Raw genomic sequence first — 60,948 nt, forward strand, 5'->3', positions numbered from 1 at the left:
GGAAGGGAAGAGGGCATAAACAGACATGGGTTCAGTAAGCAAGCAGCAGGACAAATCAAGGCAAACGGGGTCAGCTACTCATGCCTTAGGCAGAAGCTATAAATGACATAACCTGCTGGACACAGCGGGGATAAATAGCAAACCTGAGACCAGACTGTGGCTGAGAAAGTTAACCCCTGGCATGACAAGACTGGAAAAAGGGGAAGACAGGACTCAAAACCCGGTCTGGATCATGACCAGGCCTACCAAAAATGTTGCCAATGTGAGCTGAACAAACCCCCGAAATAGAGGGCCCCTATTCAAGCCATCTGAACCTCCACATCTTTGGAAGTGTTGATGATCAAGTACTTGATGATCGGGACATCTCACAACAGCTATGACCGACCATTTCACCAAGTTCACGGTGTGTCCCCACTCCGGGACCAGACAGCAAAAGCTGCAGCCAGAGCCATCTGTCGGGACTTCATTCCCATATATGAGTGCCCAAAAAGGATTCTTCCAACCAAGGAGCCTGCTTACAGTGACGAGTAACGGATGAGCTGCATCATCTCTATGGGATTGATAAGTCTCGAACCACACCATATTACCCACAAGGGAGCAGGGCCTGTGAACGCTTCAATCGGACCTTGTTACAAATGTTGCAGACCTTGGAAGAGGACAAGATGATGAAGCAGTCCAAATTAATTTCTGAGTTGGTGTGGGTCTATAACAATCGAGTCCCCAACGTCTACCAGTTACACCCCCTACATGCTGCGGTTTGGGATGGAGCAAACGGGAGATTACTGAACTGGAGCTTGACTCAGGAGACCTCTGCATTTGCAGTAGTCTGAGTAGCTGGATCTGAGAATACTGGCACCGATTTCCAACAGTAAGGTGGTTGAGCAAGCAGTTTTGGGAGGTGCAACACTCAGGTCGGACCCCGACAAAAGGGGAATTGCTCCAGTCAGGAGACTTGCTTGTGCGGACCATGCGAACCAAGAATAAAGTGGATTACCACTGAGAAGCAGTACCCTACCGAGTATGAGGAAGATTCATCCAGATAATCTAGTCTATGAGGTCAGACAATGTCGAGGGCGACAAGGGAGCATCACTCCGAGTATTACACCAGAATATATATACAGTGGGTACGGAAAGTTTTCAGACCCCTTTAAATTTTTCACTCTTTGTTTCCTTTCAGCCATTTGGCAAATTCAAAAAAATTCATTTTTTTTTCTCATTCTGCATCCCATCTTGACTGAAAAAAAAACAGAAATGTAGACATTTTTGCCTATTTATTAAAAAAGGAAAACTGAAATATCACATGGTCATAAATATTCAGACCCTTTGCTCAGACACTCATATTCAAGTCATATGCTGCCCATTTCCTTGTGATTCTCCTTGATATGGTTCTACTCCTTTATTGGAGTACAGCTGTGTTTAATTAAACTGATAGGACTTAATTTGAAAAGGCACACACCTGTCGACATGACCTCACAGTGCATGTTGGACCAAATGAGAATCGTGATGTCAAAGGAACTGGCCAAGGAGCTCGGAAACAGAATTGTGGCAAGTCACACATCTGGCCAAGGTTGCAAAAGAATTTCTGCAGTACTAAAGGTTCCTAAGAGCACAGTGGCCTCCATAATCCTTAAATGGAAGGAGTTTAGGAAAACCAGAAGTCTATCTAGAGCTGGCCGTCCAGCCAAACTGAGCAATTGTGGAAGAAGAAGAGCCTTGGTGAGAGAGGTAAAGAAGAGTCCCAAGATCACTGTTGCTGAGCTCCAGAGATGCATTAGGGAGATGGAAGAAAGTTCCACAAATTCAACTATCACTGCAGCACTCCACCAGTCAGGCCGTTATGGCACAGTGGCCTGAAGGAAGCCTCTCCTCAGTGCAAGACATATGAAAGCCTGCATAATGTTTGCTAAGAAAAACACATGAAGGACTTCCAGACTATGAGAACTAAGATTCTCTGGTCTGATGAGACGAAGATAGACCTTTTTGGTGATAATTCTAAGCAGTATGTGTGGAGAAAATCAGGCACTGCTCATCACCTGCCCAATACAATCCCAACAGTGAAGCGTGGTGGCAGCATCATGCTATGGTGGTGTTTTTCAGCTGCAGGGACTGGATGACTGGTTGCCATTGAAGGAAACATGAATGCGGCCAAGTACAGAGCTATTATGGATGGAAACCTCTTCCAGAGTGCTCTGGACCTCAGACTTGGCCGAAGGTTCACCTTCCAACAAGACAATGACCATAAGCACACAGCTAAATAACAAAGGACTGGCTTCAGAACAACTCTGTGACCATTCTTGACTGGCCCAGCCAGAGCCCTGACCTAAAACTAATTGAGCATCTCTGGCGAGACCTGAAAATGGCTGTCCACCAACGTTCGCCATCCAACCTGATGGAACTGGAGAGGATCTGCAAGGAAGAATGGCCGAAGATCCCCAAATCCATGAGTGAAAACCTTGTTGCATCATTCCCCAAAAGACTCATGGCTGTACTAGCTGAAAAGGATGCTTCTACTCAATACTGAGCAACGGGTCTGAATACTTATGACCATGTGATATTTCAGTTTTTCTTTTTTAATAAATTTGCAAAAATTACTATATTTCTGTTTTTTCAGTCAAGATGGGGTGCAGAGTGTCCATTAATGAGAAAAAAAAAGAACTTTTTTGAATTTACCAAATGGCTGCAATGAATACTTTCCGTACCCACAGTATATAATCTGCTAGAAGGGAGGGAGAGCAGAGAGCCAACTTGGCCAAGAACAGGGTGCTGATGGATCTGTTTAAGATTCAGCAAGGCAGCCAGTTATGTGAGGGAGTTGCACAGACTCTGCAGCAGCTAAATAGTCAAAAAACTTTTTTGGAACACTATCTCAAAATTTACATAATTTTACATTTAGTAAGATAAAAAGTTGCAAAGTTGGTCAAGCTCAATAATCACTTGGTCTAATAAGTGAAGCAGCTAAACGAATGTAACTTATCGAAAACACAATTCTTAATCTTCTGATTTATAACACAGGTCTGCAAAAAAAATTTTTTCAAGAGCTGTTTTGGTTATTCTACTTAATCTTTGTTTTTAAGTGCGCTGAATCCGAAAATAACCTCCGTTTTTTTTCATAGGACATCACGTTTTCTGACAATTTAAGTAACTACAATATGTTAAATAAGACAATACCTCAAAATAAATGAATAGACTCATAAAATTAATTTTTTATTACAAATGTTCCATGAAAATCATTTTTTAACTGCAATGAGCTCACTAACACACACTAAAACCGATTCTTCTTCCCAGTGAGGCTTCTCTTGGTGCATTTACGCTTGTGAGTAGCATCTGGAATGTCTCTCTGAAGCATCCAACAGTAGTCTGCCATCATTGTAAGGCTAGGTTCCCATTGCGTTAATGGGACCGCGCTAACGGACAGCGTTGCACGGCGAAATTAACGCCGTGCAACGCGTCCGTTAGTGCGCCCATTAACAGCAATGGGGACGCGCATCACTAGCGATGTGCCAGTGTTTTGTGGCGCTAGCAGCGTCCGAGGCGCGTCCGCGGTCCGTTCCCCACTCTCGCAGATCAGAGATCTGCGAGAGCAGGGACGTTTAACGCGACCCCTTTAAAACACATTGCGTTAGTGCAATCCGCTAGCGCTAGGCGCTAAACGGATTGCACTAACGCAATCTGAACCTAGCCTAAGGGTACCGTCACACAGTGGCATTTTGATCGCTACGACGGCACGATCCGTGACGCTCCAGCATCGTAACAATATCGCTCCAGCGTCGTAAACTGCTGTCACACTTTGCAATGTACGACGCTGGAGCGATAATTTCATGACGTATGTGCGATGTAGAAGCCGTTGGTTACTATGCGCACATCGTATACAATATCGTGCACACCTTTGTTACACCATGCGATCATGCCGCCACAGCGGGACACTAGACGACGAAAGAAAGTTTCAAACGATCTGCTACGACGTACGATTCTCAGCGGGGTCCCTGATCGCAGGAGCGTGTCAGACACAGCGAGATCGCTGGAACGTCACGGATATATCGCTGGAACGTCACAAATCATGCCGTCGTAGCGATCAAAATGCCACTGTGTGACGGTACCCTTATGCTCCATCTTCCCTGGTATCTTCTTTCCATCTCATTAATGTCCTGGTGGAATCGTTCACCTTGCTCTTCACTCACAGCTCCCAGATTTTCAGGAAAGTTGTCAAGGTGGGAATGGAGGAAATGCACTTTAAAACTCATCAGGCCCCCCGATTAGAGAAACAATGCACATCAATCAGGTCTTACATTTTGCAGGTGGTCTAACCCAAGGTAAACGTCCCGTTCCCGTCTCCGGGTATGAACAAAAGTGCCTCTCCGATCCAATGGGAAGAGGGATGATATCTTTGCTTTACTCAATTATAAACCCACCCTATGATCAGGAGAAATTGGGATTCATGAGACGGTGGGAGGAGGAGTTGGGTGTCGAGCTGCCGGTGGAGGCTTGGAGGAGGTGCTGCGACACGCTATCTAAGGGTAGTCACCAATCATTAGTAGAAACCTCGATCAAGGTCCTTCATAGGACATATCTGGTGCCCACTAAACTCCATAGCATATTCCCGAATGTCTCAGAATTATGCTTTCCGGGATGTAACTTACCTGGGGATATGAAACATATATGGTGGATATGCCCAGTGGTGTCCAACTTATGGCAACAGATAAATCTGCTAGTAGACCAATTGGCTGGGAGAAAAACCAATTTGGATGCCTCTGTTTTTCTGCTTGGGGCGAGACACCCGACTCTTCCTAAAAACCTATTTAAGTTGGTTACTTTTCTTTTTATGGCTACTAAAATACACATTGCTTCGAAATGGAGGTCTCCCACATTGTCGCTACGAATGGTTAAGGAAAGGATGACTAACATCATGTTTTATGAACGCATTGAGGCTACTAGAAATGATATGTGGGATTAGTTTTTTAAGATATGGAGCCCATGGATGGACTTGCAGCCTAATTTACTCCTGAGTCGGACTCTACGTCTGTCCCCATAGTGATTCGATCTGTGGGGACAAAGTTTGTGATTTGATCTGTGGGGACAAAGTTTGTTACAAATTAAAATGTAAATGCAGACCCTCCATGTTTATTCCTTGTGTTGTCTTTGTAGTGTCCCCCCTTACATCCATGATAGATATGTGTTCTTATATTTCTCGTTAATAGACTCCCCTGCGAGGGAGCATATTCACATTTAAACTTTGTTTTATAATTGTTGAATGTTGAAATTTCAATAAAACTTTTTGAAACTAAAACTCATCAGGTAACCTAAAGCTTGAAATGCTTTCAGCATTCGTCCGACGATTTATTTGTAGTCAGGGTCTTTGTTATTGCCTAAAAATTTCTCTACGACCTCTTTAAATGCAAACCACCCTTCTTTTTGAGGATATTCACCACAAATGTAACAGAAACTGTCAGGCGAATTAATACACTTCCGCTGAGCCATAATGCTAATTTTGGGAAACACGGTTGAATATGATGAGCTAACACGAACTGAGATAAAAAAGTGTGAACAGGCGAGAACCAAGATAAAACAATTGAATCAAGCCCGGGCATGTCAGAGCCTGCTCGCTCAGCTTGCAACATGTTGATGCTGGTTTCATTGCTCACTCTGAAAGTTCTTTTCTTTGAAAGTTATATTTTTTTGCCATTGTATATCTTCAATGCATTGATGTGAATTAATTAATAGTAATTTTGACTTTCAAAACCCTAAGATAAAATAAATACCAAAAATTGAGGAAAAATATACTAAATTTGAAGAGAATTTTGCACGTTGTGGCAAAACCTTAAGTTTTTTCAATATTTTTTTTGTTTCTAGCACACCAAAATACATGGAAATTAGATGAAAATAATCAAACAGCTTTTTAGTCGCAGACCTGTGTAATTTTAGCAAACCTTTTAATATGTAATGTTTTACATTGATGGATGCAAAGTTGACATACGGCATTGCTAAATAGGCACTTCTTATGTCTTGAACCCTAGCCTTCCAATCATGCAAGTCATTGTTGTCCATTTTCATTGTTGTCGATTGACACAATCAGTATTCTAAATATTTTTTTTTAATCAAACTATTTTTAATAAAATACATGAAAATACAGTTTATGATGAAAGCTTAGGAAGCAGATGTTTGGTCAAAGCTTTCAACAAGCGTCATTTCTGGAGTACCTTCAAAAATTATGTAAAAAAATTCCTTACTTTTTAGAGCCCCCACAGAGATCAGCCAGCCCAGGACCACCATTACTACAGCTCTTCTGCACTTCAGTCCCGTTGCTTCAATCAGGAGTGTCTGGGTCAACCAACAGGTGACGTTTGAGCCCACCTGCATAGATGAACAAACTTTTCAACAAACTTTTACTACTTGTGCATTCATGTGCCACCTTCCGTACCAGCAGCCCGTGCGAAAGCTGTCCATAAGAAAAGATACTAAACTTGATATGGCCGAAATGCCAAACTAAAACCATTGTCGTGTAGCAGGACTTGTCAAAAGGTCTGGCTTCTAAGGTAGCTACGTCCACTTGGAGAAGTCACAAAAAATATATCTATGTTTTTGATTGTGGGAAAGTGATTCGTATAATTATATAGAACAAAGCATCATGGGATGAGTCTGCATGCTTGACCAATTATTGTGCAAAAAGGCACAAAGCACTAAAAAATAACTAATTTAAATACATATACGGTAAATGTTCAAATGTATAGGAAAAAAATGACAACAATTAAAAAAATATAAAAAATCTATATATGTCATCTAAAACCAAAAAGGCTTGTTCTATTTCAGAAAACATTTGCCTGTCGAGCTTTGTTTACCATAAAATACAGTGCAGGGCAAAGTTGTGCCGTTTCGACTGCTGTGCAGGAAAGCGCCTTCCTGCACTGCGTGGGATACCGCGCAGCCTCACCCTGCGCTGTATTTTGCAATTTCACTTTTATCCAGCTGACTGATGAAGGACAACTTTTGACTGAAACGTTGCTAATTTTTGTCTGGAGATTTCTTCTAAATAGAAATTGCACCCTTGGTTTTCATACTGAGTGAGTGCCACGTTCTTTACACAATTGCTCACGGCTTTGAAACCTACTTGTGCAACACCTTAGCCAGAAGGCTGTCTTTCCAAGAGCTTTATTTACCCTCCCCGGGTCCATCTAACCGCCTACAGGGAAAAGTTTTCTAAAAGAGGACAACCCCTTTTATCTCTACTCAAAGGCAATTTGTAAAGAAGAAATTACTAAAATCAACATGGAATAAAATATAACAAAAATGTCCCTTTCCAATCATTCTGTTTTTACAGTATTATTTGGCATCAGAATTCACACCACTTTAAATACATTTCAGGGCTTAATGGCGCCATTCAGCACAGATGTTAAAGGCCTCCGGATCGCGGGTCCCTCCCTGAATTAAACCAATTGGTCCTTGTTCTCCCGATGGAAATTTCAAGTTGAATTTTTGAAGAAAACTGACAAAATAGATGAAAATCTCAGTCTTTGCTAAAGCTTCGCCAATACATGACCTTTTACCTGCAAGAAATGTACTTTGTTAGAATCCAACACGACTTACAACTTTTTTACAGAGATTGTTTTTAGTTGGCATACATAGATCATATTCTGTCTGTAGCCACCACTAGATGGAGCTCCCTGCACACAGAGATCCATGATCATACTTTGTAGCCACCACTAGGTGGAAATCTCTGCATACAGAAATACATAAGATTCTCTGCAGCCACCACTAGGGGGAGCTCCCTGTATTCATCAATACATGATCAGATTCTCTCTGCAGCCAGCACTAGGTGGAGCTCCCTGCATGCAGAAGTACATGATAAGATTCTGTCTGCAGTCAAAACTAGAAGGAGCTCCCTGTATACAGAGATACATAATCAGATTCTGTCTGCTGCCGCCACTTGGGGGAGTTCCCTGCATAGAGATCCATGATCAGATTTTGTCTGCAGCCACCACAAGGAGGAGTTCCCTGCATACAGAGATACATAAGATTCTCTTTGCAGCCACCACTAGGTAGAGCTCTTTGTATACAGAGATACATGATAAGATTCTGTCTGCAGTCACCACTAGGGGGAGCTTCCTGCGTACAGAGATACATGATAAGGTCCTGTATTGTCCAACTCTCCCATACATATGAGTGCTGACCTCTGTTGAGCGTTCATCTGTTTTCAAAGGGGAAAGGGGAGAAAGCTGCTCCCAAACACCTCTGATGCAAAGTGGATATGGCATTTAAATTCAGCATGCCTGAGCTCTATCTTCTGGAGATCATCTGTAGGGGAGTGTTAGGAATGTCGCCCTATCTATATATATATATACAATTGTCTAAGGGGTACTTCCCTCTGTCTGTCTGCAACTTCCGTAACGGAAATCCCGCGTCGCTGATTGGTCTCGCCCAGCTGCCTGTCATGGCTGCCGCGACCAATCAGTGAAGGGCACAGTCTGATTAGTCCCTCCCCTGCAGTCAGTGCCCGGCGCCCGCTCCATGCTCCCTTCCAGTCACCGCTCACACAGGGTTAATGCCAGCGGTAACGGACCGCGTTATGCCGCGGCTAACGTTAACGCTGCTATTTTTACTATTGGTGCTGCCTATGCGGCATCAATAGTAAAAAGATGTAATGTTAAAAATAATAAACAAAAAACCTGCTATTCTCACCTTCCGTAGTCCGACGATGCGCTCGCGCCTGCTGCCAGCTTCCGTTCCCAGAGATGCATTGCGAAATTACCCAGAAGACTTAGCAGTCTCGCGAGACGTGAGTATATAACTATTTTTTATTTTACTTATTATTTTTAACAGGGATATGTGCCCACACTGCAATACACTACGTGGGCAGTGTTATATATTACATGGGCTGTGTTATATACCGTGTGGCTGCTATATACTACGTGGTCAGTGTTAGATACTATGTGGGCAGTGTTATGTACTGCGTGGGCTGTGCTATATATTACGTGACCAGTGTTATATAGTGCATGCCTGTGTTATATACCGCGTGGCTGCTATATACTGCGTGGGTTGTGTTATATACTGCGTGGCCACTGTTATATATTGCGTGGCCTGTATTAACGCATCGGGTATTCTACAATATGTATGTATGTATATAGCAGCCACATAGTATGTAGCACAGGCCACGTAGTATTTGCTATTTACTACATGGCTCCTATATACTACGTGGCCTGTGCTATATACTATGTGGCTGCTAAATACATACATACATACATACATACATACATATTCTATAATACCCGATGCGTTAGAATCGGGCCACCATCTGGTACTATAGGTAATCAGTGTGTTCTGCTGAGTTTACCCTAATGTGTATTAAGGTCTATAAAGTAAGGATAATCTCTTAGCAGCACAGAAATGGTAACGGCCAACCTGATGCACACGCATTATAGGTGAATTTCCTTTTAAAGTACAAATGAGTTACTTTACCTGCTCCAAATGGTATGTGAGCCTCATTATTCAGAAATTTCCCATTGTCATCTAGGAAACGATCAGGATTGAACACTTCGGGTTTATCCCAGTATTTTTTGTCGTACAGAGCAGAGTGTAAAAATGTGATAATTTGGGCATCCTACAAAAGAAAAAACAAAAAGAGAAAATGCAAAAAATGTTTACAGATAAAGGGCTTTAACCCCTTAGTGACAGAGCCAATTTGGTACTTAATGACCAGGCCAATTTTTGCAATTCTGACCACTGTCACTTTATGAGGTTATAACTCTGGAACGCTTCAACGGATCCCGCTGATTCTGAGATTGTTTTTTCGTGACATATTGTACTTCATGTTAGTGGTAACATTTCTTCGATATTACTTGCGATTATTTATGAAAAAAACGGAAATATGGCGAAAATTTTTAAAATTTTGCAATTTTCAAACTTTGTATTTTTATGCCCTTAAATAAGAGAGATGTCACCAAAAAATAGTTAATAAATAACATTTCCCACATGTCTACTTTACATCAGCACAATTTTGGAAAAAAAATTTTTTTGTTAGGGAGTTATAAGGGTTAAAAGTTGACCAGCAATTTCTCATTTTTACAACACCTTTCTTTTTTTAGGGACCACATCGCATTTGAAGTCATTTTGAGGGGTCTATATGATAGAAAATAACGAAGTGTGACACCATTCTAAAAACTACACCCCTCAAGGTTCTCAAAATCACATTCAAGAAGTTTATTAACCCTTTACATGCTTCACAGGAACTGAAACAATGTGGAAGGAAAAAATGAACATTTAACTTTTTTTTGCAAACATTTAAATTCAGAACCATTTTTTTTATTTTCACAAGTGTAAAAACAGAAATGTAACCATAAATTTTGTTATGCAATTTCTCCTGAATATGCCAATACCCCATATGTGAGGGTAAACCACTGTTTGGGTGCACCGCAGAGCTTGGAAATGAAGGAGCGCCGTTTTACTTTTTCAATGTAGAATTGGCAGGAATTGAGATTGGACGCCATGTCGCGTTTAGAGAGCCCCTGATGTGCCTAAACAGTGGAAACCCCCCACAAGTGACACCATTTTGGAAACTAGACCCCCTAAGGAACTTATCTAGATGTGTGGTGAGCACTTTGAACCTCCATGTGCTTCACAGAAATTTATAACGTTGAGCCGTGAAAATAAAAAATAACATTTTTTCCACAAAAATCTTTTTGCCCCCAAATTTTTATTTTCACAAGGGTAACAGGAGAAATTAGACGACAAAAGTTGTAGTGCAATTTCTCCTGAGTACGTCGATACCCAATATGTGGGGGTAAACCGTTTGGGCGCACCACAGAGCTTGGAAGAGAAGGAGTGCTGTTTTACTTTTTCAATGTAGAATTGTCTGGAATTGAGATCGGACGCCATGTCGCGTTTGGAGAGCCCCTGATGTGCCTAAACAGTGGAAACCCCCCACAAATGACCCCATTTTGGAAACTAGACCCCCCCATGGAACTTATCTAGATGTGTGGTGAGAACTTTGAACGCCCAAGTGCTTCACAGAAGTTTAGAATGCAGAGTCGTGAAAATAAAAAATATTTTTTTTTCCACAAAAAAAGATTTTTTAGCCCCCAAGTTTTTATTTTCACAAGGGTAACAAGAGAAATCGGACCCCAAAAGTTGTTGTCCAATTTGTCCTGAGTATGCTGGTACCCCATATGTGGGGGTAAACCACTGTTTGGGCGCACGGCAGAGCTCGGAAGGGAAGGAGCGCTGTTTTGGAATGCAGACTTTGATAGAATGGTCTGTGGGCGTTATGTTGCATTTGCAGAGCCCCTGATGTACCTAAACAGTAGTAACCCCCCACAAGTGACCCCATTTTGGAAACTAGACCCCCTAAGGAACTTATCTAGATGTGTGGTGAGAACTTTGAATGCCCAAGTGCTTCACAGAAGTTTAGAATGCAGAGTCGTGAAAATTAAAAAAAAAAAAATTTTTCCACAAAAAAAAGATTTTGTAGCCCCCAAGTTTTTATTTTCACAAGGGTAACAGGAGAAATTGGACCCCAAACGTTGTCCAATTTATCCCAAATACGCTGATGCCCCATATGTGGGGGTAACCCACTGTTTGGGCGCACGGCAGAGCTCAGAAGGGAGGGAGCACCATTTGACTTTTTGAGCGCAAAATTGGCTGTCGTGTTTGGAGACCCCCTGATGTAACTAAACAGTGGAAACCCCCCAATTCTAGCTCCAACCCTAACCCCAACACACCCCTAATCCCAACCCGATCCATAATCCTAATCACAACCCTTACCCCAAAACAACCCTAATGTCAACCCTAACCATAACCCTAATCAAAACCCTAAATCCAACACACCCCTAATCCTAATCTCAACCCTAACCTCAAACCTAACCCTAATCCCAATACACCCCTAATCACAACCCTAACCTTAACCCTAATCCCAAACCTAACCCTAATCCCAAGCGTAACCCTAATGCCATCCCAAACCCTAACCCCAAATCTATCCCTAACTTTAGCCCCAACTCTAGCCCTAACTTTAGCCCCAACCCTAACCCTAGCCCTAAGGCTACTTTCACACTTGCGTCGTTTGTCATCCGTCGCAATCCGTCGTTTTGGACAAAAAAACGGATCCTCCAAATGTGCCCGCAGGATGCGTTTTTTTGCCCATAGACTTTTATTGCCGAAGGATCGTGACGGATGGCCACATGTCGCGTCCGTCGTGCACTGGATCAGTTGTGTTTTGGTGGGCCGTCGGCACAAAAAATGTTCAATGTAACGATTTTTTGTACGTCGCGTCCGCCATTTCTGACCACGCATGCGTGGCCGTAACTCCGCCCCCTCCTCCCCAGGACATAGATTGGGCAGCGGATGCGTTGAAAAACTACATAAGTTGCCCACGTTGTGCACAATTTTCACAACATGCGTCGGTATGTCGGGCCGACGCATTGCGACGGCCCCGTACCAACGTAAGTGTGAAAGAACCCTAACCCTGAATTTAGCCCCAACCCTAAATTTAGCCCCAACCCTAACCCTAGCCCTAACCCTACCCCCAACCCTAGCCCTAACCCTAGCCGTAACCCTAGCCCTAACCCTAACCCTAGCCATAACCCTAGCCTGAACCCTAGCTCTAACCCTAGCCGTAACCCTAGCCCTAACCCTAGCCCTAACCCTAATTTTAGCCCCAACTGCTCTTCTCCTGTCTGCCGGTAGATGGCGATAGATGGCAGGCGCACTGCGCATGCGCCCGCCATTTTCTTTTCCCCGGCAGCCAGGAGGAGCAGCAGGAGGATCCAGGGACACCGGTAAGTATAATAGGGTCCCCGAATCCCCCTATCTCTCTGTCCTCTGATGTGCGATCACATCAGAGGACAGAGAACTACACTTTGATTTTTTTTTATTTTTTTTGCGGTCGTCGGTAAACAGTTAATTACCGGCGATCGCAAAACAGGGGTCGGTAAAACCGACCCCGATCATGTTCTTTGGGGTCTCGGCTACCCCCGGCAGCCGAGACCCCAAAGAGTTTCGATGCCGGCCGGCGGGCGCACTGCGCATGCGCCCGCCATTTTGAAGATGGTGGCGCCCACCGGGAGCCAGGAGGAGCACCGGGGGAGATAGGTGAGTATCGGGGGGCTATCTGGGACCCCCTTTCTCTGTCCTCTGATGTGCGATCACATCGGAGGACAGAGAAATTAAAAAGATCGCGTTTGTTTGTTTTTTTGCGATCGCCGTTAAACGGTTAATTACCGGCGATTGCAAATGCGGGGTCGGTAAAAGACCCCCCGAATCATGTTCTCTGGGGTGTCGGCTACCCCCGGCAGCCGAGACCCCGGAGAAAATCCGACTCTGGGGGGCGCTATTCACTTTTTCCACAGCACCGTTAATTAACGGCGCTGTGGTTTAAGTACCCTTAGCGGCCGCCGTTAAAAGGCGTATCGGCGGTCGCTAAGGGGTTAACTAAATGAAAGGGGTTGACATAAATTGATGACCTATTTTATTATGAACATCAGACCGTTGGTTGATCTCACACCCATCACCCCCCACAGATCAGCTGTTTGTAGCTGGGATGTGGTATCTGGAGCAGGTCAGTTCTTTGCTCCAACTTGTGGCTGTTCTCTGTTACTGCAGCTCAGATCAATAGGAGGAAAGGTTGAACACTACACAATGATCGTCTCCATACACTGTGTACATCTGATAGCAGTGGGAAGTAGTCAGAGAAAAAAGGGAGACCCAAAAGCGTAAATAGGGTCTTATCAAATGTTACACAGAGTTGCACACCAAGAGAACTACTCACCTGGTGAGAGTGGAGGGATGACATATATTAATGGCGGCTGCTGCAGAGCCACAGGTCAGTGCAAGACCTGATTGAAACATACACTTAGGTAGAAAAAAGCAACATCCGCGCCCTGCGCAAGAACAATTCCAAAAATAGTAGAGGTTTCAACGTGGTATATTCTACGCGTTTCAGGGTTCAGGTGACCCCTTCATCAGGACGTGCCACAAATATTGTACCAATAGAAACCTCTACAATTTTTGGAATTCTTCTGGCGGCAGCGCGGGGATGATCCTTTTTTCCTACCTAAGCAGTAGGAACTACAAATAGCTAATCAATGGAGGTGCAAGTGTCGGACCACCATCAATCTCATATTGGCCTTTGCAGCAATTTTTTTTTTCTTACAGCATCTAAAAAAAAGGTAAATTTACTATAGGAGTTGAATAAAAATGTTCTCCTGTTTTGTTTATACAGCTCCTATGGAAACTTATGTATCTCTATGGTAACAAACAACAAAGAAACTCTTTGTTGTCTGATTCTGCAGTCATATCCAGTAGTCTCCTATGTCCTGGTAACGTGCTGGATGTAGGTTAGCAAAAAGATAGAAACATTACAGCTGCAGGATAATATTTTGTGCTATGGAGATACAATAGTCTGGATCGGAGGTATAATCCGAAAACGATTACAGATTTTTAGTTTAATCAGATTTAATTGGTTGTACATAACAAAACATAAAATAAATTTTAATTTGGGCCACGCTGGGCCTCATTGCAAGCAATAACCAGAGAATTATAATACCGCTCTTGTATATCAAAGTTGATCACAGATGCATTTAAGATCATTTATACATTATACTCTTTTCTCTGTATTATTTTAACCCCTTAACGACCGCCGATACGCCTTTTAACGGCGGCCGCTAAGGGTACTTAAACCACAGCGCCGTTGATTAATGGCGCTGTGGAAAAAGTAAATAGCACCCCCCAGAGTCGGATTTTCTCCGGGGTCTCGGTTGCCGGGGGTAGCCGAGACCCCAGAGAACATGATTCGGGGTTTTTTTTACCGACCCCGCATTTGCAATCGCCGGTGATGTTCGTCCTTCGTTTTCGAAGATGACCATGACTTCAGGGTTAGAAGAGAATTAATAGTTATGGGTCCGGAGGTGGCTGATGAGTCCAATCTGGGCCCTGACGGTTCGCCCACATACTTGACATACGACAGCAGATGTGGTCAGTACACCAGATTCTGCTTGTGCCTTGCGTACAGCACGTTCTTTTTGCGTCACAGATTTTCCTATCTTCAGCAGCACGTGCTCCTGAGGTGATCCTGCCCCTCCAACCTGGACGATCCAGGGCAAGCTCTTCCCATTCATTGGTGTTGACTTCCAGGTTTTTGAGAGACACCTTAAGGCAGTCTTTATAGCGCTTCTTCTGCCCCCCCAAATGCTCGCTTTCCTTGGCACAGTTCTCTGTACAGCAGTTGTTTCGGTAGTCGGCTGTCCGGCATTCGGACCACGTGTCCAGCCCACCTGGCTTGGACTTTCAGCAGGAGAGTGTAAACGCTGCAGAGCCCAGTTTGTTCCAGAATTGCTGTGTCTGGGACATTGTCTTGCCACCTGATGTGGAGGAGTCTGCGGAGGCAACTCATGTGGAAATGATTAAGCTGTTTAGCATGCCGGCTATACACTGTCCAGGTCTCGCTAGCATAGAGAAGTGTGGTGAGGACCACCGCGCAGTAGACCTTCAGCTTGGTGGTAAGGCTGAGTCCCCTTCGTTCCCAGACGTTCTTACGCAGTCTCCCGAAGGCGGCACTGGCTTTGACGATTCTGTTGTTAACCTCAGCGTCTGTGGTTACGTCACGGGAAAGTGTGCTGCCTAAGTAGGTGAAGTTATCGACTGCTTTGAGGTTTTGCTCCTTCACCGTGATACGTGGCTCCTTGTACAGTTTTCCTGGAACCGGTTGATACATAACTTCGGTTTTTCTAATGTTGATCTCGAGACCAAAACTGTCGCAAGCTTGCGAAAAACTGTCCATTTCATGCTGCATCTGCTGTTCCGTGCTAGCGTTAAGTGCACAGTCATCAGCAAATAGTAATTCATGGATAACAGTCTCATGCACTTTCGTAACCGCCTTCAGGCGTTTTGGGTTGAATAGCTTGCCATCAGTCCTGTACCTAACCTGGATTCCATCTTCACAGTTGTTAAAGGCATCACTTAACATTGCAGAGAACAGCATACTGAACAGGGTTGGAGCCAGCACACAGCCTTGTTTTACGCCATTTGTTACTGGCAAAGCCTCAGATACGTCTCCATCGTTCAGAACCTTCACCATCATGCCATCATGGAACTGCCGGATGACTGAGAGGAACTTGCTCGGGCAGCCAAATTTTGCCATGATCGCCGGTAATTAACCGTTTACCGGCGATCGCAAAAAAAAAAAAAAACGCGATTTCTTTTTAATTTCTCTGTCCTCCGATGTGATCGCACATCAGAGGACATAGAAATGGGGTCCCAGGTAGCCCCCCGATATTTACCTGTCTCACCCGGTGCTCCTCGTGGCTCCCGATGGGCGCCGCCATCTTCAAAATGGCGGGCGCAGTGCGCCCGCCGGCCGGCACCGGGAGAATCTTTGGGGTCTCGGCTGCCGGGGGTAGCCGAGACCCCAAAGAACATGATCGGGGTCGGTTTTACCGACCCCTGTTTTGCGATCGCCGGTAATTAACTGTTAACCGGCGACCGCAAAAAAAAAAAAATCAAAGTGTAATTCTCTGTCCTCTGATGTGATCGCACATCAGAAGACAGAGAAATAGGGGGATTCGGGGACCCTATCATACTTACCAGTGTCCCTGGGTCCTCCTGCTGCTCCTCCTGGTCTTCTTGGCAAAATAAAATGGCGGGCGCATGCGCAGTGCGCCCGCCATCTGTCGCCATCTGCCGGCCGGCAGGAGAAGAGCAGTTGGGGCTAAAATTAGGGTTAGGGTTAGGGCTAGGGTTAGGGCTAGAGTTAGGGCTAGGGTTAGGGTTGGGGCTAAATTTAGGGTTAGGGTTGGGGCTAAATTTAGGTTTGGGGCTAAAGTTAGGGTTGGGGCTAAATTTAGGGTTAGGGTTGGGGCTAAATTTAGGGTTAGGGTTCTTTCACACTTACGTCGGTACGGGGCCATCGCAATGCGTCATACCGACGCACGTGTAAATTGTGCACAACGTGGGCAGCGGATGTAGTTTTTCAACGCATCCACTGCCCAATCTATGTCCTGGGGAGGAGGGGGCGGAGTTACGGCCACGCATGCGTGGTCAGAAATGGCGGACGCGACGTACAAAAAATCGTTACATTGAACATTTTTCGGCCGACGGTCCGCCAAAACACAACTGATCCAGTGCACGACGGACGCGACGTGTGGCCATCCGTCAGGATCCGTCGGCAATACAAGTCTATGGGCAAAAAACGCATCCTGCGGGCACATTTGCAGGATCCGTTTTTTGTCCAAAACGACGGATTGCGACGAATGCCAAACGACGCAAGTGTGAAAGTAGCCTTAGGGCTAGGGTTAGGGTTGGGGCTAAAGTTAGGGCTAGGGTTGGGGCTAAAGTTAGGGTTAGAGTTGGGATTAGGGTTAGGGTTTGGATTAGGGTTAGTATTAGGGTTAGGGTTGGCATTAGGGTTACGCTTGGGATTAGGGTTAGGTTTGGGATTAGGGTTAAGGTTAGGGTTGTGATTAGGGGTGTATTGGGATTAGGGTTAGGTTTGAGGTTAGGGTTGAGATTAGGATTAGGGGTGTGTTGGATTTAGGGTTTTGATTAGGGTTATGGTTAGGGTTGACATTAGGGTTGTTTTGGGGTAAGGGTTGTGATTATCGTTAGGGTTAGTGATTAGGATTATGGATCGGGTTGGGATTAGGGTTAGGGGTGTGTTGGGGTTAGGGTTGGAGCTAGAATTGGGTTTCCACTGTTTAGTTACATCAGGGGGTCTCCAAACACGACAGCCAATTTTGCGCTCAAAAAGTCAAATGGTGATCCCTCCCTTCTGAGCTCTGCCGTGCGCCCAAACAGTGGGTTACCCCCACATATGGGGCATCAACGTACTCTGGGATAAATTGGACAACAACTTTTGGGGTCCAATTTCTCCTGTTACCCTTGTGAAAATAAAAACTTGGGGGCTACAAAATCTTTTTTGTGGAAAAAAAAATATTTTTTTATTTTCACGACTCTGCATTCTAAACTTCTGTGAAGCACTTGGGCATTCAAAGTTCTCACCACACATCTAGATAAGTTCCTTGGGGGGTCTAGTTTCCAAAACGAGGTCACTTGTGGGGGGTTACTACTGTTTAGGTACATCAGGGGCTCTGCAATCGCAACATAACGCCCACAGACCATTCGATCAAAGTCTGCATTCCAAAACGGCGCTCCTTCCCTTCCGAGCTCTGCCGTGCGCCCAAACAGTGGTTTACCCCCACATATGGCACATCAGTGTACTTGGGATAAATTGGACAACAACTATTGCGGTCCAATTTCTCCTGTTACCCTTGTGAAAATAAAAACTTGGGGGCTAAAAAATCTTTTGTGGAAGAAAAAAATATTTTTTTATTTTCACGACTCTGCATTCTAAACTTCTGTGAAGCACTTGGGCATTCAAAGTTCTCACCACACATCTAGATAAGTTCCATGGGGGGGTCTAGTTTCCAAAATGGGGTCACTTGTGGGGGGTTTCCACTGTTTAGGCACATCAGGGGCTCTCCAAACGCGACATGGCGTCCGATCTCAATTCCAGACAATTCTACATTGAAAAAGTAAAACGGCACTCCTTCTCTTCCAAGCTCTGCGGTGCGCCCAAACAGTGGTTTACCCCCACATATTGGGTATCGACGTACTCAGGAGAAATTGCACTACAACTTTTGTGGTCTAATTTCTCCTGTTACCCTTGTGAAAATAAGATTTTGTGGGCGAAAAGATCATTTTTGTGTAAACAAATGCGATTTTTTTATTTTCACGGCTCTACATTATAAACTTCTGTGAAGCTCTTGGGGGTTCAAAGTGCTCACCACACATCTAGATCAGTTCCTTAAGGGATCTAGTTTACAAAATGGTGTCACTTTTGGGGGGTTTCCACTGTTTAGGCACATCAGGGGCTCTCTAAACGTGACATGGCGTCCGATCTCAATTCCAGCCAATTCTGCTTTGAAAAAGTCAAACGGCGCTCCTTCACTTCTAAGTTCTGCGGTGCGCCCAAACAGTGGTTTACCACCACATATGGGGTATTGGCGTATTCAGGAGAAATTGCATAACAAAATTTATGGTTACATTTCTGTTTTTACACTTGTGAAAATAAAAAAAATGGTTCTGAATTAAAATGTTTGCAAAAAAAAGTTAAATGTTCATTTTTTCCTTCCACATTGTTTCAGTTCCTGTGAAGCATGTAAAGGGTTAATAAACTTCTTGAATGTGATTTTGAGAACCTTGAGGTGTGTAGTTTTTAGAATGGTGTCACACTTCATTATTTTCTATCATATAGACCCCTCAAAATGACTTCAAATGTGATGTGGTCCCTAAAAAAAAAAGGTGTTGTAAAAATGAGAAATTGCTGGTCAACTTTTAACCCTTATAACTCCCTAACAAAAAAAAAAAATTTTTCCAAAATTGTGCTGATGTAAAGTAGACATGTGGGAAATGTTATTTATTAACTATTTTTCGTGACATATTTCTCTTATTTAAGGGCATAAAAATACAAAGTTTGAAAATTGCAAAATCTTAAAAATTTTCGCCATATTTCCGTTTTTTTCATAAATAATCGCAAGTAATATCGAAGAAATGTTACCACTACCATGAAGTACAATATGTCACGAAAAAAACAGTCTCAGAATCAGCGGGATCCGTTGAAGCATTCCAGAGTTATAACCTCATAAAGTGACAGTGGTCAGAATTGCAAAAATTGGCTCGATCATTAAGTACCAAATTGGCTCTGTCACTAAGGGGTTAAAGATATATCAAGTAAAAAACAAAAGACAAACGAGAAACATACCACAACATTGGTGAATATTGTTACCTAAGAAGGATATATAAATTCTATTAGATATAAAAGTAGGAAGAGGGAGGAGATCAGAGAAGATGATACAAGGGATAAGACAAACAAAGGTTGGCCAGGGTGGAGAGGAGTAAGGGGTGGTGGTGGAAATTTTAAGTCCATATTTTCCCTCTTTGGAAGGATAAATAGTGGCATCAAACAAGTGTTAGGAGTGGTGACCAAATCAATTATTTCCCAGTATTGTGAAGTATTTTCCCTTAAGGAAAATAAGGAAAAGAATTTGGGTAAGTTCCTAAAGAGAATTTAGGGTTGCCACAACCAAAAAAACTTTGACACTCGTGGCTTCTGCTGATAGATCTTCCATATGACAAATATACGAAATTTCATCCTGCCATTCTGACAGAGATGGAGTGACTGATGTCCGCCAGTGTCTGGGTATTATTGCACGTGCTGCTGCCAAGCAGAATCTCAAAAGACTACATTTCTGTGTACCTATAGGGCCAGGGAGCATAGATAAAAGGGCAATCTGGGGGGAGGGAGTGATTCTTTCCCCTGAGATCTTACAATAAGCGTTAAGTACCCCATCGCAAAAAGGTCTGATTTGGTCACAATCCCACCAAATGTGCAACACCGTGCCCCTCTCTGTTCCACAATGCCAACACACATCCGGCACCAAAGGGAAGACCACATGTAGCTTTGTTGGGATCCGATACCATCTTGTCAAGACCTCTCCTGAATGTACCCGGCCCCAACATTTTGTGCGTAAACAAAAATGCTTTCTGTATAGCCTCCTCTGAAAAGGTAGTATCCAGTTCGGTTTCCCATGCATGCACAAATTTGGGATCCACTGAACAGAGTGAATGGCTTAATAGTCGCCATATAGGGGAAATCAAATGGGAGGGGGGTGAGTTCTAAAGGGAATAGGTTCTCAAATGGTGACACTGGTAATGAGTGCCATCCCCTCTTCTTCCAAAGATTTATAAATGATTTCAACTGTTTGTATTCTAGCCAAGAGAGTTTTTCAGTTGGAAAATTATTTTGAAGTTCTGAGAAGGGAGGAACATCAGGTCCCTTCAAAATACGACTAATTCAAATATCGTCATGACTATTCCAACAGAGGAATTTGTCCTTTGTACAACCCAGCGGAAATTCAGGATTTAAGAAAATGGGGGTAAGCGGACTGTATAGTCTTGTCAAACCACTTTTGCATCTCAACTGATCCCATATCCACAGGGCTGCCTTGAGTAAGATCACCTGGTTTGCTAATGATATATTACTATTAGTTTCTATCCATGGAAAGCATTATAGGGGGATAGAAGAATACTCCTGCTCTATTATGACCCACTGTTTGGAATCTTTATGAAAATGCCAGTCAAATAGACGTATTAGTACTGAGGCCTGGTGATACCTCTAAAGATCCGGTAGACCTGCTCCCTTGATCCTTATATCGAGTGAGAGTCTGGAATTTTCTTCTCGGTCTAGTATGCTTCCATACAAATCTAATCAATGCTGATTTAAGAGTTCTGAAAAAGCTCGCCGGTGAGATAATAGGGGCTGATTGAAATACAGTTAAGTCCATATATATTTGGACAGAGACAACATTTCTCTAATTTTGGTTATAGACATTACCACAATGAATTTTAAACAAAACAATTCAGATGCAGTTGAAGTTCAGACTTTCAGCTTTCATTTGAGGGTATCCACTTTAAAATTGGATGAAGGGTTTAGGAGTTTCCACTCCTTAACATGTGCCACCCTGTTTTTAAAGGGGCCAAAGGTAATTGGACAATTGACTCCAAGGCTATTTCATGGACAGGTGTGGACAATCCCTTCATTATGTCATTCTCAATTAAACAGATAAAAGGCCTGGAGTTGATTTGAGGTGTGGTGCTTGCATTTGGAAGGTTTAGCTGTGAAGTAAACATGCGGTCAAAAGAGCTCTCCATGCAGGTGAAACATAGTAACATAGTAACATAGTTAGTAAGGCCGAAAAAAGACATTTGTCCATCCAGTTCAGCCTATATTCCATCATAATAAATCCCCAGATCTACGTCCTTCTACAGAACCTAATTGTATGATACAATATTGTTCTGCTCCAGGAAGACATCCAGGCCTCTCTTGAACCCCTCGACTGAGTTCGCCATCACCACCTCCTCAGGCAAGCAATTCCAGATTCTCACTGCCCTAACAGTAAAGAATCCTCTTCTATGTTGGTGGAAAAACCTTCTCTCCTCCAGACGCAAAGAATGCCCCCTTGTGCCCGTCACCTTCCTTGGTATAAACAGATCCTCAGCGAGATATTTGTATTGTCCCCTTATATACTTATACATGGTTATTAGATCGCCCCTCAGTCGTCTTTTTTCTAGACTAAATAATCCTAATTTCGCTAATCTATCTGGGTATTGTAGTTCTCCCATCCCCTTTATTAAAACAAGACATCCTTAAGCTGCAAAAACAGAAAAAACCCATCCGAGAAATTGCTACAATATTAGGAGTGGCAAAATCTGCAGTTTGGTACATCGTGAGAAAGAAAGAAAGCACTGGTGAACTCATCAATGCAAAAGTGGGCGCCCACGGAAGACAACAGTGGTGGATGATCGCAGAATAATCTCCATGGTGAAGAGAAACCCCTTTACAACAGCCAACCAAGTGAACAACACTCTCCAGGAGGTAGACGTTTCAATATCCAAATCTACCATAAAGAGAAGACTGCATGAAAGTAAATACAGAGGGTTCACTGCACGGTGGAAGCCACTCATAAGCATCAAGAATAAAAAGGCTATACTGGACTTTGCTAAAAAAAAAACATCTAAAAAAGCCAGCACAGTTCTGGAAGAACATTCTTTGGACAGATGAAACCAAGATCAATTGTTTTGTTTAAAATTCATTGTGGTAATGTCTATAACCAAAATTAGAAAAATGTCTCTGTCCAAATATATATGGACTTAAAGGGACACTGTCACCTGAATTTGGAGGGAACAATCTTCAGCCATGGAGGCGGGGTTTTTGGGTTTTTGATTCACCCTTTCCTTACCCGCTGGCTGCATGCTGGCTGCAAAATTGGATTGAAGTTCATTCTCTGTCCTCCGTAGTACATGCCTGCACAAGGCAATCTTGCCTTGCGCAGGCGTGTACTATGGAGGACAGAGAATGAACTTCAATCCAATATTGCAGCCAGCATGCAGCCAGCGGGTAAGGAAATGGTGAATCAAAAACCCCAAAACCCCGCCTCCATGGCTGAAGATTGTTCCCTCCAAATTCAGGTGACAGTGTCCCTTTAACTGTATATAGAGGAATCTAGGGAGGATATCCATTTTGAATGTATTTTTGTGACCAAACCATCATAGCTATCAAAATCTTTTAGACGATTACAGATTTTTATTACTTACTACAATGCTAATTATTATTTCTTCTTAGGTGAACTGATAGCTGTTCTGATCATGTCCATAGACCTAATACTATCTAATAGACCTGACAGAATAACAAATCTGCAGGTGGTTGGGCATTTAGGAAATAGCGACCACAATATTGTGCAGTTTCACCTGTCTTTCACTAGGGGGACTTGTCAGGGAGTCACAAAAACATTGAACTTTAGGAAGGCAAAGTTTGAACAGCTTAGAGATGCCCTTAATCTGGTAGACTGGGACAATATCCTCAGAAATGAGAATACAGATAATAAATGGGAAATGTTTAAGAACATCCTAAATAGGCAGTGTAAGCGGTTTATACCTTGTGGGAATAAAAGGACTAGAAATAGGAAAAACCCAATGTGGCTAAACAAAGAAGTAAGACAGGCAATTAACAGTAAAAAGAAAGCATTTGCACTACTAAAGCAGGATGGCACCATTGAAGCTCTAAAAAACTATAGGGAGAAAAATACTTTATCTAAAAAACTAATTAAAGCTGCCAAAAAGGAAACAGAGAAGCACATTGCTAAGGAGAGTAAAACTAATCCCAAACTGTTCTTCAACTATATCAATAGTAAAAGAATAAAAACTGAAAATGTAGGCCCCTTAAAAAATAGTGAGGAAAGAATGGTTGTAGATGACGAGGAAAAAGCTAACATATTAAACACCTTCTTCTCCACGGTATTCACGGTGGAAAATGAAATGCTAGGTGAAATCCCAAGAAACAATGAAAACCCTATATTAAGGGTCACCAATCTAACCCAAGAAGAGGTGCGAAACCGGCTAAATAAGATTAAAATAGATAAATCTCCGGGTCCGGATGGCATACACCCACGAGTACTAAGAGAACTAAGTAATGTAATAGATAAACCATTATTTCTTATTTTTAGTGACTCTATAGCGACAGGGTCTGTTCCGCAGGACTGGCGCATAGCAAATGTGGTGCCAATATTCAAAAAGGGCTCTAAAAGTGAACCTGGAAATTATAGGCCAGTAAGTCTAACCTCTATTGTTGGTAAAATATTTGAAGGGTTTCTGAGGGATGTTATTCTGGATTATCTCAATGAGAATAACTGTTTAACTCCATATCAGCATGGGTTTATGAGAAATCGCTCCTGTCAAACCAATCTAATCAGTTTTTATGAAGAGGTAAGCTATAGACTGGACCACGGTGAGTCATTGGACGTGGTATATCTCGATTTTTCCAAAGCGTTTGATACCGTGCCGCACAAGAGGTTGGTACACAAAATGAGAATGCTTGGTCTGGGGGAAAATGTGTGTAAATGGGTTAGTAACTGGCTTAGTGATAGAAAGCAGAGGGTGGTTATAAATGGTATAGTCTCTAACTGGGTCGCTGTGACCAGTGGGGTACCGCAGGGGTCAGTATTGGGACCTGTTCTCTTCAACATATTCATTAATGATCTGGTAGAAGGTTTACACAGTAAAATATCGATATTTGCAGATGATACAAAACTATGTAAAGCAGTTAATACAAGAGAAGATAGTATTCTGCTACAGATGGATCTGGATAAGTTGGAAACTTGGGCTGAAAGGTGGCAGATGAGGTTTAACAATGATAAATGTAAGGTTATACACATGGGAAGAGGGAATCAATATCACCATTACACACTGAACGGGAAACCACTGGGTAAATCTGACAGGGAGAAGGACTTGGGGATCCTAGTTAATGATAAACTTAACTGGAGCAGCCAGTGCCAGGCAGCAGCTGCCAAGGCAAACAGGATCATGGGGTGCATTAAAAGAGGTCTGGATACACATGATGAGAGCATTATACTGCCTCTGTACAAATCCCTAGTTAGACCGCACATGGAGTACTGTGTCCAGTTTTGGGCACCGGTGCTCAGGAAGGATATAATGGAACTAGAGAGAGTACAAAGGAGGGCAACAAAATTAATAAAGGGGATGGGAGAACTACAATACCCAGATAGATTAGCGAAATTAGGATTATTTAGTCTAGAAAAAAGACGACTGAGGGGCGATCTAATAACCATGTATAAGTATATAAGGGGACAATACAAATATCTCGCTGAGGATCTGTTTATACCAAGGAAGGTGACGGGCACAAGGGGGCATTCTTTGCGTCTGGAGGAGAGAAGGTTTTTCCACCAACATAGAAGAGGATTCTTTACTGTTAGGGCAGTGAGAATCTGGAATTGCTTGCCTGAGGAGGTGGTGATGGCGAACTCAGTCGAGGGGTTCAAGAGAGGCCTGGATGTCTTCCTGGAGCAGAACAATATTGTATCATACAATTATTAGGTTCTGTAGAAGGACGTAGATCTGGGTATTTATTATGATGGAATATAGGCTGAACTGGATGGACAAATGTCTTTTTTCGGCCTTACTAACTATGTTACTATGTTACTATGTATAAATTACATGGATTATCTTTACCTTTGGTATCGTGTATCCTTTAAACTTTATATCATGCAAGGCAGAATGGGGAAGACCATTGGGAATTATGCTGGCGTATCGCTGCACCTCATGGATCACAGCGTCGGTATATGGCAGAGACATGCGATGCCCCAAGGAAGGCCATTTCTCCGAGCCAAGAACATGATCTATTTCAGCCTGTACCTTTTCTGCAATTAAAAAAGCAAATAAGCAATTTAAACACTGTAAAAAGGAAGATCAAAGATAGCAATGATGCTACTGCTATTACATACTCTGAATCTCTGGATATTCCAACATGAATTTAATGGCCCAGCGGATGGTGGAAGAAGTAGTTCCTGTCCCAGCAATAAACAGGTTGAAGGTTGTCATGGTCAAGCTCTCCAATGTGAAGTGTGAACTTGGGTTATTGGCTTCCTAAGGAAAAGACACATGGCAAAATGTAAGAAGTAGGATATGACTGTAATGCTATAGATGTTGGAGTGATGTAAATTTACTGCAGGGGAAATTACAGTTCACTGCTCTTACCGCACCTACCCGGGTTGGCCTTGTAACGACAGCAATTGCTTGGTTTCAGGATCACTCTCCAGCAAGGAGATGCCTTCATTTACCCTTGTTGAGTGTATGTACATCCATATTTTAGAATTACGGTATTGTAGCTAATCACAAACCTTCTAATGTCCCCTATTGGGCCTACCTCATCTCAGATGGCCCCAGAGCAGTCAATGTTTGTCTATCTCTGTTCTCATACCCATTTCTGCTCAATCTAACTTCTCAACATCTCTCCATTTACCGCCTTTCTGCTGTATTTCATCCAAGTCCAGATGTCCCTATCAAGACTGTCCTCAAACATCTCTCTTTCAGGCTTGCCTTCGACACATTACTAACAACATTCCTTGCAATGGCCTAGACCTCACTCAAATGTCCACTCTGGCCTTCTGACTATCTCCTTAGGGCCTACAGTTTGTCATCTGGGCTACACAGACTCCCGTGGCACTCCATGTTGTTACAGCCACACACCGACTATCTACCTGGTCACACCTCATTTTATAGCCTGTAGCCCCACGTTGGCATCCAGTGTTTACGAGTAACATTGAAGGTGTAATTCATTCATCCTGCATTTTTGGAGTGTCAAGAAGTAAACAAAAGTTTTGGTGGTTTAACTATACGAAGTGGGTTTGAAGTCACACTCAGACCCTGAGAGAGCCTAAAGACTCCCGTGAACGCAAGACAGTAGTCAATAATATTTCCACCAAATTGGTAAAAAACATCTTTTGATGTTCTGACTTTAGTAAGACATCTGTAAGAACCATGGATATCTACAGCTGATGAAAATGTGTTTTACATACCTCATCTATTTTATTTAGAAAACAGTCCACAAAATCTCTTGGACAGTTAGTGTCACGTGTTAGTACGTGATTGTCAATGAGTCCTCTAAGGAATGTCTGCAGCATGGCGGCATTCTGAAAGATCTTGTTGTGTTCTCCTGGGAGCCATCTCAGAATTTGAGGAAAGGCATTGTAAAGCTGTAGAATATGAACACACCACAGTAAGTCAAAGTTATGTTTTCTACACCCAAATGCAAAGTAGTCTGCAACATGGAGTGCTAACAAAGTGCACAAGGTTAAGGTCCATTACAAACCCAGTCCCAAAGGAGAAAGTCCCCCAACAAACCTTTGCTCGACCCTCCAGTCAAACAGCAATGTTTGGAGATAGGTTGCCTCACCTAATTAGAGCTTGGGGAGAACCCATCTTTCGTTCAGCATTTTGGACATCCACAAAGTGAACCGGTACCCAGAGGTGGACATATTGGTGTAACCACAAAGGGGCCCAAGAGGTAAAGAAGCCCACATCCACACAGGCACATTAGGGGGTGCAATATGACGAGCTAATCGACTGGAAATAGCCACGTGCTATTACTGCACAATGATCGTCTTCTGTCAGTTTCCACCACTGTAGGGTCATGGCAGGGAATTCATTCTTGCAGATAATTCGATTTTCTCTTCTTACCTGGAAACCACGCTTCCCAAGGAAAGTGAGGTTCTCGTTGATCATTTTATGCAAGGTCTGGAAGGTTTTATCTTGTGTGTCAAACCGATCTCCAAACACTATGGAGCAGATCGCATTGGAAACAGCAGCTGTCACCTCAGGACTTGGATTAAAAGGTTTCCCTGGAGGTTGAAGACCAGAAATATAGAGATTAATGCAAACACACATACAAATAGTAAAAGAATGGTCAGGAAAAGGTGGGAGGATGATCACATGAACATTAATTTTTGATGGTTTGGTTTTTGATGCATATTGCCTAGCAATAGTGTCCTAAATTGCTTAACATTACATTTACACAAGTTTTTTGGTGTGAATATCTCTCAATTAGTGACTTTTTGCAACAAATTCATCAAACCATTTGCACCTTTTATTAAAGTGTTGTAATTTTATAGATGGGCTGAGGGTGGCTGAAGATGAGATGGTAATAATGGGTACTTTGGAGGCTGGGAGGAGGTTAAAGGCAGCTCAAAGCCAGCTAGAGGCGGTCTTGCTGAGTAAGGCTGAAAGGAAGAGGGAATTCATGAATTTGGCCTATTACCAGGAGGGTGAATCAGTGGGTCATTTGCTGTCGCTGGTGGCATCTGCCCAGAGAAATACTTCCTTTGTTCACTCTTTGGTGACTGGGAGTGGTGTTGCTGTTTCTGAGACTTCAGAGATTTTGGAGACTTTTGCAGATTTTTACGCAGACTTATACTCCTCGGGTAGATGGGTCAATGGAGGACACGGTGGTGTTCCTTGAGGAGTTGGAGCTCCCGAGGCTGAGTGACACAGCTAGGGAGGATTTGGAGGCTCCCATTACGGAGGAGGAACTGGGACGGGCATTGCAGTCGTTGGCTAATGGGAAGGCGCCTGGCGTAGACGGATTTCCTGCCGAAATTTATAAAAGCTTGGGGGAAGTGTTGATCCCTAAATTGAAGGCGGTCTTGGAAGAGGCTACGAATGGTGGAAGGCTACCGGCATCTATGCGGGAGGCCACAATAGTGGTGATTCCAAAGGAGGGGAAAGACCCGACACAGCCGGATTCATATCGGCCAATTTCTTTGCTTACTATCGACGTTAAACTCCTGGCTAAGGTGTTGGCGATGAGCTTGATAAGTGTTATTTCTGGCCTGATACACTCAGACCAGTCTGGCTTTATGCCTGATAGGTCAACTGCGATTAATCTACGAAGGCTGTATATGAACTTGCAACTCAAAGCCGATAACTGTGGCCAGAGAGTTATTGCATCTTTAGACGCTCACAAGGCGTTCGATAGTGTGGAGTGGGGGTATCTCTGGCAGGTGTTGCGAAGAATGGGGTTTGGACCGCAGTTCATATCATGGATTCAATTAATGTACTCGATGCCGATGGCCAGGGTTAGGGTAAACGGGGAGTTGTCACGGACCATACAATTGGCTAGAGGGACGAGACAGGGGTGTCCGCTTTCCCCCCTTTTGTTTGCTCTGGCGGTGGAACCACTGGCCGCTACGCTTCGACAGTCTGATGAGATGACGGGGTTTCAATATGGGGTGATTGAAGAAAGGGTGGCTTTGTATGCGGATGATATTTTGTTGTTTCTGGCTGACCCGGTTGCATCCTTGGAGGGAGCCATTGGGATTATTGAACGATTCGGATCAGTGTCAGGACTTAGGATAAATTGGAGTAAGTCTATCTTGTTTAAGGTGGACGATGTGGATGGGGAGCCATTGGAGGACGGGCGACTGGAGGTGACGAGTAAATTTAAGTACCTGGGAATATGGGTATCTATGCCGGTCACTGACTATATACATGAGAATCTGACTCCAATCTTGGGTGCCCTCAAGGCAAAAGCGGATGCATGGCTTAAGCTACATTTGTCTGTGGTAGGCAGGGTGAATCTTATCAAAATGATTCTGATGCCGAAAATATTGTATATTCTTCACAATGCGCCGGTTTGGATACCACGTGGGAAATTTAGACAGATCAACTCTCTGTTTAGGAATCTGATTTGGGGGAGGCAGCATCCGCGTATCAAACTGGAGACACTTCAGCGACCCAAGGATGATGGGGGTCTGGCATTGCCTAACCCTGAGTTGTACTTTCTTGCAGCCCAGAGTCAGCATTTAAGGGGCTGGGCGCATGAAGGGTCATCTGGGGCAGTACAGCGGTTGATGGAGGTGGTGACAAAAAGAAGGCCAGTGGTGCAATGTTTGGAGGATGGATCCTTGGAGAGTTTGGGGAAGCTATATCCGACTTTGCTGTTGATACGCAAGCTGTGGAGTAGATTGAGGCACATACGTGGGATCACGGACTTGACTAGATACTCGCCGCTATGGCATAATAACAATCTGAAAGAATTTGAGGCATTGGGGGTACTGATAGAGTGGTTGGGCAAAGGGATTCAGTATGTGTATCAAATAATTGAACAAGGTGAACTGAAATCATTTTCCCAATTGCAGGCGGAATTTGGTCTTGGGTCTGCAGGGGAGTATCAATATTTGCGGATGAGGCATGCCTTTGGAGCTCAGAGTAGGAACGGAGGTATTAGGATTCAAAGGGATATAGTACTGGAGTATGTGTGTAATGATGGGACGACTGGAGGAGTCATATCCACTCTGTACAGGGATCTGTTGCACACTTTTCTATTGGGGTTTCCAATAATGGCAAGAGCTAAATGGGAAAGGGATTTGGGCCCAATAGATAACGAGACTTGGGAGTCGGTGTTGGAATGGATCCCAAGACTGTCGCTGAGTGAAACGTATAGACTGTCACAGCTCTATGTGATACACAGAGTTTATAGGTCTCCGATGGTGCTATATAAGGCAGGATTGCGTAATGACTCTGAATGTCCGAGGTGTAAGTCTACGGATGCAGACATTTTCCATATGATGTGGACATGTCCGAGGTTGGCTGCCTTCTGGGTGGTAGTTTTGAGTCGTATGGAAGGTGCGTATGGATGCACGGTGCCAAGGGATCCAGTTGTCTGTTTGTTGGGATGCGTGGATGAGATTGGAGTGGATAAACACCTAAAGATAGCTATAGCCAGATTGCTATACATGGCTAGGAAGGTGATAGCCCGAAATTGGATTAGGGAAGAGCCGCCGTCAAGAGGAGAGTTCCTCCAGTATGTGAAACAGGGCCTGACACTAGAAAAAGGGATTTATAAGAAGAAAGGGAAAACTGAAACGTTCAATAAAATGTGGTCTCCATGGATTGCTATGGGATAGTAATGTGAAGTGTGGCTTATACGAATGGTTGAGGGATTAGATACTCTATTGTTTTAATGATGGTAGTAATTAACAAGATGAGCTGCTTTGTGGGGTGGGGGTGGGGGGCTTTGGGATCGAAGGGGGCTGTTTGAAGGGGGAGGGGGGGGGAAATACTCTATATTGAAAATGTAAATGTAACATGTTAATTGCCTTGTTATTCTTAATAAAAATTTATTTGAATAAAAAAAAAAAGTGTTGTAATTTAGTTAGTGTCCTGATTTCTACTTCAATGTGGCTTTTCCAAATTTTTAGACCGATCCACGAAATGAGACTTTATTTAAAAGTTGCAACTCCTGTCCCATCCAGAGTTATTTTATATATGCCAGTTATTTTGGTGCATTCTTTGCCACAGTTTGTGAAAATGTCGAACTAAAAAGTTACAATTAAAGACAGAAAACAAAAAGACAATTTTTTCAAAATTTGTTCAAAAATTGATGAATCATCTGCAGCATTTGGATTAATTTAGCCCCAAAAATGTCAGTGGAAGCCTACAAGTCAAAAGCAAAAAGTTACTTAAAAAACCTAGAAATGATGAAGCAAGCCCTTAATTCTTGTTGCCACCTTCCCAGAGCCTTAATTTTTTTGTTATTTTATTTAGTTTTTATTGGTAACTTTTCTTCTTTTTACAGTGTTCACCATGCAAGATACAGTGGGGGAAAAAAGTATTTTGTTATTTAGTCAGCCACCAATTGTGCAAGTTCTCCCACTGAAAAAGATGAGAGAGGCCTGTAATTGACATATAACAAAATATTGAGATGAACTTTTGTTAATGACCAAATACTTATTTTCCACCATAATTTGCAAAATAAATCTTGCCAAATCAGAAAATGTGATTTTTCTGGATTTGTTTTCTCAATTTTGACTCTCATAGTTGTGGTCTACCTGTGAAGTCAATTACAGGCCTCTCTCATCTTTTTCAGTGGGAGAACTTGCACAAATGGTGGTTGACTAAATACTTTTTTTCCCCACTGTATATTTTAATAGTGTGGACTTTTATGGATGCAGCAATATCCATTTGTCCATTTATTTATTTTTGATTTTTTTTTGCAGAAAAAACGGGATTTAAATTGTTTGAAAATATTTTTAAACATTTTTTAAATGGTTTTACATTCTCCAGTACCTTCCATCACCCCAAGGAGACATGAATTTGCAGTCAGCAGTACAATGCACTACAATACTGCTGCAGTGCAGTGTTGCAAATTTAGCAATCTCCTATTAAAGGGAATCTGTCACCCCAAAGTTGGCCTATAAGCTAAGGCCACCGGCATCAGGGGCTTATCTACAGCATTACAGAATGCTGTAGATAAGCCCCCGATGTCACCTGAAAGATAAGAAAAACAGGTAATATTATACTCAGCCAGGGACGGTCCCACTGCGGTCCGGTCCAATGGGCGTTGCTGTCCAGGTCCAGCGCCTCCCATCTTCATGCTATGTCGTCCTCTTCTTTTCTGTTGAGGGCAGAGCAAAGTACTGTAGTGTGCAGGCGCCGGGAAAGGACAGAGAGGCCCGGCACCTGTGCACTGCAGTACTTTGCCCTGCCCTCAACAGGGCAGACAAAGTACGCCTGCGCAGGAGCCGCGGCAGGAAGAAAAAAAGAGGACGTCATTGTATAAAGATGGGAGGCGCTGGACCCGGACCGCGATGCCCATGACACCAGACTGCACCGGGACCGCCCCTGGGTGAGTATAATCTAACCTGTTTTTTTTATCTTTCAGGTGACATCGGGGGCTTATCTACAGCATTACAGAATGCTGTAAATAAGCCCCTGATGCCGGTGGCCTTAGCTTATAGGCCAATTTTGGGGTGACAGATTCCCTTTAAGCACTATCTGTGCACCCCTTACCCCCATTAGGGGGTATAATTGCTACGATTTGGGACAGCCCCAGTTGTGGTAGATATAGGCAGATCGAATACAGCTAGCTCCAGCCAGGTATGAAGCAGATTTAGCTCCTGAACTGTCTGGGAAGAGGTTAAAGGGGTTTCCTGATCTTGGAAAACTTTTTTCCCCCAGCTGCAATTTGTTTGATTCTCTGCTACTCCCCAGTGTCTTTTTGGAAAAGGTGACATCAAAACAACAGCGATGCAGCCAACCAATGACTTAAGAAGCTCGTGCCGTCAACTTGGGCAGAGCCAATGAGCTCAGTTATTAGCTGCAGCGATATTGACGTGGCGGTACGTCAGTGCTTCCAACAATAGCAGACATTGGTAGCATTCTCTGAGACTATGTTGGACCTGGGCAGGGAGAATAAAGCATTGGTTTATTTTACAGAATTCAAGAGTTTTCTGAAAAAAACTTTAAACTTTAAATTGGGTGGGAGAGTAGCCAATGAACCACATCTAGTTATCTAGATTAGATCATAAGTCTATTAGTTCTTCCACCACTTTGCCATGGATCCAATCAAGTACTAGTAAGAAATAGGTCGGACATCGTCATTGAGCATCGGTGTTCAGTTAGCACTGTTGGGGGTGACTACAAAAGCATATTACGAAATGAAGGGTTTGTGGATGCAATCCGCACTGCTGAAATCCATGTAGAATCAGGATATCAGATAAAAGAAAGTGGCTTATTCAACGCGTTTCAAAGTGCAAATGACTTCTTCCTCAGGACATAACCACATGTACACAGAGATGTACATGTGGTTATGTCCTGAAGTGGCTGAAAAACTAAGTCCATGAAAGCACCTTTTTTGTTGAGCCTTTCTTCTTTTTCAATCAAGAGATACAACAACACAATTTTTTTTGGAAGGCAGAGCCTCAGAGATAATAGGAGTCTAAAGGTTGTTGTGGTCATGCCGTTGCCTAGAGGTTTCTACGCTTGACCCCCTGTCTTGCATGGTATCCAGTGTTTCCAGTGAACTGTATCAGGGATTTTGACCCTCTCACGACATTTTAATCTTTCCAGAAAAAGCTTTGTGTTTCCATGAATAAGTAGAAAATACTTTACCATTGCGTTCCTTAAAGATTTCAACCAAAAACTTGGCCTCCTCGATCACCCTTTCCTCAATGCTCCTCTTGCCCATCCCAAAATCCTTCAAGGTGGCCAAGGAGAACCTTCTCTGGTGGAACCAGTGTGGCCCATTGGAAAAGACCAAACCTGAAAGGCAAACAAAAAATAATAATGCAAAATTAGGATTAAAGGACAATTATCAGTATCTGGAATGGTTGGCAGTCAATATGGCCAACATTTCACCTAACCCATTGCTCAACACTAAGGCCCTGATTCATCATTGTGGTTTCTCCAGTTTTCAGGGGTATTTTATTCTATATTAGTGATATAAGTATTTGCACCTTATTCTTTATAAATGTTTTGTGCTATTTTTTTCAGTTTTCCTCTGACTTATGTTCACATAGATTTTTTTTCTGCATGAAAAACGACAAATGTTGTTTGCATACATTATGCATTTTTATGCATTTTTCATCTGTTTTTTAAAGCCTTTTTATGCATTCAATTAAAATATTAAATGAATTCAATTATTTGTTTTAATTAAAATGAAGAAAAACATGGTTTAAAAAAACACTAGAGCTCAAAAACTGTAAGGAAAAAAAACAACTCGTGAATGATATTTTAACCCCTTTACCCCCAAGGGTGGTTTGCACGTTAATGACCGGGCCAATTTTTACAATTCTGACCACTATCCCTTTATGAGGTTATAACTCTGGAACGCTTCAATGGATCCTGGTGATTCTGACATTGTTTTCTCGTGACATATTGTACTTCATGACAATGGTAAACATTCTTTGATAGTACCTGCGTTTATTTGTGAACCAAAATTTTTTTTTGTTAGGGAGTTATAAGGGTTAAAAGTTGACCAGCAATTTCTCATTTCTACAACACCATTTTATTTTAGGGACCACATCTCATTTGAAGTCATTTTGAGGGGTCTATATGATAGAAAATACCCAAGTGTGACACCATTCTAAAAACTACACCCCTCAAGGTGCTCAAAACCATATTCAAGAAGTTTATTAACCCTTCTGGTGCTTCACAGGAATTTTTTGAATGTTTAAATAAAAATGAACATTTAACTTTTTTTCACAAAAAATTTAATTCAGCTCCAATTTGTTTTATTTTACCAAGGGTAACAGGAGAAAATGGACCCCAAACATTGTTGTACAATTTGTCCTGAGTATGCCAATACCCCACATGTGGGGGTAAACCACTGTTTGGGCGCATGGCAGAGCTCGGAAGCGAAGGAGTGCCATTTGACTTTTCAATGCAAAATTGACTGGAATTGAGATGGGACGCCATGTTTCGTTTGGAGAGCCCCTGATGTGGCTAAACATTGAAACCCCCCACAAGTGACACCATTTTGGAAAGTAGACCCCCTAAGGAACTTATCTAGAGGTGTGGTGAGCACTTTGACCCACCAAGTGCTTCACAGAAGTTTATAATGTAGAACCGTAAAAATAAAAAATCATATTTTTTCACAAAAATTATCTTTTCGCCCCCAATTTTTTAGTTTCCCAAGGGTAAGAGAAGAAATTGGACCCCAAAAGTTGTTGTACAATTTGTCCTGAGTACGCTGATAGCCCATATGTGGGGGTAAACCACTGTTTGGGCGGATGGGAGAGCTCGGAAGGGAAGGAGCGCCGTTTGACTTTTCAATGCAAAATTGACAGGAATTGAGATGGGACGTCATGTTGCGTTTGAAGAGCCACTGATGTGCCTAAACATTGAAACCCCCCACAAGTGACACCATTTTGGAAAGTAGACCCCCTAAGGAACTTATCTAGAGGTGTGGTGAGCACTTTGACCCACCAAGTGCTTCACAGAAGTTTATAATGTAGAACCGTAAAAATAAAAAATCATATTTTTTCACAAAAATTATCTTTTTGCCCCCAATTTTTTATTTTCCCAAGGGTAAGAGAAGAAATTGGACCCCAAAAGTTGTTGTACAATTTGTCCTGAGTACGCTGATACCCCATATGTGGGGGTAAACCACTGTTTGGGTGGATGGGAGAGCTCGGAAGGGAAGGAGCGCCGTTTGACTTTTCAAAGCAAAATTGACAGGAATTGAGATGGGACGCCATGTTGCGTTTGAAGAGCCACTGATGTGCCTAAACATTGAAACCCCCCACAAATGACACCATTTTGGAAAGTAGACCCCCTAAGGAACTTATCTAGAGGTGTGGTGAGCACTTTGACCCACCAAGTGCTTCACAGAAGTTTATAATGCAGAGCCGTAAAAATAAAACAAAATTTTTTCCCATAAAAATTATTTTTTTAGCCCCCAGTTTTGTATTTTCCTGAGGGTAACAGGAGAAATTGGACCCCAAAATTTGTTGCCCAATTTGTCCTGAGTGCGATGATACACCATATGTGGGGGGAACCACTGTTTGGGCACATGGGAGGGCTCAGAAGGGAAGGAGTGCCATTTGAATGCAGACTTAGATGGAATGGTCTGCAGGTGTCACATTGCGTTTGCAGAGCCCCTAATGTACCTAAACAGTAGAAACCCCCCACAAGTGACACCATTTTGGAAAGTAGACCCCCTTAGGAACTTATCTAGATGTGTGCTGAGCGCTTTGACCCACCAAGGGCTTCACAGAAGTTTATAATGGAGAGCCGTAAAAATAAAACAAAAAATTTTTCCCACAAAAATTATTTTTTAGCCCCCAGTTTTGTATTTTCCCGAGGGTAACAGGAGAAATTCGACCCCACAATTTGTTGTCCAATGTGTCCTGAGTGCGCTGATACCCCATATGTGGGGGGGAACCACTGTTTGGGCGCATGGGAGGGCTCGGAAGGGAAGGAGCTCCATTTGGAATGAGGACTTAGATGGAATGGTCTGCAGGTGTCACATTGCATTTGCAGAGCCCCTAATGTACCTAAACAGTAGAAACCTCCCACAAGTGACACCATTTTGGAAACTAGACCCCCTAAGGAACTCATCTAGATGTGTTGTGATAGCTTTGAACCCCCAAGTGTTTCACTACAGTTTGTAACGCAGAGCCGTGAAAATTAAAAAAAAAAATCTTTCCCCCCAAAATTATTTTTTAGCCCCCAGTTTTGTATTTTCCCGAGGGTAAGAGGAGAAATTCGACCCCAAAAGTTGTTGTCCAATTTGTCCTGAGTACGCTGATACCCCGTATGTTGGGGGAAACCACCGTTTGAGCACATGGCAGAGCTCGGAAGGGAAGGAGCGCCATTTGGAATGCAGACTTAGATGGAATGGTCTGCAGACGTCACATTGCGTTTGCAGAACCCCTAATGTACCTAAACAGTAGAAACCCCCCACAAGTGACCCCATATTGGAAACTAGACCCCCCAGGGAACTAATCTAGATGTGTTGTGAGAACTTTGAACCCCCAAGTGTTTCACTACAGTTTATAACGCAGAGCCGTGAAAATAAAAAATCTTTTTTTTTCCCACAAAAAATATGTTTTAGCCCCGAGTTTTGTATTTTCCCAAGGGTAACAGGAGAAATTGGACCCCAAAAGTTGTTGTCCTATTTGTCCTGAGTACGCTGATACCCCATATGTTGGGGTAAACCCCTGTTTGGGCACACGGGAGAGCTCGGAAGGGAAGAAGCACTGTTTTACTTTTTCAACGCAGAATTGGCTGGAATTGAGATCGGACGCCATGTCGCGTTTGGAGAGCCCCTGATGTGCCTAAACAGTGGAAACCCCCCAATTATAACTGAAACCCTAATCCAAACACATCCCTAACCCTAATCCCAACAGTAACCCTAACCACACCTCTAACCCTGACACACCCCTAACCCTAATCCCAACCCTATTCCCAACCGTAAATGTAATCTAAACCCTAACTGTAACTTTAGCCCCAACCCAAACTGTAGCTCTAGCCCTAACCCTAGCCCTAACCCTAGCCCTAACCCTAATCCTAACCCTAGCCCTAACCCTAACCCTAGCCCTAACCCTAGCCCTAGCCCTAACCCTAGCCCTAGCCCTAGCCCTAACCCTAACCCTAGCCCTAACCCTAGCCCTAACCCTAGCCCTAACCCTAGCCCTAACCCTAGCCCTAACCCTAGCCCTAACTCTAACCCTAGCCCTAATGGGAAAATGGAAATAAATACATTTTTTTAATTTTTCCCTAACTAAGGGGGTGATGAAGGGGGGTTTGATTTACTTTTATAGCGGGTTTTTTAGCGGATTTTTATGATTGGCAGCCGTCACACACTGAAAGACGCTTTTTATTGCAAAAAATATTTTTTGCGTTACCACATTTTGAGAGCTATAATTTTTCTATATTTTGGTCCACAGAGTCATGTGAGGTCTTGTTTTTTGCGGGACGAGTTGACGTTTTTATTGGTAACATTTTCGGGCACGTGACATTTTTTGATCGCTTTTTATTCCGATTTTTGTGAGGCAGAATGACCAAAAACCAGCTATTCATGAATTTCTTTTGGGGGAGGCGTTTATACCGTTCCGCGTTTGGTAAAATTGATAAAGCAGTTTTATTCTTCGGGTCAGTACGATTACAGCGACACCTCATTTATATCATTTTTTTATGTTTTGGCGCTTTTATACGATAAAAACTATTTTATAGAAAAAATAATTATTTTGGCATCGCTTTATTCTCAGGACTATAACTTTTTTATTTTTTTGCTGATAATGCTGTATGGCAGCTCGTTTTTTGCGGGACAAGATGACGTTTTCAGCGGTACCATGGTTATTTATATCTGTCTTTTTGATCGCGTGTTATTCCACTTTTTGTTCGGCGGTATGATAATAAAGCGTTGTTTTTTGCCTCGTTTTTTTTTTCTTACGGTGTTTACTGAAGGGGTTAACTAGTGGGCCAGTTTTATAGGTCGGGCCGTTACGGACGCGGCGATACTAAATATGTGTACTTTTATTGTTTTTTTTTTTATTTAGATAAAGAAATGTATTTATGGGAATAATATTTTTTTTTTTTCATTATTTTGGAATATTTTTTTTTATTTTTTTTTACACATTTGAAAATTTTTTTTTTTACTTTTTTACTTTGTCCCAGGGGGGGACATCACAGATCAGTGATCTGACAGTTTGCACAGCACTCTGTCAGATCACTGATCTGACATGCAGCGCTACAGCCTTCACAGTGCCTGCTCTGAGCAGGCTCTGTGAAGCCACCTCCCTCCCTGCAGGACCCGGATCCGCGGCCATCTTGGATCCGGGGCTGGAGGGAGCAGGGAGGGAGGTGAGACCCTCGCAGCAACGCGATCACATTGCGTTGCTGCGGGGGGCTCAGGGAAGCCCGCAGGGAGCCCCCTCCCTGCGGGAAGCTTCCCTGTACCGCCGGCACATCGCGATCATCTTTGATCGCGGTGTGCCGGGGGTTAATGTGTCGGGGGCGGTCCGTGACCGCTCCTGGCACATAGTGCCGGATGTCAGCTGCGATAAACAGCTGACACCCGGCCGCGATCGGCGGCGCTCCCCTCGTGAGCGCCGCCGATCGCGCTGGACGTACTATCCCGTCCATGGTCATAGGGGCCCACCCCACATGGACGGGATAGTACGTCCGATGTCAGAAAGGGGTTAAAAATCTTATTCATTTTGGCACTACTGTAAAACGCTGCTTTTTTTTCCACATGGAGAAAAATAAACATAAGGCGCCACATGTGAACAAGAACTTAGACAGATTCATAGTGGATGCTTTCCTGAAACGGAAAGTACTTGCAAGCAGCATAATACAAAGAATAGCAGGTTTACCCAGAATCCTTTGCAGTAGGCGGAGCTATGCAAATCATCTCTTTCCACCCCAGTCTAATCCACAGCGCTCGGAATCGCCAAGCGTGCAATGCTGCGGATTAGTTTCTAAATTTACTAATCCGCAGCATTGCACGCTTGGCGATTCCGAGCGCTGTGGATTAGACTGGGGTGGAAAGAGATGATTTGCATAGCTCCACCTACTGCAAAGGATTCTGGGTAAACCTGCTATTCTTTGTATTATGCTGCTTGCAAGTACTTTCCGTTTCAGGAAAGCATCCACTATGTATTTCCTTTAAGTAGAGGGCTTTTCAGTCTCTTTCGTCCCGCTACATTTAGCCCAACTTGGGTCTCTCCCTAAGGTGGCTAGCATGTATGTATCGCTTGCTCACCGAGCCCCACTCCATACAGCCAACCAATTCCAGCCCTGTGCTGATGAGGGCCTAAAGCCCGAAACACGTGTCCGCAGGTAGGAATTGGTTGGCTGTGTAAATTTAGAAACTAATCCGCAGCATTGCACGCTTGGCGATTCCGAGCGCTGTGGATTAGACTGGGGTGGAAAGAGATGATTTGCATAGCTCCGCCTACTGTAAAGGATTCTGGGTAAACCTGCTATTCTTTGTATTATGCTGCTTGCAAGTACTTTCCGTTTCAGGAAAGCATCCACTATGTATTTCCTTTAAGTAGAGGGCTTTTCGGTCTCTTTCGTCCCGCTACATTTAGCCCAACTTGGGTCTCTCCCTAAGGTGGCTAGCATGTATGTAGACAGATTCATGACATGAAACCTTTTAATATGTCGCATTTGTTTTTGGTGCATCTCATGTCAGTCGCTGCCCAAAGTAAAGTTTATGGTGGATTTTGCTACTTTTGCACAGTTGAAGAATAGACGTGTAATATTTTAAAGGATTAAGCAACTTTTGCCTTAAAAGGCACAAAAAGTGTGAAAAATAGAAAGGGAAAAAAAAGAACATTTTTCTTTTGGGCAAAGTTTTTTTTACCCCCCTGTGGGAACTAAAACCACATGATGAAAAAATAGCTTTAACAAAAAAAAAAGCAAATGATAAATAGGGCCATAAGTTTCTCAGTATACCATCACTATGAATGGTGGAACAATTTGCTTCCTAGGTCAGAAGTTTCACCATCGTACGACGTTCTGCCCTCATTTTGAACCACGTTGATAAGTTTTCTAGACTTAATTTTCACAAATGATCAATGCTAATGAGTTTTCACCTTTTTTCCGAGCAATTCTTTCAAAAACTGGCAAAATCGCTCTCCCACTGAAATCATCCGCCTGTCCCACCAGGGCCTCCTTCAGTGTATCGTAGCCATACAGAACCACAGTCGGCTTCCAACCAAAGAAGATGGTGTAGACGCTTCCGTACTTCTCCCCGAGCTGGAACGACACCAAAATAATAACATAAGGTGATAGTTACTGATTGACTACTTTAACTCTCAATGGACACACCCGGCTCTGTAAATTATACAAGTAGTAGTGGGTGGTAATATTTCTGAACTTCTCATTACACAAGTTTTTATCTGCGTGAAACTTGTCGGCCTCCGTCTCTCTGTTAAGACATATGGACATCACACAGTAGGGGCCCTGTTATGACGTGGTGGTCAGGACAATAATGGACCTGGAGGTTAAGAGCACACGGAATGACCTGATAGTTACTGATAATATAGGACGAGCTCTGGGACGTGGGAACTCTGCTGACCGCAATCCCTAATCCTATCAACCACACTAGAAATAGCCGTGGATTGCTCCTAACGCTCCCTATGCAACTCGGCACAGTCTAAGGAACTAGCTAGCCCTAAAGATAGAAAAATAAATCCTACCTTGCCTCAGAGAAATTCCCCAAAGGAAAAGGCAGCCCCCCACATATAATGACTGTGAGTAAAGATGAAAATACAAACACAGAGATGAAATAGATTAAGCAAAGTGAGGCCCGACTTACTAAACAGACTGAGGATAGGAAAGGTAGCTTTGCGGTCAGCACAAAAACCTACAAAAAGACCACGCAGAGGGCGCAAAAAGACCCTCCGCACCGACTCACGGTGCGGAGGCGCTCCCTCTGCGTCCCAGAGCTTCCAGCAAGCAAGGCAACAATCCAAATAGCAAGCTGGACAGAAAAATAGCAAACCAGAGAAAAACAAGCAGTCACTTAGCTTCTGCTGAGAAGACAGGTCACAAGAACGATCCAGGAGTGAACAAGACCAATACTGGAACATTGACAGGTGGCATGGAGCATTGATCTAAGTGGAGTTAAATAGAGGAGCCAGCTAACGAATTAACCTCGTCACCTGTGGAAGGAAACTCAGAAACACCCACAGCCACCAGAGAAAGTCCATGGACAGAACCAGCCGAAGTACCATTCATGACCACAGGAGGGAGCCCGACAACAGAATTCACAACAGGGCCCCAGCTTGAGAACCCAATTGGGGGGTTTCAAATGGAGTTATGAGTTATACAGATCAAAGGCTGGGGGCATTGGATCGCTGTCTGCACTCCTCACTTTGAACAGGCAATTAAAGCAGGTTATCTGATGGACAGCAGACATGGAGTGTGTAGAAAGAGTAATTAACAAGTACCTGACAGTAGTTGGAAGGGCAATCTATGAAGGTTTACATCCTCTTAACTAAATCAATGCAAGATGAAGATATTTGCCCTAAGGCAGACTGAACAGCTCCTTATCACAAACCTCACATTGCAATGGAAGTACAATATGTTCCATGCCATATGTGTAATAATCTGAGTTTGACACAATCCATGGATATATAAATGATTAGGGAACATATTGGCATCTGTGGGTAAAATCGCAAAAGTGTTGGTATCTGGCAACCCACAGGAACGCAATGTCTCCCTGAATTATGGATATATCATTCATGTGTGTGGGGTATGGAATGCTTGAAGAGTGTTCGGTAAGGTGACAGCCATATTGTTTCTTTAGGAGGTTCAGAGGTGCAGCACTTATGTTGGTAGAGAGTCACACAAATTTATTAGTGTGTTGCCCTGTAAATAAATGACTGATCAGGAAGACTGGACCCAACCATTGTGCAGAGGTTGTCTTAGTGTGAGGTGCCTAGAGGACATATGGGTTTAAGCTGTATTTTATGTGTTTCATGCACAGGTATATAGAACTAGAAGTTGTCTGCAGATCAGACAGGATTATTACATTACAGGTAGGGCCCTGGTCTTGTCCTGACCTGTGGCTCTGCATTCTGCTGCAGTGGGATTTTTTTTTTTAGCAATAAAGTGAATTTTCAATGACCTATCCGCTGCGTAATAATCCAAATGGTGCAGAAATCCTACAAAACTGACCACAGATATGCACTGAAGAGAACATCTGCATATTGGAACCAGGCACAAATCTGGCTACACATCAGACCCATATGAATGTACCCCTAGGTTACATTTATGTGGGAGAACGTATTTGGTATGGAATTTACACTGCTGCAAATTTGGCGCAGCAATATCCCTACAGTTTTTTGTGAAGATATATACTGCAGATTTAATAATAATAATCTTTATTTATATAGCGCCAACATATTCCGCAGCACTTTACAGTTTAACAGTTTCAAACACAACAGTCATAAGTAACAACATTAACAATACAATAATTAAAGCAAAATAAGACAACCCTGCCCATGAGAGCTTACAATCTACAATGAGGTGGGGGAGATACAAAGTACAGGTGTGTATTTACAATGATGGTCCAGCTATCTTCAGGGGGTGGGGGATAGATGGAGATAGTGAATGGGCTACACACACACAGACATAAAATGACTTTGATTAGTGAACGTGGTAGGCCGCTCTGAACAAATGTGATTTGAGGGAGCGCCTAAAACTATGCAAATTGTGGATTTCCTAATATCTTGGGGTAGAGTATTCCAGAGGATTGGCGCAGCGCGGGAGAAGTCTTGGAGTCAGAAGTGGGAGGTACGGATTAGTGCAGAGGTTAGTCGAAAGTAATTTGCAGAGCGCAGCGGTCAGTTAGGCCGATAGACAGAAATGAGGGAGGAGATATAAGGGGGTGCTGCACTGTGGAGAACTTTTGTGGGTGAGAACAAGTACTTTGAATTGTATCCTGTAATGAATGGGCAGCCAGTGTAACGACTGGCAAAGAACGGACGCGTCCGAGTAATGATTAGCCAGATGGACGAGCCTGGCTGCTGCATTAAGGATGGACTGGAGAGGGGAAAGTCGAGTGAGGGGGAGGCCAATTAATAGAGCATTACAGTAGTCCAGGCGGGAGTGGATCAGGGCAAGAGTGAGGATTTTTGTTGTTTCCATGGTGAGAAAAGGGCGGATTCTAGAGATGTTCTTTAGGTGTAAGCGGCACGAGCGGGCAAGAGATTGTATATGGGAGGTGAAGGTGAGATCAGAGTCAAACATATAACACCCAGACAGCGCGCCTGCTGCTGGGGTGTTATTATGGTGCCACCCTGTTGTGAATTCTGTTGTTGAACTCCCTCCTGTGGTCGTGAATGGTACTTCGGCGAGTTCTGTCCATGGACTCCCTCTGGTGGCTGTGAGTGAAGCTGCTGCTTCTGAGGTTCCTTACACAGGTGACGTGGTTTATCCTTTGGTTGGCTGCTCTATTTAACTCCATTCAGATTGTTACTCCATGCCAGCTGTCAATGTTCCTGCATTGGTTCAGTTCGCTCTTGGATCTTTCTGGTGACCTGTCTTCTCCAGCAGAAGCTAAGTTCCTGATAGTTATTATTTGTTCATTGTTTCCTTGTCCAGCTGGTTATCATGATTTTGTCTTGCTAGCTGGAAGCTCTGGGATGCAGAGTGGCATCTCCGCACCGTTAGTCGGTGTGGAGGTCTTTTTGCACTCTCTGTGTGGTCTTTTGTAGTTTTTTGTGCTGACCGCAAAGATTCCTTTCCTATCCTCTGTCTGTTTAGTAAGTCTGGCCTCCCTTTGCTGAAACCTGTTTCATTTCTGCGTTTGTGACTTTCATCTTTACTCACAGTCAGGAGTTGAAGCGTCGTTTTTCTTCTGCCCCTGTGTTGTGCCAGCCAGATGTTTCGCTCCCGTTTCAGGTTGAGGTTGATGCTTCTGGGATTGGAGCAGGGGCTGTTTTGTCGCAAAGAAGTTCTGATGGCTCGGTGATGAAACCATGTGCCTTCTTTTCTAGAAAATTCTCGCCTGCCGAGCGCAATTATGATGTTGGCAATCGAGAGTTGTTGGCCATGAAGTGGGCATTCGAGGAGTGGCGACATTGGCTTGAAGGAGCTAAACATCGCGTGGTGGTCTTGACGGATCACAAGAATTTGACTTATCTCGAGTCTGCCAAACGGTTGAATCCTAGACAGGCTCGATGGTCGCTCTTTTTCTCCTGTTTTGATTTTGTGGTTTCATACCTTCCGGGATCTAAGAATGTGAAGGCTGATGCCCTGTCAAGGAGTTTTGTGCCTGACTCTCCGGGTGTTCCGGAGCCGGCGGGTATTCTTAAAGAGGGGGTAATTTTGTCTGCCATCTCCCCTGATTTGCGGCGCGTGCTGCAGAAGTTTCAGGCTGATAGACCTGACCGTTGTCCTACGGAGAAACTGTTTGTCCCTGATAGATGGACTAGTAGAGTTATCTCTGAGGTTCATTGTTCGGTGTTGGCTGGTCATCCTGGAATCTTTGGTACCAGAGATTTGGTGGCTAGATCCTTTTGGTGGCCTTCTTTGTCACGGGATGTGCGTTCTTTTGTGCAGTCCTGTGGGACTTGTGCTCGGGCTAAGCCCTGCTGTTCTCGTGCCAGTGGGTTGCTTTTGCCCTTGCCGGTCCCAAAGAGGCCCTGGACGCATATTTCCATGGATTTTATTTCTGATCTCCCTGTTTCTCAAAGGATGTCGGTCATTTGGGTGGTTTGTGATCGCTTCTCTAAGATGGTCCATTTGGTGCCCTTGTCTAAATTGCCTTCCTCCTCTGATTTGGTGCCATTGCTTTTCCAGCATGTGGTTCGTTTGCATGGCATTCCAGAGAACATCGTCTCGGACAGAGGTTCCCAGTTTGTTTCGAGGTTTTGGCGGTCCTTTTGTGCTAAGATGGGCATTGATTTGTCTTTTTCTTCGGCTTTCCATCCTCAGACTAATGGCCAAACCGAACGAACTAATCAGACTTTGGAAACATATCTGAGATGCTTTGTTTCTGCTGATCAGGATGATTGGGTGTCCTTCTTGCCTTTGGCTGAGTTCGCCCTTAATAATCGGGCCAGCTCGGCTACTTTAGTTTCTCCTTTTTTCTGTAATTCTGGTTTCCATCCTCGTTTCTCTTCGGGGCAGGTTGAGCCTTCGGACTGTGCTGATGTGGATACGGTGGTGGACAGGTTGCAGCAGATTTGGACTCATGTGGTGGACAATTTGACATTGTCCCAGGAGAAGGCTCAACGTTTCACTAACCGCCGGCGCTGTGTTGGTCCCTGACTTCGTGTTGGGGATTTGGTTTGGTTGTCATCTCGTCATGTTCCTATGAAGGTTTCCTCTCCTAAGTTTAAGCCTCGTTTCATTGGGCCATATAAGATTTCTGAGGTTCTTAATCCTGTGTCATTTCGTTTGGATCTTCCAGCTCCTTTTGCCATTCATAATGTGTTCCATAGGTCGTTGTTGTGGAGATACGTGGCGCCTATGGTTCCCTCCGTTGATCCTCCTGCCCCGGTGTTGGTCGAGGGGGAGTTGGAGTATGTGGTGGAGAAGATTTTGGATTCTCGTGTTTCGAGACGGAAACTCCAGTACCTGGTCAAGTGGAAGGGTTATGGTCAGGAAGATAATTCCTGGGTTTTTGCCTCTGATGTTCATGCTGCCGATCTAGTTCGTGCCTTTCATTTGGCTCATCCTGATCGGCCTGGGGGCTCTGGTGAGGGTTCGGTGACCCCTCCCCAAGGGGGGGTACTGTTGTGAATTCTGTTGTCGAACTCCCTCCTGTGGTCGTGAATGGTACTTCGGCGAGTTCTGTCCATGGACTCCCTCTGGTGGCTGTGAGTGAAGCTGCTGCTTCTGAGGTTCCTTACACAGGTGACATGGTTTATCCTTTGGTTGGCTGCTCTATTTAACTCCACTCAGATCGTTACTCCATGCCAGCTGTCAATGTTCCTGCATTGGTTCAGTTCGCTCTTGGAACTTTCTGGTGACCTGTCTTCTCCAGCAGAAGCTAAGTTCCTGATAGTTATTATTTGTTAATTGTTTCCTTGTCCAGCTGGTTATCATGATTTTGTCTTGCTAGCTGGAAGCTCTGGGATGCAGAGTGGCATCTCCGCACCGTTAGTCGGTGCGGAGGTCTTTTTGCACTCTCTGTGTGGTCTTTTGTAGTTTTTTGTGCTGACCGCAAAGATTCCTTTCCTATCCTCTGTCTGTTTAGTAAGTCTGGCCTCCCTTTGCTGAAACCTGTTTCATTTCTGCGTTTGTGACTTTCATCTTTACTCACAGTCAATATATGTGGGGGGCTGCCTTTTCCTTTGGGGAATTTCTCTGAGGCAAGGTAGGCTTTATTTTCTATCTCTAGGGCTAGCTAGCTCTTAGGCTGTGAAGAGGTGTCTAGGGAGAGTCAGGAACGCTCCACGGCTATTTTTAGTTGTTGTGATAGGATTAGGGCCTGCGGTCAGCAGAGTTCCCACATCCCAGAGCTTGTCCTGTGTGAGTTTAACGATCAGGTCGTGCCGGGTGCTCCTAACCACCAGGTCATAACACCACCCACGGAGAGGGAAATGTCAGATTTAGGGAGGTTAGTAGATGGCGGGAGCAGAAGAAGTTCAGTTTTGGAGAGGTTGAGTTTCAGATAGAGAGCAGACATGATGTTGGAGACTGCAGACAGACAGTCGGTAGCGTTCTGTAGTACAGCAGGGGTAAGGTCAGGGGATGATGTGTATAGTTGTGTGTCATCGGTATAAAGATGGTACTGAAAGCCAAATCTGCTGATGGTCTGTCCAATTGGGGCCGTGTAGAGGGAGAAGAGAAGGGGGCCAAGCACTGAGCCCTGAGGTAACCCCGACAGTGAGAGGAAGAGGAGATGAAGTGGAGCCAGCAAACAGAACACTGAAGGAGCCGTCAGAAAGGTAGGAAGAGAACCAGGAGAGAGCAGTGTCCTTAATGCCTAGTGACTGGAGCCTAGAGAGTAGGAAAGGGTGATCAACAGTGTCGAAAGCTGCAGAAAGGTCGAGAAGAATGAGCAGAGAGTGGTCACCGTTACGTTTTGCTTTCAGAAGGTTGTTGGTCACTTTGATGAGTGCAGTTTCTGTTGAATGTAGGGGGCGGAAACCGGACTGTGAAGGGTCTAGGAGGGAGGGAGTGGAGAGGTAACGGGTATATCAGGCGCTCCAGGAGTTTAGAGATGAAGGGGAGATTGGAGACTGGTCTGTAGTTGTTTGTGCAGGATGGGTCGAGGGTGGGTTTCTTTAGTAATGGAGTAATGATAGAGTGTTTGAAGTAGGAGGGGAAAATGCCAGAGGAGAGGGAGAGATTAAAGTTTGTTGTTAGGTGAGTTGTGATTACTGGAGAGAGAGACTGGAGGAGGTGTGAGGGAATGGGGTCCGTAGTGCATGTACTCGGACGAGGAGAGGAGCCTGGAGACGACTTCTTCTGTGATGGGATCGAATGTGGAGAGTGAGTCAGGGGAGATGCAGGTAGGGATGGGAGTCACTGAACTTGGTGTCTGGGAATGGATTTCCTGACAGATGTTATCTATTTTCTCTATAAAGTGGGAGGCCAGGTCATCAGCACAAATGTCTGTGATAGGGGCTTGTGCTTTTGGCCTGAGGAGGGAGGAAAGGTGTCAAAAAGTTTCCTGGGGTTGTTGGATAGTGAGGAGATCAGGGTGGTGAAGTAGGTCTGTTTTGCGAGGTGAAGGGCAGAGTTATAGGTCCTTAACATAAATTTGAAGTGTATGAAGTCTTCTGGTGTGTGTGTTTTCTTCCATAAGCGTTCAGCACACCTAGAGCATCGCTGGAGAAATCGGGTTTGCAATGTGAGCCAGGGCTGTTTCACTCTGTTTGGAGGTTCTGAGGGTGAGGGGAGCTACTTGGTCCAGGGTGCTTCTAAGAGTGTCATTAACCCCTTCATGACCTTGGGATTTTTCGTTTTTCCGTGTTCGATTTTCGCTCCCCTCCTTCCCAGAGCCATAACTTTTATATTTTTCCGTCAATATGGCCATGTGAGGGCTTATTTTTTGCGGGACGAGTTGTACTTTTGAACGACATCATTGGTTTTAGCATGTCGTGTACTAGAAAATGGGAAAAAAATTCCAAGTGCAGTGAAATTGCAAAAAAAAGTGCAATCCCACACTTGTTTTTTGTTTGGCTTTTTTGCTAGGTTCACTAAATGCTAAAACTGACCTGACGTTATGATTCTCCAGGTCAGTACGAGTTCATAGACACCTAACATGACTAGGTTATTTTTTACCTAAGTGGTGAAAAAAAATTCCAAACTTTGCTAAAAAAAAAAAATTGTGCCATTTTCCGATACTCGCAGCGTCTCCATTTTTCATGATCTGGGGTTGATTGTGGGCTTATTATTGGCGTGCCGAGATGACGTTTTTATTGATAGCATTTTGGTGCAGATACGTTCTTTTGATCGCCCGTTATTGCATTTTAATGCAATGTCGCGGCGACCAAAAAAACGTAATTCTGGCGTTTCAAATTTTTTTCTCGCTACGCTGTTTAGTGATCAGGTTAATGCTTTTTTTAATTGATAGATCGGGCGATTCTGAACGCTGATTTACCAAATATGTGTAGATTTGATTTTTTTTATTGATTTATTTTGATTGGGGCGAAAGGGGGGTGATTTAAACTTTTATATTTTTTTATTTTTTTAACTTTTTTTAACTTTATATTTTTTACTTTTGCCATACTTCAATAGCCTCCATGGGAGGCTAGAAGCAGGCACAGCACGATCGCCTCTGCTACATAGCAGCGATCTGCTGTTTGCTGCTACGTAGCAGAAAATCAGGTGTGCTGTGAGCGCCAACCACAGGGTGGCGCTCACGGCTACCGGCGATCAGTAACCATAGAGGTCTCAAGGACCTCTATGGTTACAATGGAGAAGCATCGCCGACCTCCGATCATGTGACGGGGGTCGGCGATGCTGTCAATTCCAGCCGGATGCGGTAGTTAAATGCCGCTGTCTGCGTTTGACAGCGGCATTTAACTAGTTAATAGGCGCGGGCAGATCGCGATTCTGCTCGCGCCTATTACCAGCACATGTCAGCTGTTCAAAACAGCTGACATGTCCCGGCTTTGATGCGGGCTCACCGCCGGAGCCCGCATCAAAGCGGGGCTTCTGACCTCGGACGTACTATACCGTCCGAGGTCAGAAAGGGGTTAAAGTGATGTACAGCCAGATCAGGACAGGAAAAAGAAGAGATTGGGGGCAATGATGAGTGTAGGGAGTCTGAAAGTGTATGAGGGTTAATGGCATGTAGATTTCTGACTGTATGGTAGTTTGGAGGGTGCTGGGGTGAGCGAGGATTTGTGAGCGTGAAGGAGAGAATGTTGCGGTCAGAGAGGGGAAGCGGTGAGTTATCTAGGTAGGAGATTAAGCAGAGTCGGGCGAAAACCAGGTCAAGGGTGTTACCGTCTTTGTGTGTTTCAGAGGTTGAGAGCTGTGAGAGGCCGAGAGAAGTGGTTAGTGATAGAAGCTGGGATGCAGATGTGGGAGTGGGGCTGTTAATGGGGATGTTGAAGTCCAATTTGACATTCTGCGCTACAAAAGGTAAAGTCAGCAGAAATTAAACCTCTGAAGATGTCAAATCCACAGATGCAGTAAATTTACGCTGCGGATTTTCTCTGCAGCGCATAGTTTTAATGAAATCTCACCTACAACGCTAGTACTGTGATACACACGCAGCAGATTTTCCGAAGAAAAAACCTCAGACAGAATATCCACAGCATATCCGATGACACAAAGCTCAGGTCAACGGACCGCTGCAACCAATCACAGTCCAACGTGGTCCTACCGCTGATGAAAACCCTGGATAACTTTTCCCTTTATCCGGGCAACCCCTTTTAAGGCTTGTCAGCCTCATGGCCAAACATGTCAATTTACCCAGAAATATCAAGAGTTTACTGTTTTTCAGGTCCCCTTACTCAATCACCCTAAGAACAAGGCTTTTCACCCGGCTTCCTGATGTCTTGATTATTAATATTTTTCTTGGCTTATTTTAACTTATCAATGAGGAGGCATATTGTTTTTGTGCCACCATATTCTGAGAGCCACAAGTTTTACTTTTTTCATTTGTCCGATTTTAGATTAATTACGACTTTTGATCATTTTTTGTTACACCTTTTGGGAGATGAACACAAAAGTGTCAATTCTGTTCTTACATCGGTCATCATTTAGTACTTTGGCTGATTAATTTTATTCTGTTGGTCAGTGCGATACAGATAATACCAATTTTATATTTTTTTTTACATATTTTGGTATTTTTTACCCTGTGTCCCCAGCATTGAAAATAAAAATCCTTTTTTTTGTCACCATATTCTTAGACCTTTTTCTACAGATATTGGCACTGTCCCCATTGGGACTCATAATCTTAGATCCCTATCAAAGTGATCTATTTCAAGTGTTTCTGTTAATGTTGATGATTATGGCTTACAGCCAATGAAAACCCAAAAGTCGTTATCTCAGTAAATTAGAATACATTATAACACCAGCTTGAAAAAATTATTTTAAAATCTGAAATGTTGGCCTACTGAAATGTATGTTCAGTAAATGCACTCAATACTTGGTCAGGGCTCCTTTGGCATCAATTACTGCATCAATGCATCGTGGCATGGAGGACGATCAGCCTGTGGCACTGCTGAGGTGTTATGGAAGCCCAGGTTGCTTTGATAGCAGCCTTCAGCTCATCTGCATTGTTAGTATATACCCCAAAGAAAATATTTACTAACAACAGATGCCAAATTTTTAATTAATAAATTTTATTATTATAAAGACATAACACAATCAATAACATTTTTATTAAAAATATATATATATATATATGTGTGTACAATCTAAAATAGAATATAAATAAAAGTATGCATGTACAGTATAGATCAGTATGCGAGGGGGCTAGGGCGCACAAAAACTGATTGATAACACTACAATAGTATATATCAAATAAATAAAAAAATATAATCGAGTAGAAACATATAAAATTAAATGATAACACGGCTGACAAAATATATGAACAACTATTCACAATGAAATGTATATATAAATAATATCAAATAAATAATATTTCATGTGATAAAATAAATAAAAAAATAAATAATAAACAAATCAATTTAATAAATGTGCATAAACCAAACACCAAAATTTAATAAGGTCCAATAGTAATTAAACGCATATCCATATATGATAAGCCTGTAATTGATATATAATTGGTGACATGATAAAAGAAAAATTGATGAAATAATATGATTGAGTGAAAATAAATTCAACAACTATGTGAAAAAATATATATACTACAAACCATACAAATTAATAAAAAGGTGTACTGAAAACTGTGTCACAAAATAAATAAATAAAAACGTGATGTGTGCAAAAAAACAATGAATGTGATGAAATAGTGGAAAAATATATAATAATGAGTAGTAACTATAATATAGTGATGTAATATATATGAATATAATAAAAGTGATGATATTCTGTCAAATGCAAAACAAAGTCTATACTGAGGTGTAAAATTAATAACCGGAATGATGTATGTATGAGGTGTTGAAAGGTGGAGATAAGATGAACTAAACCAGTAACCAACTATATATCATAAATACTAGATATGACAATCAGTGTAACTTGCTCTCATATAAGTCCTCCAGAGGATATGCGCATAAGTGGTATAAGGAAAAAATAATATATAATGCACATAAGAGATGATGTAAATACTAATTAAATATAATAATAGTGAATTGAAATAAATAAAGATCAAATATATAAATATTGAGAATAGAGAAGGCAGAGGAGGAAAACAGTCCTTTCAGGAGACAAACAAGTGGAATTTTGGGAGAAAATCCACTATCAATGGAAATCCATGAGGGCAATAAATGGCCGCAATATGCACAGGCCACAAAATACTATTACTACTCCCTGTCTCGGCGCCATGTAATTATGGCGTCCCTGATTGTGGAATAGTCTGCAGCTGTGAGTATGCTATATGATGCGGTCGCGCCCTACACACGCCACTCCCTGACGAAGCGGTTGCGAAACGTGCGTTGGAGTGGTGTGTGAGGGGGCTGTGGCGCGCATATCTGGTTGGTATTCACGGCTGATTTTCTCTTATGTGCATTATATATTATTTTTTCCTTATACCACTTATGCGCATATCCTCTGGAGGACTTATATGAGAGCAAGTTACACTGCCTGTCATATCTAGTATTTATGATATATAGTTGGTTACTGGTTTAGTTCATCTTATCTCCACCTTTCAACACCTCACACATACATACATCATTCCGGTTATTAATTTTACACCTCAGTATAGACTTTGTTTTGCATTTGACAGAATATCATCACTTTTATTATATTCATATATATTACATCACTATATTATAGTTACTACTCATTATTATATATTTTTCCACTATTTCATCACATTCATTGTTTTTTTGCACACATCACGTTTTTATTTATTTATTTTGTGACACAGTTTTCAGTACACCTTTTTATTAATTTGTATGGTTTGTAGTATATATATTTTTTCACATAATTGTTGAATTTATTTTCACTCAATCATATTATTTCATCAATTTTTCTTTTATCATGTCACCAATTATATATCAATTACAGGCTTATCATATATGGATATGCATTTAATTACTATTGGACCTTATTAAATTTTGGTGTTTGGGGTTTATGCACATTTATTAAATTGATTTGTTTATTATTTATTTTTTTATTTATTTTATCACATGAAATATTATTTATTTGATATTATTTATATATACATTTCATTGTGAATAGTTGTTCATATATTTTGTCAGGCGTGTTATCATTTAATTTTATGTTTCTACTCGATTATATTTTTTTATTTATTTGATATATACTATTGTAGTGTTATCAATCAGTTTTTGTGCGCCCTAGCCCCCTCGCATACTGATCTATACTGTACATGCATACTTTTATTTATATTCTATTTTAGATTGTACATATATATACATATATATATATATATATATATTTTTTATTTTTTTTTATAAAAATGTTATTGATTGTGTTATGTTTTTTTAATAATAAAATTAATTAATTAAAAATTTGGCATCTGTTGTTAGTAAATATTTTCTTTGGGGTATATGCTTGTTGTGGAATATTTACTTGATTGGATATTTTCAATATTATTTGGTATTTCTTTTCTATATAGGATTTCTTTGTCTGCATTGTTAGGTCTGGTCTCTCTCGTCTTCCTCTTGACAATACCCCATAGATTCTCTTTGGGGTTAAAGTCAGGCGAGTTTGCTGGCCAATCAAGCACAGTGATACTGTTGTTTTTAAACCAGGTATTGGTACTTTTGGCAGTATGGACAGGTGCCAAGTCCTGCTGGAGAATGACATTTCCATCTCCAAAAAGCTTGTCAGCAGAGGGAAGCATGAAGTGCTCTAAAATTTCTTAGTAGACGGCTGCGCTGACTTTGGTCGTGATAAAACACAGTGGACCTACACCAGATGACATGGCTCCCCGAACCATCACTGATTGTGGAAACGTCACACTAGACCTCAAGCAGCTTGGATTGTCTGTCTCTCCATTCTTCCTCCAGACTCTGGGACCTTGATTTCTAAGGTCTAGTGTGAAGTATCCACAATCAGTGATGATTTGGGGAGCCATGTCATGTGCTGGAGTAGGTCCACTGTGTTTTATCAAGACCAAAGTCAGTGTAGCCATCTACAAGGAAATTTTAGAGCACTTCATTCTTCCCTCTGCTGACAAGCTTTTTGGGAATGGAAATATCATTCTCCAGCAGGACTTGTCACATTTTCACACTGCCAAAAGTACCAATTCTTGGTTTAAAAACAACAGTATCACTGTGTTTGATTGGGCAGCAAACTCGCCTGACCTTGTCAAGAGGAAGATGAGAAACACCAGACCCAACAATGCAGACGAGCTGAAGGTTGCTATCAAAGCAACCTGGGCTTCCATAACACCTCAGCAGTGCCACAGGCATGCCACGCTGCAATGATGCAGTAACTGATGCAAAAGGAGCCCCGACCAAGTATTGAGTGCATTTACTGAACATACATTTCAGTAGGTCACCATTTCGGATTTTAAAATCATTTTTCAAGCTGGTGTTATAAAGTATTCTAATTTACTGAGATAATGACTTTTGTGTTTTCATTGGCTGTAAGCCACAATCATCAACATTAACAGAAATAAACACTTGAAATAGGTCACTCTGTTTGTAATGACTATCTAATATATGAGTTTCACTTTTTGTATTGAAGAACTGAAATAAATTAACTTTTTGATGATATTCTAATTTTGTGAGATGCACCTCTATATCCGCATTACTTAACAGGCCATTGAAAAAAATGGCCGAAAACCTAGTCGGCAAGTCACCACAAGTATGCAGGTTCCACATTGAGCCACGTGATCATCAATCTGTCAAGTGAGTAGGATCCTGACAGTTTGCCAAGTTTCGACAATCTGCAGTCACTGTGCGACTACCAAAATTTACCTTAACATGGAAAACCCCTTTAAGGCAATACGCTACCACAACTATAGGGAACAAGCTGAACAATGGAGATTATTTAGGAAGAGACCTGATCGGTAGCCTAAATAGATATTTTCTGATTACTATATGTGCCGAGTATTCATTTGCACATATAGAATTAATATAGGGGTCTGATATTAATAAAATAGCCCTAATATATTAATCCACAATGTCAAAAATTCCTCTCCCTCTTTTGCTGTGATGGCTTCTTAATATTAACCCTATGGCTACATTCAAACGTTCAGTATTTGGTCAGTTTTTACCTCAGTATTTGTAAGTCAAAATCAAGAGTGGGTGATAAATGCAGAAGTGGTGACGTGTTTCTATTATACTTTTCCTTTGATTGTTCCACTCCTGATTTTGGCTTTCAAACAGTGTTGTAAAATACTGACCACATACTGAACATGTGAACATGTGTGACAGATAGAAGCTGCACTGGTGATTTAGAATCATCCAGCAACTATAGGGGTAAAATATGGTTATGTGGAAAAGAATTCTCCAGCGTGGTCAAATATCATGGACCATGATTAAGACCTCACAGTCGAAACACGATGGTCGTTAATCCCCTGGGATTCCTTTATCTGTCTACAACGTGTCCTTTTAATGCTTTACTAATTAACGTGAAGTTTTATTTCACCACCCTGGAGAATTCTTTTCCATATTGCTTTCTGCACACGTCTAGGACCAAGGCAGCTCCGTGCTTGGATTCTACTTCATTGAAGAGACTTCAAATGGTGAACTGACTCTCCCATTTCCCCCCTTCGCTCCACATATGTAAAAAATGGTTATAGCTGACAGGGAGTAGTTAGCTCAGCCCCAGGGGAAACTCGGAAAGTTGTTATGTCCGGGAGATCCAAAAGAAAGATGTGTTAGAGAGTGTAGCGTTTCACCTACTACGTGTCTTGGGGGACACTCGCTTGGCACGGGAATAACGCACATGAGCGGTTACTTCACAAAAGCAGGCAATCTGGTTTATTTAAACTCTGCATAAACCAGATAGAGTACAGTCCGTTTCATTACATCCACAAAACATTATAGGACATCAGTCAGTTCATATAGCAGATAGGCTTCTCTGCCATATATCATAATCCCCTTGCATGGGGTTACCTTTTACGAGTTCCACTCACACTGATTTCACGTCAGTCCCAGGTCCTTAATACAGACCGTCCAGGTCCACGGTCTCTAGGTGCTTCCAGGACGTCTCCACTCCCAGGAGACTCCAACACTGACCATCCAGGACCTACAGCACACAAGCCACTCAGTGCCAAAGCCCAACCATGTGCTATTCAGGAATTCCCAGGATTTCCAACACACGCTTCCAGGGCCTTGCACTTGGACCATTCAGATCCAAACAGGAACCATGTGATCCACACCCTGGTCACATTACATACCTGTAACCACTCCCCTGGGTGGGAGTGTGGGTGTGTGTGGCTAGTTTGACCCACCCATCTCTCATAACTAGCCCTGCCAGTCTCCCAATAAAACTACGCATTTACATGTGGGACTACAGGTCCTAGACCACAACATAATCTTCAGACTGACAGCGCAGAGGGTCCTCCTCTGCGACACACATACCGGCCATCTACAATTCTGCCGGATTTTGTCTCATCACAACTATACCTCCAAGTGCATCTTGAAGTGCACACGCAGCGCTCCCTGGCTGTAACATTGGTCACTGCACCACAAGAGTCTTCTGTCAGGCACTCTGTATACACCAGTTCTACCACAGAAGTGATTGCTGTAATCAAAGAAGCAGTTAGGACAGCCAGGAGCATCTTTATTACCTCAAGATATGTGAGTGAGCTACAGCACTGGACTCATCCTCCTCCCCCAGCTCACTGCATGAGCAAGGTACAGTTCTGCTTAGGTTAAGACACAGTGTGTGGAAAAAAAGTTATCTGTAAAGAGACTTTCATATATGATGAAGGAGAATTGCATGAAGAGAAGTGATCCTGTGTGATGAAAAGAAGCTTGAATAACACCCTTGTTATCAACTTCAGCTCAAAACTGTATCATACCTGTGTGCCTGTAAACTGTTACATCCCCTCTGCTGTGAAGAATTATAATTAATGGTTGCACTGTGTGTGATTTCCCAGGATTCCAAAAGAATTCATGTTTCCTTTGTATCGCATTCATATATTGAGTGTCATACATGCAACACACAGCCTAAGGCTACTTTCACACTAGCGTTAACTGCAATACGTTAAAATGCGTCGTTTTGCAGAAAAAACGCATCCAGCAAAATATTTTGCTGGATGCGTTTTTTCCCCATAGACTTGTATTGGCGACGCATTGCGACGGATTTGCATACGTCGGTATACGTCTTTCGACGGATGCGTCGAAATTAGGCGACACGTCGTCTGGAAAAACGTAGATTGTAACGTTTTTTGGCTCCGACAAAAAAACGTGTCTCAGCGCATCCATCGGCATGCGTCTTTGGCTACAATGAAAGTCTATGAGCGACGGATGCGTCGAGACACGTCGTACGACGCAATGCAGCGCTGCAATACGTTTTTTTCTACTGAGCATGCTCAGAAACAGGATTTTTTTAGCTAATTGGCCAGACATCCCCAAATAGACGGATAAGTCGAAATGCTGTATGCGTTGCATACATTTTGCACTTTTTTGACGAATCCGTTTTTTGGGCAAAAAGACGTTTATGTGACGGTTTGCAGTTAACGCTAGTGTGAAAGTAGTAAGCCGGTCGCTCCCAGGTTGACATCTCTGCATAGCTACTGCTTTGGGCTGCCTCCGTTCTATGTGGGATTGATTGGCCAGTGCCTGCTATGGGTCTGTCCATACAGAACAGACATGATCAATCAATCATTCAAGCTACAGAAAATAAAAACTACCTGCAAACACAAGCTCAGTGTCAGCGTTTGGGTCCAGATCTAACATGTATTGGTTAGTTAGGGCATTACCTGGGCACAATAGAAATCCCCTATAAGTGACTTACCTCGGTGAGAGTGTTATAAGGTGCGGATTTATCTATCTGGTGCAGGTTACCGATAACAGGCCAGGGAGTCGGGCCCGGAGGTAAATTTTGCCTTTTCCTCCTTGAGGATATGAAGAGATAAATCAGGACTGTGAAGAGTCCGATGAGCAGGCCGGACAGCATGTTCCTCTATACTTGACTGTCACACTGTGGGGTGCAGCCGCCCTGGAGCTCAGTGTTTAACACTCTCCTGCCTAGTGACTCCTCCTCTGAACTTTCCTCTACTGATGTAAGAGAATGTAATCGAGCAGAGGGCGTGCTGTGTACACATTATTAACTCCTCGTAAAGCTTCACTGTTTCAGGTTTTTTGAAGACACAAAAAGAGCACAGCGAGGTGAAAAATACTCTGTTGTAAAGAAGTCACAGTAAATAAGCAAGTGCTAGACAAAAAATGAAAAAATACAGGGTATTTAGTTAATACTTTTTTTGCAAAAAAATGTACATTAAGCTGCTCCACCAATTGTCAAGGAATACCCATAATAGAACAGTCCTATCTAGTGTATATAATCCCTATCTGATGTATTTAAAAACCTGATCATCTGTATAGTACATGTATAAGCAGGGTTCAGAGAGAAAATATCCATGTGGACATGCTGGATGGAACAGCTTCAGTGCAAATGGCCCACAGAGGAGTGGTGGACTCCCCAGTCTTGTAGAAACAAGAGAACAATTATAGAACCAAAAACACATGGGCTACTTGCACAGTGAACAAGTCTGTAGAAACCTGTTCACACCACCAAGAAACTTGAAGACACAAAAAGAGCACAGCGAGGTCAAAAATACTCTGTTGTAAAGAAGTCACAGTAAATAAGCAAGTGCTAGTCAAAAAATGAAAAAAATACAGGGTATTTAGTTAATACTTTGCTCCACCAATCGTCAAGGTATACCCATAATAGAGCAGTCCTATCTAATGTATATAATTTCTACAATAATTTTTTATTGTTATAGCGCCATTTATTCCATGGCGCTTTACATGTGAGGAGGGGTATACATAATTAAAACAAGTACAATAATCTTAAACAATACAAATCATAACTGGTACAGGAGGAGTGAGGACCCTGCCCGCGAAGGCTCACAATCTACAAGGGATGGGTGAGAATACAGTAGGTGAGGATAGAGCTGGTCATGCAGCGGTTTGGTCGATCGGTGGTTACTGCAGGTTGTAGGCTATATATAGTATATATATAGTACTATACAGATGATCAGGTTTTTAAATACATCAGATAGGGATTATATACATTAGATAGGACTGCTCTATTATGGGTATACCTTGACGATTGGTGGAGCAGCTTAATATACATTTTTTTGCAAAAAAAACGTATTAACTAAATACCCTGTATTTTTTTCATTTTTTGACTAGCACTTGCTTATTTACTGTGACTTCTTTACAACAGAGTATTTTTGACCTCGCTGTGCTCTTTTTGTGTCTTCATGTTTCTTGGTGGTGTGAACAGGTTTCTACACACTTGTTCACTGTGCAAGTAGCCCATGTGTTTTTGGTTCTATAACTGTTTCAGGTTTTGCAGTTACATTATTTACCACTTTCAAGATCTCTGCTTGCTGTTAGTCAAAACATTATTATTCTCTCCCAGGTACTGAAAAACCTATATATTCAACTGATATCGGAGCATGGTTCGTTACAGTGTATCAGAAATCTCGAGCACTTGAGTGGGCCATGGAAGGCACAGAGCTGTCGGCCGAGGTGCAAGCCGTCCCATTGTTCACGGCGCCAGTCAATGGTTTACATTCATGACTGAGCCATTTTTCTTTTCCTCAGGATGTCCCTCATGTTAGCACGACAGAAGGTAGTCCTACTCATTCTTTATGGACAGGAACACACAAAAGAGGTTAAAAGCCCCCTTCCACCTCACCCCCAGTGTTTTTTTGTGTCCCTAGCAGGACAGAGCACAGCAAGAGGAGCGCAGGAGTGAGATCTACTTACCGGAGCCCAGTGGGATGGGAGGGGACTGGATCTCTTCCCTTCCAGCTGTCAAGAAGCTCCGAGGCTGATACCTCACTGAGCGGGGTCCCTCAGCCTGTCGGTGGAGCAGGACGGAGCTTCCGACTTCGCTGCTTCCCTCTCCGGAGACCTCTCGCCACCACGCTGCTGCCGGCCGCTGGACTTCTGGTCATGCAGACTGGTGTGCGTTCCAGCGTGGAATGCATTGCCGGCTGGGGGAGGCCTTCGGATGATGCGCGTGCGTTCCAGCATGGAGTGCACTTCCGGTTTAGAGGGGCACTTCCTATAAAAGCGGCGCAGCGTGCGTTCCAACCAGGAACACAAGAAAAGACTATGGGGTTAATGTGAAGGCCACTTGGACAAGGTAAGACCCTATAAAATGGTGCTGACAGAGTGGTGTGGAGTGAGCAGTCTGAACCATGGCGGTTAATCCATCACACTCAGAAGCACCAGCCGAGCAGTCCTTGGCCAGTGTAAGTAACACCCATAGCGTCTACTTCATCAATCTGTTTCATAGTGGCCATGCAGCGCCCCAGAGACCTGGTCGTTGCAGTAGTATCGCTCTGCCACTAAGGGGAGTGATGGTACGTCTGATGGCACTAAAGGAGTTCATCTGACCAGGTATCACCAGCACACATTACACTTCACACTCCGGCCACTAGGGGGAGCAAAAGATTTTATTTATTAGGCCACTCCTCACACTGGTAAAACTAGGGGTTGGATAGGAAGTTAGTCAGAAGCTGACTGGGTTTTGTTCAGGCAACATCCCGTGGCAGGGGGTGTTGCGGGGGGGGGGGGAAGATTCAGGGGGGTCCCTGTCAGGCGTGGGAACCTGGCAGGCACCTAG

At 43.0% G+C, this 60,948-nt stretch overlaps 1 protein-coding gene across 1 annotated transcript; it reads right to left on the bottom strand.

The window, feature by feature from the left end:
- Positions 1–5,910: 5,910 nt before the first annotated feature.
- On the bottom strand, positions 5,911–58,346 carry LOC138664166 (cytochrome P450 2F2-like). The gene is made up of 9 exons (XM_069750623.1): positions 58,102–58,346; positions 40,710–40,872; positions 33,775–33,924; positions 27,565–27,725; positions 26,904–27,080; positions 25,830–25,971; positions 25,558–25,745; positions 9,448–9,589; positions 5,911–7,538 (listed from the first exon to the last, which is right to left on the bottom strand). The coding sequence occupies exons 1-9, from the start codon at positions 58,261–58,263 to the stop codon at positions 7,360–7,362; spliced, it is 1,464 nt and encodes a 487-aa protein (XP_069606724.1). The 5' UTR covers positions 58,264–58,346; the 3' UTR covers positions 5,911–7,359.
- Positions 58,347–60,948: the final 2,602 nt, after the last annotated feature.

Source organism: Ranitomeya imitator, chromosome 2, assembly GCF_032444005.1.
Source record: "Ranitomeya imitator isolate aRanImi1 chromosome 2, aRanImi1.pri, whole genome shotgun sequence".
Classification (NCBI taxonomy): domain Eukaryota; kingdom Metazoa; phylum Chordata; class Amphibia; order Anura; family Dendrobatidae; genus Ranitomeya; species Ranitomeya imitator.

What these genes read in the sequence shown, in the direction of transcription:
- LOC138664166 (XM_069750623.1), bottom strand. Translation starts at nt 58,263, where the DNA reads ATGCTGTCCGGCCTGCTCATCGGACTCTTCACAGTCCTGATTTATCTC. An exon ending in AAGAATTGCTCGGAAAAAAG is followed by an intron (nt 33,925 to 40,709) that starts GTGAAAACTCAT and finishes TTTGCCTTTCAG; the next exon opens with GTTTGGTCTTTTCCAATGGG. An exon ending in TTGGGAAGCGTGGTTTCCAG is followed by an intron (nt 27,081 to 27,564) that starts GTAAGAAGAGAA and finishes CATATTCTACAG; the next exon opens with CTTTACAATGCCTTTCCTCA.